Genomic DNA, 72,089 nt, shown 5'->3' on the forward strand with positions numbered 1-72,089 from the left:
TGCTTCTCCTTGGGTCTATCCTGTATGGGACTCTTTGTGCCTCTTGTACTTGACTATTTCCTTTTCCATGTTGGGAAAATTTTCAATTATAATCTCTTCAAAAATTTTCTCATACCCTTTCTTTTTCTCTTCTTCTTCTGAGAGCCCTATAATCCAAATGTTGGTGTGTTTGATATTGTCCCAGAGGTCTCTTGAGATATCCTCAGTTCTTTCCATTCTTTTCACTCTATTTTGCTCTTTAGAAGTTGTTTCCACCATTTTATCTTCCACCTCACTGATTCATTCTTCTGCTTCAGATATTCTGCTGTTATTCTTTCTAGCGTATTTTTATTTTCAGTAATTGTGTTGTCTCTGTATGTTTATTCCTTAATTCTTCTAGGTCTTTGTGACTTGATTCTTGCATTTTTTCCATTTCATTTTCAAGGTTTTTAATCATCTTTACTATCATTATTCTGAATTATTTTTTCTGGTAGTTTGCCTATTTCCTCTTTATTTATTTGGACTTCTGTGTTTCTAGTTTATTCCTTCATTTTTATAGTACTTCTCTGCCTTTTCATTATATTTTTTTTAACTTACTGTGTTTGAGGTCTCCTTTTCTCAGGCTTCAAGGTTGAATTCTTTCTTCCTTTTGGTTTCTGCCCTTCTGAGGTTGGTACAGTGGTTTGTGTAAGCTTTGTATAGGGTGAGGTTTGTGCTGAGTTTTTGTTTGTTTGTTTGTTTTTCCTCTGATGGGCAAGGCTGCATGAGGTGGTAATCCTGTCTGCTGATGACTGGATTTGTATTTTTATTTTGTTTGTTGTTTAGATGAGGTGTCCTGCACAGGGTGCTACTGGTGGTTGGGTGATGCTGGGTCTTGTATTCAAGTGGTTTCCTTTGTGTGAGTTTTCACTGTTTCATACTGCCTAAGGTTAGTCCTCTGGTAGTTTAGGATCTTGGAGTCAGTGCTCCCACTCCAAAGGCTTAGGGCTTGATCTCCACAGAGACCAGGGATGGAGTGGGAGCACTGCCTTTATGCCTGCAGAGGAGGTGCCAGCATTACCATGGACCCGGCGCCCCTGGGCCACTTGCTCTCCATATACTCTGTTATTCTTGAAAACTTTTGGGTTCTCGGATCTTACAGAGTTTCTGGTCTTTGCTAATTTAACTAGGGTTAATGGCAATCCACTTCAGTATTCTTGCCTGGAGAATCCCATGGACGGAGAAGCCTAGTAGGTTACAGTCCACGGGGTCACGAAGAGTCGGACACGACTGAGCGACTTCACCTAAGCTGTCCGTAGGTTGGTCATAACTTTTCTTCCAAGGAGTAAGCGTCTTTCAATTTCACGGCTGCAATCACCATCTGCAGTGGTTTTGAAGCCCCAAAAATAAAGTCTGACACTGTTTCCACTGTTTCTCCATCTGTTTCCCATGGAGTGATGGGACAGGATGCCATGATCTTAGTTTTCTGAATGTTGAGCTTTAAGCCAACTTTTTCACTCTCCTCTTTCACTTTCATCAAGAGGTTCTTTAGTTCCTCTTCATTTTCTGCCATAAGGGTGGTGTCATCTGCATATCTGAGGTTATTGATATTTCTCCTGGCAATCTTGATTCCAGCTTGTGCTTCTTCCAGCCCAGCGTTTCTCATGATGTACTCTGCATATAAGTTAAATAAGCAGGGTGACAATATACAGCCTTGATGTACTCCTTTTCCTATTTGGAACCAGTCTGTTGTTCCGTGTCCAGTTCTAACTGTTGCTTCCTGACCTGCATATAGGTTTCTCAAGAGGCAGGTCAGGTGGTCTGGTATGCCCATGTCTTTCAGAATTTTCCAGTTTATTGTGACCCACACAGCCAAAGGCTTTGGCATAGTCAATAAAGCAGAAATAGATGTTTTTCTGGAACTCTCTTGCTTTTTCGATGATCCAGCGGATGTTGGCAATTTGATCTCTGGTTCCTCTTCCTTTTCTAAAATCACTGCAGATGGTGACTGCAGCAATGAAAGTGAAAGACGCTTACTCCTTGGAAGAAAAGTTATGACCAACCTAGATAGTATATTCAAAAGCAGAGATATTACTTTGCCAACAAAGGTCCATCTAGTCAAGGCTATGGTTTTTCCAGTGGTCATGTATGGATGTGAGAGTTGGACTGTGAAGTGAGTGCTGAAGAATTGATGCATTTGAACTGGGTGTTGGAGAAGACTCTTGAGAGTCCCTTGGACTGCAAGGAGATCCAACCAGTCCATTCTGAAGGAGATCAGCCCTGAGATTTCTTTGGAAGGAATGATGCTGAAGCTGAAACTCCAGTACTTTGGCCACCTCATGTGAAGAGTTGACTCATTGGAAAAGACTCTGATGCTGGGAGGGATTGGGGGCAGGAGGAGAAGGGGACGACAGAGGATGAGATGGCTGGATGGCATCACTGATTCGATGGACGTGAGTCTGAGTGAACTCCGGGAGTTGGTTATGGACAGGGAGGCCTGGAGTGCTGCGATTCACGGGATCGCAAAAAGTTGGACACGACTGAGCAACTGAACTGAACTGAACTGAAGCTGTCCATAAAACCAACCATATGGATGGTAGATTTATTTCTTTTTAATTGTAGTTTCAGCTTATGCACACTCCCCAACCAATTACACACATGACCCTAACTAAGACTGATTAAGAACTGACCACAGTTTCTTCAGTATTGAATGATTTATTCTCCTTGCTGTAGTCCTAGCATCCACCAACCTGTCCTGCTTCCTCCTCTGTTTGTACTTCCTCTGGGTGTTGCGACTGTAGTGCAGCCCTCTTTCTGACAGAGATGTTACAAGTTGTTGGAGGGAGTGTTTACAAAGAGCCTGGTGCCAGCAATGCCCTTCACAGACATCTTCCTCGGTAGGGAAGCCACCAGCCTGGCCTCCTTGCAAGGTGGTCTGACAGCAAGTATCTTCATCACACACACTGGATTTGCCAAAGGAACCAATGTTTTTCTCATGGTTGGGATTTAAAAGCGCGATTTTGGGGAGGGCAGCCCCTTCTCCTTAGGAAACCAAAAGGAAAACGGTGTCCTGGCCAACTGGGAGAAGGTGCACACCCTCCTGTGTGAAGGCGGAAAATCGGTCCCTGCTGCCTGTTGGTTCACAGGAAGGAAGCATGTCAGGGACTAGGTCTCAGGGTGTGTTCTATAAGATAGTGAGCATCTGGAGCTAGAGATGGAGGCAGTGAGAAGGTAGGGCACAAGCTCGGAGGTGTGGAAGGAGATGGGTTGTAAAGACTGTTGGATCTTGTGTTAGTTGTGTCTGACTCTTTGCGACCCCATTGAGTGTAGCCCTCCAGGCTCCTCTGCCCATGGAATTCTCCAGGCAAGGATGTTGAAGTGAGTTGCCATGCCCTTCTCTTGGGGATCTTCCTGACCCAGGGATTGAACCTGGGTCTCCTGGATTGCAGGTGGATGAGCCACCAGGGAGGGAAATCCCTGGTGGCTCATGGGCCCTTTAAAAGTGCAAAGTAGGAGGTGGGTAAGAAGATGGGTTGTAATGCCTGTTGGATCTTGGATCCTTTAAAAACCGGAGAAAGTGTTAGCTGCTCAGTTGTGTCCGACTCTTTGCGACCCCATGGACTGTAGCCTGCCAGGCTCCTCTTTCCACAGAACTCTCCAGGCAAGGATACTGGCATGGGTTTCCATTTCCTACTCCAGGAGATCTTCTTGACCCAGGGGTTGAACCTGGTTTCTCTTGCATTGCGGGCAGATTCTTTACCATCTTAACCACCAGGGAAGGCCCTGGAGAAGATACAGATCAAGTGCACATTTGCACATGGAATGTTCTTCCTGCATCATCAGTGAGTCCCAGGATTGCATCTGAGGCTTGTGGCATCAGCGGACCCAGACTAAGAACCTGACATGTCTACTGGTCCTACTCCCTCTCCGACCACTCCCACCCTCCTCTCAACTAAGTCCTGGTTAGATTGTTCCAGAGTCTGTATCTGATTGTTGTACTCCTGGCTCAAACCCGCTTCCCAGTGGCAATTCTTAAGTCTGTGGCGTTTGCAACCCTCTCGTCCAGCTTCTGCCTGTGAACCTCCCTGGCTCGTATGCTTTTGTGCTTGTATTTTGTGGCAGTGCCCTCGCAGGCCTCCACGTGTCTGACATCTGTGTGCATGTGGGTGTGGATTCTCACTACTAAGGAAAGAGCTTCAGCTGAACACCGCATGGAACACACTGGCACACCCACCTTCAATACTCAGGGTAAGAGCCCAGGCCTCTGAGAACTTTCCCAAGCCTTCCAAATCTGAATTTCCTGTCCCACTTACATGCTCCTGAGCATTCCGCGGACATGGCAGCTTAGTGTGTTTCTCCCCACATGGTATCAGTGTCACCGCTAGGTGACAAAGGCAGGCAACAACAAGTCACCATGGTCCCCACTACACAACAGACTCAGGTCGTTTAGGTTGTTGGGGACAAATTACCATCATTCAGTATCAAGTTCAGTAACTACAGGAGAGAGGAGTTCCCAGGGATATGAGCTTTTGCAAAACATCTAATTAAATAAAAGAATGCAGAGAAGATTTGCTTGAGGAACCAAGTAGCTTAGCACTTTAAAAAGAAAAAGGAAAAGAAACCACCTGGCTTCACTGTCTTGTGATAGTTGCTCAGTGGTGTCCTACTGCAGGGGACTCTTTGAGACTCTGGGGCTGTAGCTTTTCAGGCAGGAATACTGGAGGCGGTTGCCATTTCCTTCTCCAGGGGATCTTCCTGACCCAAGGATAGAACCTGGGTCTCCTGCATTGCAGGCAGATTCTTTACCGTCTGAGCCATTACATTCTTAGCTTTGCATAAAGTGACAGTAATTCCTTGCTGCTGCTCCCTGCCCCATGGAGGCCAGTGCTGGTCATGGTGATGACTTTACTTCAGTTAAATTGTGTGTGTCCCTGGCTAACATCACCACTGGTGACAGCTTCTTCTGGCTGCTACCTTTTCAAGTTGGACTTCATGATTCTGACGGCATCGGTGCTCCAGTATCAAAGTGTGATTTGAAGACTAAAGTGTGATGCACACCTTCTCTAAATGTGTGCACAGGCCGACCTGCCCCTTGCTTTCGAGACCTGGGAACTTTGTTCTCCAACTCGTGGTTTAGGCAAAACCAGAAAGCAGAAGAAGCCTGTCTTTTCTCCTCTGTCTCCTCAAAAACGGAAACGTGTGCCATGAAAAAGTGACAATAAGTATGTCCAGGCAGAATACACAAAGTGCCGCTTGCCTTCCTGGAGCTGACGGCAGGATCAGGTGCAGGAAGAGGGACTCGGGCTTCAGGGAAGCCTGCTTGGTTTCCAAGCAGGATGAAGAGGAACTCCGGAAAGGCCAGACTTGCTGCTGGGAAAGTAAGGGTGTTTCACATTTCCAGACGCTGAAGCTGGCAAGATTCCCAAAGTCAGAAATGGCCTCCCAGTCAAGATTAAATCTGGGGTGACTCTCAGAAAACTTCGTTATGCTCTTGGGAAAAGATTTAAGGCAGCCCAGATAGAACCTCTCCTCTAGATGAAAAGGCCTCTAAGAATTCCACGAACTCTCTCCCCAGCAACCTAATACAAGTAAGGTAGAAAGATGCCATCTTCAGAAAGAATTATGGATGTAGATTTTAGAAGATGTAAACCTCAAAAAATTCCATGGACAGCTCACAAAGAGACGGTTTGGTGAAAGTGCCACCAGCTTGGACTGAAAGGGCCTGAGATAATTCAAGGTGACAAGAGGCCTCTCATCTTCCAGCTTTCAATGGGGAGGAGGCCCACTGAGAAAGCTACCCAGCTGCAAACACAGCTACATTTCTTTAGAGAGGAAGGGCCTTTCAGAAGATGGAGCCTTCATTCTAGAGAATCATGGATTCAGGGGTTATTTCAGGGAAACAGAAGAGGTTCAGGACATTTAAGAAGTTGATTTCTCTCTCTAGATGTATATAAATAGATAGATACAGATATGCATACATAAACGCAGATACAAGCACATATCAAAGAAGTATAGGAGGGTGAGCTGTAAACACTTTTATGCATAACAATGTACTACAGTAAGAAACAATTCTGTGGCAGATTTAAAATGAAATACAAGTTCAAAGCAAAAAAGCTATATAAAATTTCCCACTATTAACTAAGTAATTATTCACATCAACTTGATTTTCTTCTTAAATTCCATTGGGTATGTATGAATGGGGCTTCCCTGATAGCTCAGTTGGTAAAGAATCCACCTGCACGAATCGCCAGTCTATGTCCGATGCAGGATATAGCATGCTTGGGGCTGGTGCACGGGGATGATCCAGAGAGATGTTACGGGGAGGGAGGTGGGAGGGGGGTTCATGTTTGGGAACGCAAACATGGATTCATGTCAATGTATGGCAAAACCAATATAGTATTGTAAAGTAAAAAAAAAAAAAAGATAATACAGATGGCTAATAAACACATGAAAAGATGAAAGAAAAAAAAAAAAAAAGAATCCACCTGCAATGCTTTGATTCCTGGTTTGGGAAGGTCCACTGGAGAAGGGATAGGCTAACATGCCGTACACTTCATTTTTTAATGTAAGGATTTACAATAATGCACCATAATTTGGATTAGTGTGTTACTGTATTACAACTACTTAACTTCAGCCAATAAATCTTACAGGCCAATTGTAAAGTATGTGAGGTGAGGGGCTACTGAGCTTTCAGAATTATTTTGAGGAGTCAATGAACAGGAAAGTTTGAAGACCACTGTTTTCGATTTCAGCCCAGGTTAATTTTGTGCAGGTCAAAGGTATTGAAAATTCCTGCAAAAATGTAAAGTTTGATGAGATAATAAATAGTCAAGTCTCAGAAAGGCAAAAGGCAAAGGAGAAGAGGAAAGATACACCCATTTAATGAAGAGTTCCAAAGAATAGCAAGGAGAGATAAGAAAGCATTCCTCAGTGATTAATGCAAAGAAACAGAGGAAAACAATAGAATCAGAAAGACTAGAGATCTCTTCAAGAAAATTAGATATGCCAAGGGAACATTTCATGCAAAGATGGGCTCGAAAAAGGACAGAAATAGTATGGACCTAACAGAACCAGAAGATAGGAAGAAGAGGTGGCAAGAATACACAGAAGAACTGTACAAAGAAGATCTTCATGACCCAGATAATCACAATGGTGTGATCACTTCCCTAGAGCCAGACATCCTGGAATGAGAAGTCAAGTGGGCCTTAGGAAGCATCAGTACGAACAAAGCTAGTGGAGGTGATGGCATTCCAGTTGAGCTATTTCAAATCCTGGAAGATGATGCTGTAAAAGTGCTGCCCTCAATATGCCAGCAAATGTGGAAAACTCAGCAGTGGCCACAGGACTGGAAAAGGTCCATTTTCTTTCTAATCCCAAAGAAAGGCAATGCCAAAGAATGTTCAAACTGCTGCACAATTGTACTCATCTCACACACTAGCAAATTAATGCTCAAAATTCTCCAAATGAGGCTTCAACAGTGCTTGAACTTCTCCTGTGACAACAATGTGAACTTCCAGATATTCAAGCTGGATTTAGAAAAGGCAGAGGAACCAGAGATCAAATTGTCAACATCCGCTGGATCATCAAAAAAGCAAGAGAGTTACAGAAAAACTCCCACTTCTGCTTTATTGACTATACCAAAGCCTCTGACTGTGTGGATCACAACAAACTGTGGAAAAGTCTTAAAGAGATGGGCATACCAACCACCTGACCTGCATTCTGATAAATATGTATGCAGGTCAAAAAGAAACAGGTAGAACTAGACATGGGAAAAGAGACTGGTTCCAAATGGGGAAAGGAGTACATCAAGGCTGCATATTGTCACCCTGCTTATTTAACTTATATGCAGAGTACATCATGAGATATGCTGGTCTGGATGAAGCACAGGCTGGAATAAAGATTGCCAGAAATATCAATAACCTCAGATATGTAGATGACACCACCCTTATGGTAGAAAGAAAAGAACTAAAGAGCTTCTTGATGAAAGTGAAAGAGGAGTGTGAAAAAGTTGGCTTAAAACTCAACATTCAGAAAACTAAAATAAAGGCATCTGGTCCCATCACTTCGTGGCAAATAGATGGGGAAACAGTAGAAACAGTGTCAGACTTTATTTTTTTGGGCTCCAAAATCACTGCAGATGGTGACTGCAGCCATGAAATTAGAAGACACTTGCTCCTTGGAAGGAAAGGTATGACCAACCTAGACAGCATATTAAAAAGCAGAGACATTACTATGTCAACAAAAGTCTATCTAGTCAAAGCCATGGTTTGTCCAGTAGTCATGTATGGATGTGAGAATTGGACTATAAAGAAAGCTGAGTGCTGAAGAATTGATGCTTTTGGACTGTGGTGTTGGAGAAGACTCTTGAGAGTCCCTTGGACTGCAAGGAGATCCAACCAGTCCATCCTAAAGGAAGTTAGTCCTGAATATTCATTGGAGAGACTGATGCTGAAGCTGAAACTCCAATACTTTGGCCACCTGATGCAAAGAACTGACTCACTGGAAAAGACCCTGATGCTGGGAACTATTGAAGGCAGGAGGAAAAGGGGACATCAGAGGATGAGATGGTTGGATGGCATCACCAACGCAATGGACATGAGTTTGAGTAAGCACCGGGAGTTGGTGATGGACAGGGAGGCCTGGCGTGCTGCAGTCTATGGGGTCACAAAGAGTCAGACATGACTGAGTGACTGAACTGAACTCTCAGAAATGTGTGAAAATCGGATGAAAGTACTAACTAGGATAATTATTTCTTCTGAATATTAGCAGAAGCCTAGCAGTACTTGGGGTTAAGTTATTGACATCTGAGGTGGTCTTGGTCTTTGATTCAGGTTCTTAACCTCCTGGGGCTACTTAATTTTCAAAAGTAGACGTGAGTTCTCTCTATAGACTCAGAACAGTGTTCAGCTGATTGGGTTGGAGCACAGCCTCACACTTGCTGCTGTCCACTGCTTTATAAATAAGACTGCTAGAGGGAAGTGGTGTTTCAGGAGGGCTCTGCGGTTAAGACCAGACTGTGGATTAAGTGAGACCCTAGCAGCAGAGTACCTGGATCTGATGGCCGGCCTTCCCACAAATGTACCTTTAGCACCTGGCCTTTGCTGTGATGCCAGGGCCTCTACAGAGGCCTGCCCATAGGGAATGGTGAAGACCTGGCTCCCTTCATTCTGTAAACTCCCAGGGGGAGGGGTGTCCTGCCATTTGTGCTTTTATTTATTAAACTATTTATCTAACTCTTATAATTAACCATGCTTCTCACTCTTTGTCAACTGCTAGAAAATTGATAACTCAGCTTCTGCAGGCCTCCAGCAAACCGATAAGGCGTATTCTGAATCTTAGCCCTAGTCCTGGCTTATGTCATTTTTCTTGTTCAGACTTCTTGCGTATTTGACTTGAGCCTAAGTTCATCTTATACTTCTTATAGCTCTATTGTTGTTGTTTAGTGACCAAGTTGTGCCCAACTCTTTCTGTGACCCCATGCACTGTAGCCCTCCGGCTCCTCTGTTCATGGCATTTTCCAGGCAAGAATACTGAAGTGGGTTGCCGTTTCCTTCTGCAGGAGATATTCCCAAGTGAGGGATTGAACTCGGGTCTCTGGCATTGCATGCAGATTCTTTACTATTTGAGCCACCAGGGAAGCCTGTAGTCATCTTGAATTATATTTAACACAAGGAGCAGTATGAATAAATATTAATAGTTAAGTTGTTGGTTGTTTAGTTGCAAAGTCGTGTCTGAATCTTTTCTACCGCATGGATTGCAGCATGCCAAGCCTCTTTCCTTCACCATCTCCTGGAGTTTGCTCAAAGTCATGTCCATTGAGTTGGAGATGCCATGAAGCATCTCATCCTCTGTCATCCCCTTCTCCTCCTGCCCTCAAATTTTCCCAGCATCAGGGTCTTTCCAATGAGTTGGCTCTTTGCATCAGGTGGCCAAAGTATTGGAGCTTCAGCATCAGTCCTTCCAGTGCATATTCAGGGTTGATTTCCTTTAGGACTGATTGGTTTGATCTCCTCTCTGTCCAAGAGACTCTCAAGAGTCTTTTCCAGCACCACACTTAGAAAGTATCTCTTCTTCAGCACTCTGCCTTTTCTATGGTCCAACTCTCACATTCATACATGACTACTGGACAAACCATAGCTTTGACTATACAGACCTTTGTTAGCAAAGTGATGTCTCGTATTTTTAATATGATCTCTAGGTTTGTCATAGCTTTTCTTCCAAGTAGCAGGCATCTTTTAATTTCATGGCTGCAGTCACTATCCACCGTGATTTTGGAGCCCAAGAAAATAAAGTCTGTTACTGTTTCCGTTTTCCCCCATCTATTTGCCATGAAGTGATGGGACTGGATCCCATGATCTTAGTTTTTTGAACGTTGAGTTTTAAGCCATCTTTTTCACTCTTCTCTTTCAACTTCATCAAGAGTGTCTTTAGTTCCTCTTTGCTTTCTGCCATTAGGGGGGTATCATCTGCATGTCCGAGGTTGTTGATATTTCTCCCAGCGATCTTGAGGTGTGGTAGATGAATGCAATGGCAGTTGGAATGAGAAAAGGGATTCCATGTGGCCAGTATAGCTTCAATGGGTCTAGTTTGATGTTGCCTTGAAGCAGAGTGTTTTGTAATCTGATGTCCCCTTAGTGCCTCCTCTTCATGTGATCGATATTTAATTCATCAAAGTAATCTGAGCCCTTCTTTCCTTCTCAATGGCTCAGAGACACTTCATGCCTGCTCATTATACATGAATCCTGAATAATGGTTGGAGTTGTCCAAATATAGCTACTTTAAGAATTTTGCTAGTTTAATCTTGCTGTTTTCTAGGACAAAATTCGTACTCAGTCTCATGCTTTATCCACACTAAGTAACTTACTTGTTTGAGTCTGGTTCCTAAAACAAGTAAAAGGATCATTACCAAATAATTTCCATCTTCTGAAGCTCCTCTTAATTACTGAAAGCAAAGTAGCATTTGCTTTGCTGTTAGAGAAATCATTGGAGATAAATACACTTCGAGATTGTTGGGTTTACATTTTTTAGTTGAAGCTTTTTAGGCATAGGACTGTTTTCACCATATTGAGCCGAACACTTCTAGCCAAACAAGATAAAGAAAAAAGTGACCTTTTTTTTTTTTGCCAAAGCAAAACAAAGCATCCATTACATCGTTCACACATCACTTACTAAGAACAATAAAACAAAGCAAGTTGCAATACTGTAATTCATGTCTGCATAAAGAAGTGAAGGTATTATTCCTGGGAATGAATAGTTTAAACAGAACTGCTATGATATCATGTAGATGGGTTGCAAACCCCCTTTCTCATTTTTTTTTTTCACTTATTTTATCCACCACAAGAGCCCATGGCCTCAGCCCATGCATCTCCCTCATGACATGTGACTTTGCTTTCTGGAGGCTGCTCATTAATCTCTAGTCATGTCTGACCAACAGCCTCCTTGATCAAATCTCTTTCGAGGCAGGAAGAAAACTCACAAGTATGAGTGGACCACTGTGTCCAAGATAGTGGATGTAGGTGGACTCAGTCTAGAAGGAAAAACAGAAATTAAAACTCATCGTTATCAAAGATGGGGGTTACAGGAGGGGAACTCATGTACTTCAAACTTAAATTAGCCTCTGGAGACCAGAGTGGGTGGTGGAAGGCAAAGAATCTAGGGGGAGGTAACACTTCATTGCAGTGATGAAGGATGAGTTGTATATTTCCAGGTGGAGGTGTGGAGGAGGGTGTTTGAATGAGGGTAGGCATCCCATGCTCACATGTCTCCCTGTAAGAGATGGCATGGCATATGCAGAATGTTGAGATGCAAACAGAGAAGTCAGGCATTAGATACTGGACCTTGAGAAAGATGCCAAGCACTGTGAGTAAAGCACGCACATCCATGATTGTATCCTGCCCCATCATCACCTAGTGCGATACCCTAGAGGCAGTAATAGTCCTCTGTGTCAGTGTGAGAGAGAGGGTGGTGACCGCTTCAGCTGGGGCTGTGGGAAGAAGCTTGCAGAGTAGTGACACGTGAGCTGGCCCTGGAAAGATGCAGGGGACTTGCCATCAGAACCCAGAGGAGGGCAGTCTAGAAATGGGGACAGAATGAAAAGTATGTGGCATGTGGTGGGGAAACGGCCGGCAGTTGTGTGCAGTTTTAAATCAGACTTTGCTGCTTAAAACCATCTCACGACGACCCTGTATGCAAGACAGGAAAAAAGACACAGCTGTGTATAACGGACTTTTGGACTCAGAGAGAGAGGGAGAGGGCGGGATGATTTGGGAGAATGGCATTCTATCATGTATACTATCATGTAAGAATTGAATCGCCAGTCTATGTCTGACGCAGGATACAGCATGATTGGGGCTGGTGCATGGGGATCACCCACAGAGATGTTATGGGGAGGGAGGTGGGAGGGGGTTTCATGTTTGGGAACACATGTAAGAATTAAAGATTTTAAAATTTAATAAAAAAAAAAAATTCAAAAAAAAAATATTAAAAAAAAAAAAAAAAAATAAAAAAAAAAAAAAAAAAAAAAAAAACCATCTCACGATTCTGAGAGGATCCTACTGAAATGATAACCATTTCTGATCCCCAGATGGGCACGGAGACTGAAGATGAGGGGTCTTTGGGTGTAATGAGGGGTCTCTGGTGTGCTTTCGATAATACGGTGGGGGCACGTATCCACTGAGCTCCAGTTAGAGCCCAGCCTGCTAGGTTCTGAACTAAGCAAAGAAATGTGTTCCTATGACTGTTAGCATGGTGGGTGTAAAGTGAAAGACAGTATTAGGATGAGCTAAATGGAACAAGACTGAAAAGCAGTGAATAACATCAAATTTTTTAAACAGGGCAACTCTTCTGCAAGTAATCAGCACTTTAAAATGAAATCTGAAGCCATTGTTTTAAATGTAACCACTTAATCTACTTCAGATATTTCAGATGTGGTGCCTGCAGCTACCACGTCGGGAAGGAATTTGTATTCTTTGGTAAAGATGAACTTCGGATCTTTCTTCTTATCCCAATTTCTGCAATGATGTGTGTACCCAGCAGACCTTTGTCTTAGATTCAAGCTTTTTCATGGAGAGGCAAAATGGCCAGGCTCCAGAAATTAGTTCTTTTTGGTTAGGTAGTGACCATCCAAACCATCTACTATGCCATAAAATGTGAGATCAGTAAAGCTAATCCATGGGAGTATCTGGTAGAGCTGTATTCACAGATGGTCCTTGTACCCAGGCGGAGGGCAGCCCATGTGCCCTGGTTCACCAAAGATGCTTTCAACAGAGGCATCCTCTGAAATCACGAGGAATAAAATGCATGATGAAAGTTCTCTTTGCAGAAGATTGCAAAAACAGAAGTGATATCCAATGAACAAAATTCAGCGAGTCTAAACCAAGCCAAATGAAATAGCTAGGACCCTCTGAACCTACCTGAGCTCCTGCTCTCCCGCACTGTCCATGCACCAAGCCATCACTCTTCATCCATCACTACAGAGCGTGAGGTGCTGAGCAGACCTGGAGGGATACATGACATGCAAGTCATCTCTGAACCACAGCCGGAACCATGGACTAACACTGTCCTCCCCCGGTTTGTTAATTTTTTAGAGTGATCTGTCATAAAGATCTATCAGATAAATCTTAATGACCTTGAGGCTTATCTTTATCAAAAATACTAAAGTCACCCAAAATACCCACCCTGACAAATTCATGATTCAGGGCTTCTTTTTGTAACATTTCTGTATTAATGCTCTGCATAATGATTAACATTCTGTATACAGATTAGGTATTAAGATTTACTAGGTTATTGGGAAAAAATACTTGCATATTTTTGCAGACTTGTATGACCTTGCAGTTGATTTCAGTATAGTTAGAGCCTTCCAAGCTGGGGCACCTGTGTCAAACTCCTCAGTGATTTAGAATGTCAGCATTTCCTACATGCCTCACAGTGAACCAGGCACTGGTGTGTGTGTGGTGTGTATATAGCCTGAGTCTCAGTAATTCCATGTCAGCTCAGTAATTGAAATATACTTATCCTATCTTTTTCAGTGAGTGCTGCTACAGATGTGTGTGTTCTGTGATGCTTTAGAATCAGGAGCAATTAGCACATGTGGCCTTTTTTTACTTGAAAATGATAATACAGGGGGTGAAAAGCCCATAAAAAACCAAGTACATATAGATGCAATAAAATGTATAACAGGGAAATAAGAGAATGATGAACACAGGGTTTAGGATTACTTCAGCTGCGTGAAGGTACAGGAAATAGTGGTGGGAAATAAACAGTGGTGCTGGGATAAATAAGTAGGGGAGGGAAATAAACAGCAAGATGAAGGCGTTCTACCAGTGTCCTAACTTTTAGTAGTGGAATTAGAAATGATTGATATTAAAAATAACAAATAAATTACATAATATATGAATACATACATCCATACACAAAAGTGAACCATACATTGACTAAGATGAGAGTGTGTTATCAGTCAAGGTCTCCAATTGAGTTATGTACACTGAAGGCCCAGAAGAAAAAAATAACAGGAAAAGGACATCATTCTGAGAACTTTGGAGACTTTGCAATTTCCCCTCAAAAGCAAATAAAGCTGAGACTAAGACAATGAATAATTAAGATATGGACAACCAGAAAGGTAATCCAATTTTTGGGTTATTGGTGTCCCTAAAAAGAGAGTCAACATGACTTTTCAAATACAACATCAAAGGTAGGAACCATGAAAGAAAGAATCGCTAAACTGGACTTCATTAAAATTAAAACCTTCTGCAAAAGACACTGTAAAGAGAATGAGAAGACGACCACAGAATAAGAGAAAAAGTTTTCAAAAAACACCTTTGATAAAGGACTATTATTCAGAATATACAAAGAGCACTTAAAACTCAACAATAATAAAATGAATAACCAGCTTTGAAAAAGGGGGACGATGATCTGTACAGATATATCACCAAAGAAGAGGTATAGGGGCAAATAAGCACATAAAAAGATGTCCGCATCATATGTCATCAGAGAGATGCAAAGTGAAAGAGGTAGATCCTGCTACACACCTTTTAGAATGACCAGAATCCGGAACACTGGCAACACTGAATGCTGGTGAGGATATGGAGCAGTAGTTGAATGGATAAACTGTGGTCCATCCAGACAATGCAGTGTTATTCAGTACTAAAAAAAATGAGCTATCAAGCCATGAAAAGAACCTTAAATGCATATTACTAAGTGAAAGAAGCCAGTTTGAAAAGACTGTATGCTATATGGTTCCAACTCTATGACGTGCTGTAAAAGGCAAACCTATGGAGACAGGATAAAGTTCAGTGGTTGTCAGCAGTGGCACATCAAGGGGGAAGGATGACCAGACAGAGCACAGAGGATTTTAGGGCAGTGAGACTACTCTGGACGGTGCTGTGATGGTGGACACATGGCATTATCCATTTGTCCAAACCCGTACAGTGTACCCAAGGGTGAACCCCGGTATAAACTATGGACTTCAGGCGATTATGGTGTGTCAGTTTAGAGTCATCAATTGTAACAAGTGGGTCATTTGGTGGGGGAGGTTGACAATGGGAGAGGCTGTGTTGGAGGGAACAGGGGATGTATGGGCACTCTCTGTATGTCCTGTGTTTTTTTGTGAAACTAAAATTCGTATAAAACTACAGTTTGTCAATTAAAAAAGAGGGAAAGCCAAGACAAAGAGAATATTGGTAATAAAGGCATAATTGAAGATGGCACACCAACTAGTGTTGCATTATGAGAGTAGAAAACACACATTTATCTGCAGAATTAAATAGAAAGATTTAAGAATAATAGACATGGAATCTATTTACACTGTTCTGAGAGAGTTGGCAGGACAAGGCTCCAGCACAGCTGAACCCTCTTTCTGCCTCTGCCACTGGCTAGCTGGGCACCCCTGTGCAAGCTGGCATGTCAAGGATGAAACCAGATGTTCTCTGACCACTTTGGTTATTTTTTGGTCTTTATTTTTTTTAATGAAGTATATTTTATTTCCAATGTTGTGTTAGTTTCTAGCACACAGTAAAGTGATTCAGTTATACATATGTGTGTGTGTATATATATATATATATATTTTTTTTTTTCAGATTCTTTTCCACCGTGGGTTCCATTACTCTTTGAATTCTAGAACTTTTATTTAAACCTTCTTCCATTAGAGAAGGCATTGGTGAATAAATAAGTAAGCCCAAGGATGCAGCTGAATTGTGTTTTAGACAGCCAAGGAGAGAAACTCTGCTGTGAAATATGGACTAAATAGAAATGGTTTAAAAGCTGCAGTGTCATTACAGGCACTGAAAATCAATATTAAAATTACCCATTTATCCCTAATATATTAACTCACACATCTTGGTTTTCTTCTAGGAAGAAAGAAAAAGAGATATAGCCATGATCTTTCACTTAAATTAGTTATTCCCCACAATTAAAAGCTATCATAAATAACTCCTGGAAGTTTTTTTTTTTTTTAATTCTTTTAAAGAAAAATGAAAGAAATGTTTACAAACATCCTTGCATATACTTTCAGGTGAATTGCAGTCTTATAACAGTAATAAATGTGATCAATTCAATCATTTAAATGCAAGCCAACAAAAACTGTAAGATTTGTGCTTAGTGAGGCTGAGTCAGAGGGTTTTCAAATTTTGGGTGGTATTTTAGGGCCGTTTGCCATTCTACACTAGTTGATGAAGCTTTCTTCTTATCTCAAGCCTTTGCCCTCATTGTCTAGAACCTGGTCCTGCCTTGAGTCTGCTTATGGGGTCCTGCTGACTAGTCCAAGTTTGTCTCTGCTTTCATTTTTCTCATTTTTTGGCCAAACTTGACACCCATGGGCTTTAAAGCCCATGATTCTGTTTACTATGTTTTCCTAATTTCATATACGAGACTCTGGTAAAAATTTTTGAGGGCAGTGATCATATCTTCTACTGTCTTTCATAAGAAAGAAATATCTGTAATATCTGTTGTTTGCAGATATGACATTTGTAGTTGTGATCCCTGCATGGAACTATAACATCCATAAGACATAAAACATGTTTGTTGCTGTATTTAGTTGCCGAGTCATGTCTGGCTCTTTGCAACCCTATGGACTCTAATCTTCCAGGCTCCCCTGTTCACGGGATTCTCCACGCAAGGATACTGGAGTGTGTTGCCATTTCCTCCTCCAGAGGATTGTCTTGACCCAGGGACTGAACTCACGTATCCCACGTCTCCTGAACGGACAGGCAGATTCTTTACCACTGAGCCATCTGGGAAGCCCCATAAACATGAAACATAGTCATATGTGATTTTTCTAAGATTTAAATTTAAACTGAAAGCACAGCATTTCATTGATCTTCAGTATGAAATCTCAGACTCATGAAGGAGACAGGTCAAACATCTATCATCTCAATGTTTCTCTGTTTCTTTTTATTTTTTAATTTATTTATTTGGCTACATTGGATCTTAGCTGTAGCCCATGGGATTCTCTCTAGTTGTGGTGTGAGGCCTTAGTTGCCCCGTGGCAGGTGGGGTCTTAGTTCCCTGACCAGGGATTGAACCTATGTCCCCTGCATTGGAAGGTGGATTTTTAACCACTGGACTGCTAGAGAAGTCCCTTTATTTCTTTACTGCATCTGATAAGGCAAGAAAGAACTTTTCTTTATGAGAAATGGCACTGAACAATAAGGTGTTCAGTAAAAAAAGGACTGCTCCACAACAATCTGTAGTAGGATTCATATCCTTTTTGGATGTCCAAGGCCCTGTGTATAATACTGGTTGCTGACATTCTAGTCTCTTGACTTCAACTTATAAAATACCTCCTAGGTAACTTTTATATTCAGATAACTGATGTCTTCCCCCCACCCAGAATCATCCTTTATCTGGACAGTCTTAAAAATTACTGAGGTCCCTGAAAACTTTAAGTTTTTCATTTTATTTCTATCATTCTGTGTGTGTGTTTTGTGTGTATAGTGAAGAATTGCTCACACTTTAAAATCTCAGAATTTCTTTTATACATATGATCGTATTTTCCATAGAAATGATATTTCTGTTTAAAACAAAATTTTAAAATATTTATCTTAAATGTATTTAATCATAAATGATAGGCTCATTATATATTACCATAATTAATACATGTTCATAAATATATTTTCCAAAGCAACACATCTTTAGTGAGAAGACTGTCATTGTTTTACATTTTCACAAATCTCCCTAAGGTCTGGTATGACAGGAGCCAGATGAATTCCTCTGTTGCTCCTGTGTGCAATCTTTTACATGTTAAGCCTGAAGTATATGAAAAAAAAATGAATCTCACACAGATATATGGTTGGAAAATGGAAGGCTATTTTAATAGCCTTTTCGAATAATTATGGACACCAAAACTCAGCAATTGGTAGTTGCTTAAAGGTTAGTTGCAATCTGGAATCCAAAACCACAATAAGCTTTTTATCCTTTGTTGCGTTAAAGCCTATTCGTTGTTACTGCACTTTGAGTGGAGAAGGCAATGGCAGCCCACTCCAGAACTTTTGCCTGGAGAATCCCATGGACAGAGGAGCCTGGTAGGCTATAGTCCATAGGGTCACTAAGAGTCGGACATGACTGAGTGACTTCACTTTTACTTTTCACTTTCATGCATTGGAGAAGGCAATGGCAATCCACTCCAGTGTTCTTGCCTGGAGAATCCCAGGGACGGGGGAGCCTGGTGGGCTGCCGTCTATGGGGTCGCACAGAGTCGGACACAACTGAAGCGACTTAGCAGCAGCAGCACTTTGAGTGGGCCTTTTACCCATGCAGTATTTTATAACTTTGTGCACTGGCCACTGAGAAAATAAATATTGCTATGCTGAGTTATGGGTCTTACAAATATTGACACCGGACAATTTTTTTAAACTTTTATTTTGTATTAGGGTATACCAATTGACAAGCAATGTTGTGATAGTTTCAGGGAGACAGCAAAGGGATTCAGCCATACGTAAATATGTATGCATTCTTCCCCAAACTCCCTTCCCATCCAGGCTGCCACATAATATTAAGCAGAGTTCCTTGTGCTATACAGTAGGTCCTTGTTGGTTATTCATTTTAAATGTCACAGTGTTTACATATCCGTCCCAAACTCTAACTATCCCTTCCTTCCTTCTCCCCTCCAGCAACCATAAGCTCACACTCAAAGCTTGTGAATCTGTTTCTGTTCACAAGACAGTTTCAAAAGCACATTTGAACAAAAAAGCACATTTGTTAATGTCACCCCCCGCCCTATGGGTACATTCTTTTAAGTTTCATAAAGCTGTCACAGCTAGTCAGAGCTATGGTTTGTCCAGTAGTCATGTATGGATGTGAGAGTTGGACTATAAAGAAAGCTGAGTGCTGAAGAATTGATGCTTTTGGACTGCGGTGTTGCAGAAGACTCTTAAGAGTCCCTTGGACTGCAAAGAGATCCAACCAGTCCATCCTAAAGGAAAACAGTCCTGAATATTCATTGGGAGAACTGATGCTGAAGCTGAAACTCCAATACTTTGGCCCCCTGATGCAAAGAACTGACTCATTTGAAAAGACCCTGATGCTGGGAAAGATTGAAGGCAGAGGAGAAGGGGATGACAGAGGATAAGATGGTTGGATGGCATCACCAACTCAGTGGACATGAGTTTGGGTGAACTCCGGGAGTTGGTGATGGACAGGGAGGCCTGGCGTGCTGCAGTCCATGGGGTCACAAAGAGTCAGACATGACTCTGACTGAACTAACTAATGCACATGTTCCCATGCTATGCTCTCAACCCATCCTACCCTCTCCTTTCCCCTGCTGTGTTCCACAAGTCTGTTCTCCCTGTCTGAGTCTCCACTGCTGCTCTGCAGATAGGTTCATTAGTACTGTTTTTCTAGATTCCCTATATGTATTAATATATATTTTTCTTTCCCTTTCTGACTTAATTCACTCTGTATACTAGGCTCTGAACTCATCCATCTTATTAGAACTGACTCAAATGCATTCCTTTTTATGGCTGAATAATATTCCATTGTGTACCACAACTTTCTTATCCATTCATCTGTCAATGGACATCTAGGTTGCGTCCATGTCCTAGCTATTGTAAATAGTGCTGCGAGGAACATTGGGTCACATGTGTCTTTTTTATTTATGGTTTTCTGAGGATATATGCTTAGAAGTGGGATAGTTGGGTCATATGGTAGTTTCATTCCTAGTTTTTAAAGGAATTTCCATACTGTTCTGCATAGTGTCTGTATTAATTTGCATTCCCACCAACAGTTCAAGAGGGTTCCCTTTTCTCCACACCCTCTCAAGCATTTATTGTTTGTAGGTTTTTGATGATGGCTGTTCTGACCAGTGTGAGGTGATTTTGATTCGCATTCCTCTAATGATGAGCGATGTTGAGCATCTTTTCATGTGCTTATTAGTCATCTGTATGTCTTCTTTGGAGAAATGTCTTTTTATGTCTTCTGCTCACTTTTTTTTTTTAATTTAATTTTTAAATTTTCTTTCACATTTTTTTTCACTTTTTTTTTTAAATTTTAAAATCTTTAATTCTTACATGTGTTCCCATTCTGCTCACTTTTTGATTGGCTTGTTCATTTTCCTGGTATTGAGCTGAATGAGCTACTTGTTTATTTTGGAGATTAATCCTTTGTCAGTTGTTTCATTGGCTATTATTTTCTCCCATTCTGAGGGTTGTCTTTTCATTTTATTTATAGTTTCCTTCATTGTGCAAAAGCTTTTAAGTTTGATTAGGTCATGTTTGTTCATTTTTGTTTCCATTACTCTAGGAGGTGTGTCATAGAGGATCTTGCTGTGATTTATGTTGAAGAGTGTTCTGCATATGTTCTTTCCTCCAAGAGTTTTATAGTTTCTGGTCTTAAATTTAGGTCTTTAATCCATTTTGAGTTTATTTTTGTGTATTATCATAGGAAATGTTCTGACTTCATTCCTTTATATGTAGCTGTCCAGTTTTCCTAGCACCACTTATTGAAGCCACTATCTTTTCTCCATTGTATATTCTTGCCTCCTTTGTCAAAGATAAGGGGCTCATACATGTGTGGGTTTATCTCTGGGCTTTCTATCTCGTTCCATTGGCCTATATTTCTGTTTTTTAGTGCCAGTACCATACATGTCTTGATGACTGTAGCTTTGTAGTATAGTCTGAAGTCAAGCAGGTTGATTAACATCAACTCTTGATTAAAATGTTTTTCTTAGGAAAGTATAATTGATCATAATTTGCTAAAACTTGAAAACAAAGACTGACCTCTAGGATAAAACCACAAAAGTCCTAGAAAAATGCCCTCTCTAAAAGTTTTCATGTCCAGACAGCTTTACAACTAAATTTTGTTCAGAGTTTTTAGGTCAATTATTCTTATGAAGTGTAAACTTTCAGAGCAAAACAAAAGCTAGAAATCGCCTCCTTTATCTTATTTATAAAAAACCTTTATTGTTTCTTCTAATAATGAAAGATATAAACAGTCTTAAAATAGCCAAACCATGCAGACAGTTGCAAAAGAAGAAGCCACTATCCCCCATGTGTCAGTTTGCTTGGGCTGCCAGCAAGTTGTGGTCTTAAATCACAGGAATGTGTTGCCTCACAGTCCCGGAGGCCAGAAGTCTGAGATCAAGGCATCCAGTGGGTTGGCCCCCTTCTGAGGCTATGAGAATGAACCTATCCATGCTCTTTCACCTTAGTTTTCAGTGGTTGGCCTGCAATCTTTGTCCCTTCTTGTCTTCTAGAAGCTTCGGTCCTTCCTTGCCTTTGTCATTGAATGGTATTCTCTCTCAGTGTTTGCCTGTGTCCACGTTTCCCTTTTATGAAGACACCTGTCATGTTGGATGAGGGCCAACACTACTCCAGTACAACTTGATCTTAACCAATATGATGACCCTATTTCTCAACAAGGTTGTATTCTCAGGTCCTGAGACCCAGGACTGCAGCATTTGAATGTTTCTGGGGCAATTCAAACCCCAAACATCCAGAAATTCATGTTTTTTCTTAACATTGTATAACATAATATATATGAGCAGTTTGCTAAAGAATCTTCTGAGATTTTTTTCTTTTATTAATGTGTGAATATACAGTCTTTACATGAGTTGTTATACTGCTTCTAAGGCAGAGACTGCCAGTTACCTAGTACTTTTCTTCTTCCAGCTTATGAACAGAACCCTCTTTTTACTGAGGGGGAAAAATACACTTGGCTATGTTTTCCATCTTTAATTTATGTGTGAGTCCTGGTGGCTAAGATGGTAAAGCATCTGCCTACAATGTGGGAGACCCAGGGATCGAACATGGAGGAAGATCTAGATCGAACTTCCAGAAAGATCCCTGGCAACCCACTCCAGTATCCTTGCCTGGAGAATCCTATGGACAGAGGAGCCTGGTGGGCTGTAGTCCATGGGGTTGCAAAGAGTCAGACACGACTGAGTGACTAAGCATAGCACAATGGCATTTTAGGGGCTTCCCTGATAGCTCCGCTGATTAAAGAATCTTCCTGCAATGCAGGAGGCCCTGGTTCAGTCCCTAGGTCAGGAAGATCCCCTGGAGAAAGGATAGGCTACTCAGTCCAGTATTCTTGCCTGGAGAATTCTATGGACAGAGGAGCCTGGTGGGCTCCAGTCCATGGGGTTGCAAAGAGTCAGACACAACTGAGCAACTAAGTGCAACATAGCACAGTGGCATTTTAACTCTATTTACCCCAAACATTTTGGCTTATTCTCTGTTTAATTAATGTTTGCAACAACTTCTTGTACAGTTTCCTCATTTTTGATTTAATCTTTTCTTGGTGTTAGTGTGTTTTGGTGCCATTTAGGATAAGATGTCGGAGAAGGCAATGGTAACTCACTCTAGTACTCTTGCCTGGAAAATCCCATGGACGGAGGAGCCTGGTGGGCTGCAGTCCATAGGGTCACGAAGAGTCGGACACGACTGAGTGACTTCACTTTGACTTTTCACTTTCATGCATTGGAGAAGGAAATGGCAACCCACTCCAGTGTTCTTGCCTGGAGAATCCCAGAGACGGGGGAGCCTGGTGGGCTGCCGTCTATGGGGTCGCACAGAGTCAGACACGACTGAAGCGACTTAGCAGGAGCAGCAGCAGCAGGATAAGATATGATGTTGGTGTTTAAAATCAGAAGATAAAGATTTAACCAAGATAGGAGTTTATCTGTCTCCCAAAAGACGTCTGGAAGTAGTCAGGACAGGACCGAGACTGTGGTTTCGTGAAGCCTTTGGAGCTCCAGGATGCTGTCACTCTGGACTTCTGTGGTCAAAGTGGCTGCAGCTGAATGAAAGGGAAGTTGGAGAGTATAATTTTTAATCTGGGCAGCTGTGTGCCCAGTTAGAATTAGGGATCCCATCATTAAGAAAGTGAAAGTTCTCAGTCATGTACAACTCTGTGACTGTATAGTCCATGAAATTCTCCAGGCCAGAATACTGGAGTGGGTAGCCTTTCCCTTCTGCAGGGGATCTTCCCCACCCAGGGATCGAACCCAGGTCTCCCGCATTGCAGGCGGATTCTTTACCAGCTGAGCCACTTCCCTGGTAGCTCAGCGGGTAAAGCATCTGTCTACAATGCGGGAGACCTGGGTTCAATCCCTGGGTGGGGAAGATCCCCTGGAGAAGGCAATGGCAACCCACTCCAGTACTCTTGCCTGGAACAACCCCATGGACTGAGAAGCCTGGTAGGCTTCCATACAGTCCATGAGGTTGCAAAGAGTTGGACACGACTGAGGGACTTCACTTTCCCTTTCATTAAGAAGGGGGAAGTTTATATGGGGGCAGAAGCAAGCAGACTCTGGCACAGTCTTCAAATACATATTCCCTATGAAACCTAGGAGAGTTGTAGCTTCTCAGTCCTTGAAAACACAGGACTTCTTTTTACAAATAAATGACAATTTATAAAACTGATATAGAATGCTTGCAAACTATTTTAAAAATTATCTTAGTGTAACTTCGTTCTCTTGTGAAATCCATTCCTGTTGAGATACATGTGGACAAGATTCTCCTTAAGTAGCTGGTGATTTATGCTTTCCTTCTTGAATTAAGCAATGAATTGTCTCTCAGTTGCATTGGGAATATGGGATGACTTTTTAATTACAGATTCATGTGTCCTTTGTTTCTGGAAACCTTTCTTACAATTCTAAATATTTTGTTGTTTTTGTTACCTATGTTTTCATTTCCTTCTTCAGGAAAAATTTTGAACATATTAGGTCTGTGTTATTTGTCTACCATGTAATTTTGAGAGTGTTTATTTATTTCATCATTTGATTTTCGACTGCTTGAAGTGTGACTTTTCTTAAGTCTTATTGTCATTGAATTAATTTTGAACAGCATCAATTTTTAAGTCTGTGTCAGGTATGGCTTTTTAAATTTGCACCAAATTTTATTTTCTCTTCAATTTCCTTCCTCAACTTTGCCAGCTTACTTTTTGTTTTGTTCTGAGGTCTATCAACTGTCTTTTTTTGCTTTTGTTTTGAAATAATCTCCTGTTTACAGAAATGATGCTGGACTAGTGCAGAGAGTTTTATTTCTGAATAATTTGGGAGTAAGTTGTGATAGGGTGCCCATCAACCATAATACTTAAGTGTATGTTTCCTACAAACCATGCTGTTCTCCTGCATAATCCAATACAACCATCACACTCATGGAATTAAAGTTGGTATTGTACTACAGTATAACCTAGAGATTCATTCAAGTTTCATCAGTTGTTGTTGTCATATCCTCTCGAGTACAGTGGTTTCATCCAGGCTCAAATATTGAATTTACTCATCCTTTGTCTTTAGTATGCTTCTGCATGAAAGCCTTTTATTTTTTCTTGACTTTCACGGTCTTGGAAATTTTATTGATTAAAGGTCACTTACCAGCGGTGCGCAACCTTTTTACCCTCAGGGATCAGTTTCGTGGAAGACAATTTTTCCGTGGACCAGGGCAGGGGGGAGGGTTTCAGGATGATTCAAGGCACGCCTTTATTGTGTACTTTATTTGTATTATATCAGCTCCACCTCAGGTCATCAGGCATTAGATTCTGGAGGTTGGGGACCCCTGGTTTATAATATAGAATGTTCCTTCGCTTGTGATTATCTGATGATTGGATTCCGGTCGCATAATGTGAACAGGAAGATGACAGATGTGACAGTGTTCCTATGCATCTCATCACAAGGCAGGTGATTGCAGTTGGTCTCCTTCCCGGGGAAGTTAACTCTGATCATTTGATTAAGAAGATATCTGCCAGGTTTCTATCCTGGAAGTTATGTGGGGAGGTAATTGGAGAGCATGAAATATTGCATTTCTCTATAACTTTCACCCATGAGTTTTAGCATCACTTGACATTTCCTGGCTGAATTGTTACAAGGATGGGGACTTCCACTTTCCTCAGTTGGAATCTACAGGTGGAATAAGAGAAGTGTTCTCCTCTCTCCAATTATTATGTTTTTATTTGCAGATATCAGCACAGGCTCATGAACTCATATTTTATACACTAGTATCATTATGTTCTTGCTCAGCTTGTCATATTTGGTTAGTGGGAGCCTCTTCATGATGTTTTCAGTATCATTTTGGCGTGTTTTCATCACTGTTTTGAGCACCTCTTTTTTTTCTCTTTTCTGGAACAATGTTTTTAACCAATTTTTAAAACCGAAGTGTAGTTAACTTACAGTTATGTTAATTTCAGGTGTACAGCAAAGTGATACAATTATTCATAAATCTATTCTTTTTCAGATAATTTTCCATTATGGTTCATTGTAAGATGTTGAATACAGCTCCCTGTGCTATACAATAGGTCCTTGTTGTTTATCTATTTGATATATTGTAGTGGCCGCCACTCCAGTGCTCTTGCCTGGAGAATCCCATGGGCGGGGGAGCCTGGTGGGCTGCAGTCCATGGGGTCGCGAAGATTCAGGCACGACTGAGCGACTTCCCTTTCCCTTTTCACTTTCATGCACTGGAGAAGGCAGTGGCACCCCACTCCAGTACTCTTGCCTGGAAAATCCCATGGATGGAGGAGCCTGGTGGGCTGTAGTCCATGGGGTCGTGAAGATTCAGACACGATTGAGCGACTTCACTTTCCCTTTTCACTTTCATGCATTGGAGAAGGAAATGGCAACCCACTCCAGTGCTCTTGCCTGGAGAATCCCAGGGACGGGGGAGCCTGGTGGGCTGCTGTCTATGGGGTCGCACAGAGTTGGACACGACTGAAGTGACTTAGCAGCAGCAGCAGCAGCAGCAGCAGTGTGTATATATTAATCTCTACCCCTACCCCTTGCTGTCCCCTTTGGTAACCATAAGTTTATTTTCTGTGTCTGTAAGTCTCTTTCTGTGGTGAATAAGCTCATTTGTATCTTTTTTTTTTTTTTCAGATTCCACATATCAGCAGTATCATGATATTAGCCTTTCTCTGACTGACTGACTTCACTTAATGTGATAATCTCTAGTGCATCCATGTGGTTGCAGATGGCATTATCTCATTCTCTTTCATGGCTGAGTGATACTCCACAGTATATATGCCTTCTGGGTCAACAAGGTGTCTCAGGCTCATCTCGGGCCTTCTCTGGCCCCACTCTGACAACTGCCATTTCTCCATGGGGTCTGATTTCTTTCTTTGTCTTTTGTAGGAAATTATATTGGACAACAAACATGTAATACTTTTGTGATTTTAAATATATATATATATATATATATATGACTCCATTTAGAAGTAAAAAGGATTAGTATTGCAAACTGGGACAACAGTAAGTTGAGAATAAAACTCAAAACAAATAAATTCTCTTTACATTTACATGCTAGTTAGTGTGTGATGTTTTCTGACATTACTTTCTGTGTCAAATTTTAAAAAGCAATATCAATATAAGCTTTTAAAAGCAAAGCATTTTGTATGGGAATTGATCAGCAGTTCTGAGCGTTTGTTGAAGCAAAAATGAAAATTGTCCAAATAAGATAATGAAAGACTAGAGCTTTGTTTTATATGCTATACAGGCCTAGTAACTTCAATACAAGAAGATACATTCTACTTATAAACCGACTGTTAAAAAAACTGCCTTCAGATTCAATAGCAGGGTTCAATAGCACTAAGAAAGTCCTAGTGCAGAGAACAGTTTCTGCCTTTTTCAAATCTGCTGATTCAGAGTATTCCTCATTATAGCTGTCATATTCTGGCAGCTCCCACCACTTAGCCATGGGACAAAGGATATTTAAATCCAGTTTATTCAACTCCAATCTGCTCGTTTTGGCAAGACTAGAGTTGGGTGCTGGCATTGTCCATTTACACTTCTCATCTTCATGAGATGTGCGTTCCAAGGATGAGGGCCTTGTAACAGTCCATGAAATAATGGCATCTGCATCAACTGTGTGGACTTGATTTGTAAAAAAGTAGGTATTGGGTATTTCTTCTGGAGAAATGAGTGAGTGAGAGTGAGTGAGAGGGAATAACATCAGTCTGCACATTTATTTGCCAACAGAGGATAGAATTGGTTATGAGAGCCAAAGCCAGTTACCAGGGGTATTAAACAAAGAAAGGCCTCAATAAGGCTAAACCCGTAAGTGTGGAAGCCCTTCCCGGAAGCCAAAGTCTTGGGATCTGTACACTCCACTGGGGTCTCAGGTGGTGCCCGCAGATTAGGAGCTGGGCTGTCAGTTTGTCTTCCACGTCGGAGGCCACTTTCTCCAGGCCTGTCCCTGACAACCACGGATGCTGTGGATTTGCTTTCCCATAGTCTTGGAGCATGTCTTTCCTATAATCATACTGGATTCTAATTTATGAAACGTCCGTCGTCCAAGAGAGATTAAAAACGCATCCGAGGCAAAGATCGAATCTGATGAGTGCTCCCCTCCCTGTTGTGCAGCACAGAACATGGCACAGAGCAGGCTCACCGACGTGTGACTGGAAAGGGCCTTTTCTTCTCCGTGTTCCCAGAAATACAACTTTGCTTCTCTAAAGAGGCATTTATTTTACTCTAGATGCGGGTTTGTTCCCTGGTCCAGGAAGATCCCCTGGAGGAGGAAATGGCAACACACACCAGGATTTTTACCTGGAAAATCCCATGGACAGAGGAGTCTGATGGGCTACAGTCCACGGGGTCGCAAAGGAGTCAGACATGACTGAGAGACTGAATACCACCGACAACATTGATGGAGATAGCAAGGAAATGTATTTCTCTCCCTCTCTGAATTACGGTCTTCTTGAGGATTAGATTAGCCCCCACCCTCCCCCAGCTGGGTACAGGCTCAATGTTGCTTTCAAGGGATTAAATTAATAGCTTTAGCATTCTAAAGATTTTAGAAATATTACAATTTCAGTTTAGGTCGTTTTGCATGTTAATTCCTTCAGATGTAAACTGTGGTTGAGTCATGTTGGCTGGGCTAGAACTGCCTAGAAAAACCAGAATGCTTGACTTTCAGAGCATCTATAAACACTGTCTTATCCATGGTGGTCAAGGAGCCCCCTGAGCTGTGTGTTGGCTCTGAGCTTCACCTGGGCGGTGCCCCAGGGTTCCAGAGAGGAGAGAAGAGATGGGCCCACCAGCTTATGAGGAACATGCCCGGAGGTCCCTGCCCCCATGCTCCCCCCTCCCCAAGTAGAACTGGGTCATGGCAGCAAAGTCAGTGTCATGGGATCCTTGATCCTGTCACCCAGATCCTTGCAGCGGCTCCTTGTGATTTTCTTTCTCTTCCCAGTGGTTCTTCAAATTCCCTTGAATAGAGTTCACTCGGGAGAGCTGGGAAACCTTGGCTTCCCCAGACATTCTGAAACCCAGAACTACCTCTTTGTGTCAAGTCCTCATGTCACCAATAGGTTATTATGGATATACAAATAAAAGCTACAAATTTTTTTTTAAAAGTTAGTGTGTTCCCAAGTCGCTATTGGAAAATTGTGTTGGTGGGTGCTCTTCTGGGTAATTATAGTCATTATTACCATTGATCATGTGCTTTCCAAGGGCTAGTGCCTTCTCTGTCTCCCTCTATGTGTGTGTGTGTGTGAGATATCAAATGTACCTATGTAGAATGTATTAGTTGAGAGAGAGGCTTTTATTCTAGTGTCCAGCTATATAATTTTATATCCGTATACATCTGTAATTCTCACTTAATAATTAGAGTTGCCTCGTGTGGTTGATCCCACCGTCTCTGTTTCAGGACTGAGAAAATGGCAGCTCAGACTGATTGAATAACTGGCCTGCAAATAGTCAGCTAGTGAGTCCAGTCTGGACCTGAAGCTGAGTATTTCTGACTCCTGAGCCTTTTCCTGCTTTTCCACGTCATGTACGCCTCCTGGGACACCAGTGATACTCAGGTGCAGAAGTGAGCAAGTCAGGGGCTTTGCCAGCTGTGCAGCACGCCCAGGGTGCAGCTCCTGCAGGCAGGCACCTGGTCCTAACTTGGGGAAGAGACGTTAGGGGGCCTTGGGTGGTCACCGTTTCGGAAGGTAGTTGAGGAGTGCGACCGCTTGACATTCCTGGGCTAGCTTTGCTCAAACCACTCCCAGGGCTGTGCGTGAAGGGCGTGGACAGCGGTGCAGCCTCATAGCTGCCACCAGGGGGCTCAGGCAGGCCGCGGTTCGGAGCTGCTCTCATTAGAGTCAGTGCTGGGAGGATGGTCTGAGGTTTTCAGGAACAAGGAGCTGTAAGAGGGGGTGACAGACACCGGGCGTCCCAAGGGACTTGGGGCTGCTGCTGGACATGGCTACCACGGAGGAGCTTCTCTAAGGGGACCGTGCGCCAGGCGAAGTGGAGGGTGGCATGCTGCTGTTCTGCAGGAACACCCACTGTGGCGCTGGAGAAGACTCTTGAGAGTTCCGTGGACAGTAAGGAGATCAAACCAGACAATCCTAGAGGAAATCAACCCTGAAAACTCACTGGAAGGACTGATGCTGAAGCTCCAATACTTTAGCCACCTGATGCAAACAGTTGACTCATTGGAAAAGACCCTGATGGTGGGAGAGATTGAGGGCAGGAGGAGAAGAGGGTGACAGGATGAGATGGTTAGAAGGCATCACCGATTCAATGGACATGAATTTGGGAGGTGGTGAGGGACAAGGAAGCCGGCGTGCTCCAGTCCATGGGGTTGTGAAGAGTCGGATACAACTTGGTGACTGAACAGCAGCCGTTGTATCATCCCCTGGGTGAATAACAGCATCCCAGGGAAAGGTGAAGACCATCTGGCTTTGAAAAGTACGAGTCTCTGGAAAAGGAAACAGTTTCATTATGTTAAAGGTTCCCAAAACTTGAATGGGGTCTTCTGTGGACTCGGGAGACCCCTACTCTAACCACACTCTTGACTGGGTATATAAAGGGCAGAAGGAAGTTTCCATACGTGTGTGAGCCCTTGTCCCCTCCCTGACGTGGTTGATGAAGTGCTCTCTATGCTGTGAGATTCTCAGATGTGGTCCTGTTGCTGAGCATTTAAAACTCACTATACCCGGCACCTAGCCAACGGCATCTCAGTAGTTTTCACCCCAAGCTGAGACACGGCGTTGTCCCCTTTTTACGGATGAGAAAGCGGAAGCTCAGAAGGAACGATCGTCTCCTCTGAGGGGTGGAGCAGGAATGGAATGTAGTCTATGGATGGCGGTGCTGCAAGCCCACGGATCTCACTTCTAGTAGCACGCCTGTGATTTCACACACGGGGAATCCGGGACCCAGAGAGGGAGTGGCTGGTCCCTCCAGGTCTGCAGTGCTTGGCTGGTGAATCTAGAGTGCTGGCCACGTTTGACTGGGTGAGAGCAAGTCCAGGCTGGGGCGGTTCGTTGGGTTTGGTTTGAGGTCAGCTCTGCCCAGCCCTCTCTGAGGACCAAGTAGTTGGTTGTGCAACCACTTGCCCACCTGGTGCCTTCCTTTCCATCAGGGATATGTGCAAGATTCACTTTAGAGATGTTGACATTTCCATGAGAAATCATTTAATAAAGTGCCCAAAGAGATTCTTCTAATTAAAAAAAAATTAGTAAACTGGAGCAGCATCCAGGATTGAACGTTCACTAAAGGTCACCAGAAGATCAGTGTGTGACCCAGATTAGGGAAGCTCTCAGGATGTAGATGATGGTGAATTTCTGTATTTTTACCCCATGAACTAAACCACTGTAGTAGGGCAGGGGACAGGGCAGCCCTTGTGGATGAATCCTTCCAGAAGCCTGTTCTACTGCAGCTTTGTACATGTGGTGGTGCTGGCCGTGGGGCTAGGAATTGCTGGTGCAGCCCCTTGCCTGGAGACACCTGGTAGAGATGCCGGCCTCAACCCTGTGAGAAATTCTCTTTATCCAAAAATACGAGGTCGGGGGGTTGAGTGCTCTCCAGTTCCTCAGTTCCCCTTAGTGGAGGTGAACAATGAAGACTTTGGCCTTGGAGCAAGACGATCACTGGAATGTCACCGAGGAAGGTCCAGACCTGAGAGAGGGCTTTTAATCAGTCAGGATCCCGGCTTCTGCTGCTCAGAGATCACCTCCCCAGACTCCTCACTGGAAAGGATCATTTCAAGCTCCCTTGTTAAGCTCTGTGAGTTCAGCAGCTTTGATGGCCTTGAACTTGGCCTTCTTTGCACTTAACTATCCCCTTGCACTAGGGCAATGGGAGAAAAAGAATTTGACACAGTCTTTCGATAAATGTGCTCAGTCACTCAGTCATGTCTGACTCTTCGACCCCGTGGACTGTAGCCCGCCAGGTTCCTCTGTCCATGGGATTCTCCAGGGAAGAATACTGGAGTGGGCTGCCATGCCCTCCTCCAGGGGATCTTCCTGACCCAGGGATCAAACTCACTTCTCTTGCATCTCCTGCATTGGCAGGTGGATTCTCCACACTAGTGCCACCTGGGTAGCCCCCATTTAATAAAAGGAGATCTTAAAAATGATGATTACTGCACTCCATGAGAAAGAGCTGCTCAAATCTCTAGTGAATGCTAATAGCCCGTGGGAGAGGGCAGCCCATCTCACTCCTGTTTTCCCAGTTCTCTGCACCTTACATGCTATTTATTACCAAACAGTTTTTTGAAATACAAGTTGAGATGCACTGTAGGTGAATTTAGTTCCCCTGTCAGCTAATTAAGTCTTAAAATAGACCCACTAGCTTTCATTTTCAGGAAAAGAATTACTTGTTGAAGTAACACACCTATTTCTAATTCTGTAGCTTGTTATTTTAGCCAACTGCAAAAAAGAAAGAAAGAAAGAAAGGGAAGGAAAAGTGGAGCTGTATTCAGGAGAGTTGCAGGGTAGAAGGCAGCAGCATGTGGCTTACAGGGTGCTAGGTGGCAGAGGGCACTCGGGAGAGTGCATTTCAGGTGCCAAGAACCGTGCACAGAAGAACAAATCCCTCACAGAGTCCACACTGGTTTTCAAACTAATGAGGCGTTTCTGACGGTGGGGTTCAGGAATTTGCATTTAAATAAACACCTCGGATGAATTTTCCCATACAATTTTCAAACTACTGTCTGGTTCTTGCAATTTAAACCTGTCTTCTTGGAGTGGTGGCGTGTGAAATGGGGGGAAGACTTAGAGATGGTGTTCCAGCCACAGTACAGGGAGGTGGATGCTCGGAGCTCTGGAACGGCTGCTGTCAGGCCAACGGCACACATTCCTGCTTTATTTCCCCATCGTCCGCAGTCTATATGGTCTCAGAAGCACAATTCATAGAGGTAGAGGTGCTAGCTTGGTTTCACCGAGAACGTTCTATAGATGTACGTGTAGTTTATGATGATTCTACCAGCTCCAAATGCTCAACTATTAATAACGTAAGTTTCTCTTGCGTGTGTGCCAAGTTGCTCCAAGTCTTTGCGACTTTATTGATTGTAGTCTGCCAGGCTCTTCTGTCCATGGCAAAAATACTGGAATGAGTTGCCATTTCCTTCTCCAGGGGATCTTGCCAGGGATCGAACCCATGTCTCATATTTCTTGCGTTGGCAGGTGTTCTTTACCATTATGCCGCAGTAGCAGTTTCAGACTGGGGTCTGAGTTTTCCCAAACAGGACACAATTCAATCACTGAAGTGAAACATACACTCTTAGCATTCTGACGATCAGTGGTTGTGCTTTTTCCTGTAGAAGTGGGCTTTCCATTGTGATTTTCTAGAAGCTCATTTTGTCGTCCCTGATGGTACGAGAATTTGGGTTTACAACCGCTGGTCATGAACCGCCTATTATCACGTGCTTATCTCTGTGTAAGCACTGTCCGCTCATTATTTCATTCACTTCCCAACAAAAATGGGGCCAGTGCTAATAACCCCTTGTTCTCGGAGGAGGATAGACCTTGTCCTGGAGTCAGAGGAGGTGCCTTTTCTTAAAGAACAAGGTCTCCAGCCTGTCAGAGGTGACAGCTGCTTCATACTCAGCGGTGCCAGCTCTTTATTGTTATTTTTAATTTTCAAAGTGATTAATAGCCTCATTCTTCTGAGAATTGGAAGTCAAATCCCACTGGAGCAAAGAAATTTGAATACAGTAGAACTCATCATCTCCCCCACGAATCTCCTCAGCCGTGTTCCTTTCCTCAAAGAGCCGTAGTGCCACATACCCTTTGCCACACCAGAAACCAGGGGCCCTCCCCTCTCCTCCATTCCATGCCCCCGAATACTCACTTGTCTTCTTCCTCCTGGTGGTTCCCTCTTTGAGGATCTCCAAGTCCACCCCTCTTCTCTTTCCACCTGACATCATCTGGTTTCTCTTTCTTGCTATTTCCCTTGGAAATTTCTGCACAGATTATTCTCTTTGTCAAGGAATCAGCTGCCTGAGGGTCAGGAGTCACTGGAGAGATGAACGAATTGAAATTTGAATCTTAGGTGTGTATGGTGGGAGCTTCCTGCTCACCTGCTGATAACTAGCACCCTAGCCCAGACTGAGCCTGTATCCCAGCTTTGGATTCCTGGTTTAGGGAGTCATTAACACTGAGTAGGGAGACTGGGAAAGACTGCTTGTGGAGGGTGGCCTGAAGTGTGAGCTGGAGGAGACAGAAAGAGAAAAGAAAGCAGCCATGTGCCCACGTTTGTGATGGACTTTCTGTTACCTGTGGTGGATACCCTGATCCGAAGGAGGAAAAGAAGGGAGAAGAGAAGGAAGGGAGAGAAGACACGCTGGAGAATTACATGCCATCAAATCATGGACGATGCTCTTGGTCCAAATGGATGGTTCCTGAGCTTCAGCCTGCCTCCAGAGGACTCCAGTGGAATATTAAAATGACTGTGGAGGAACTGGTGGGCACCTTGATGTGCTTTATGGGAATCTTAACTTCCATGGAATGCCCTCCCAAAGAAACCCAGTGTCCAGCTGGTAGGGACACTGCCTGGTGACTCGTTGCAGGCCCTCGCTTATAACTCATCTTCTTGTTGTCCAGTTGAGACCATCCAGTCTTGCATTAGAGCCTCTCTTGATTTAATGCCAAAGTTTCATTGAACAAGCTGTTATTCTAACAAAGACTTACTGGTTCTGTGTGTCCTGAATCTTTCAAAGGAACAACAACGTAACGCTGAGGCTTTTCTGAAAAACTACAAAAACTTGACTGTTTTTGCAAAAGTGCTGTTTCTCACCGAGATGTTCCCCACAGAAGTCCCTCCTGCCTGACACTCTTATTTGCATTTTAGAGCAATCCCCCCCATCCCCCATGAATTGGATGAGAAAAGGAGGGATGAGAGGTGCCCTGAATCACGCTTCCAAACACACGTTAAGGAAACAGCTCTTCTGCCTCCGCCTTTGCCTGAAGCTCCTCACTGCAGGATTGAGATTTATGTTTTGGGAATGAAGCCTGAGGGCTTTCCGAAGCGCCTGCCAACCTGCCTAAACCAAATGCTTTTCAATGAAACGTGCATTGTTGCTTTTGTTTAAGTGCCATTCATGGGTGATAAGCAAATTACCACAGGATGAATTCCCGATTCTGATTCCCAATTTGTAGAAAGACGGTTACAATATAAAACAAGAAACACCGGTAACTGATCCGTAGGGAAATTCCATAGCCCAGTAAAACACACAAAAATGCTGTTATTTTTCAGCAGGGCTGCCCATAGGCTGAGATGCTGTGAACTGGGCAGGCTAAGGATAACACTTGACAGTGAGGGGAATTCGCCAAGAGATTTGAGTTGCCCTGGGCTGCCTGGTGGCAGCCTCCTGCTGTCAGGCTGGCCCTCTTCCCATTTGCATCTGTTCTGCTCACTGAGTGATGGTTAGGTCCTCCGCGGGACTTCTGGATTCCAGATGCCTGGGGTACGGTCGCCAGGTGTCATGGGTTGGGTGTGTAATGCCATTGAAGATCATTAGCATGGAAAATCAAAGATGTTTTTTGCTTGGGCAAGTTAAGATAGAAACGTTCAGTCGATTTCAGTTTCCTTTCGTCTTTGAAGGCCTTTGTTACCTGTAGGATGGTTCTGGGTGTGGACCGATGTGAGAAGTGAGGTGACGGAAGAGCAACTGTGAGCTTGTTCTGTGTTGTGCGTGCTTCCAGGATGGATTCAGGTAAGTTAAAACGGGAGCATATTTAGGCGGCTCCTCCAAAATGACCAAAGTGAACCCTTGGGGAAAAGACGAAGCTATTAGGTGTCTGATGCGTACCTGGTGATGGGCTTGTGGACTGGAACGGGACATCTTCCTAAGTACGTTTTGTCATATATCCTCTTTTGTTTTTTTTAGATTATTTTCTCAGATAGGCCACTACAGAGCACTCCGTATAGTTCCCTGGGCTGTACCTGGGTCCTTCTTGGTAATCTGTTGTATGTATGCTAAGTCGCTTCAGTCGTGTCCGACTCTATGTGACCCCATAGACGGCAGCCCACCAGGCTCTGCTGTCCCTGGGATTCTCCAGGCAAGAAAACTGGAGAGGGCTGCCATTTCCTTCTCCAATGGATGAAAGTGAAAAGTGAAAGTGAAATCGCTCAGTCGTGTCCAACTCTTAGCAACCCCATGGACTGCAGCGCACCAGGCTCCTCTGTCCATGGGATTTTCCAGGCAAGAGTACTGGAGTGGGGTGCCTTTGCCTTCTCCGTTGTATATATAGTATAGGTATATGTCAGTCCCAACCTTCCAATTTATCCCTTTCCGTGTTTTCTACATCTGTGCTTCTACTTCTGTTTTGTAAATAAGTTCAAATGTACTCTTTTGGGGGGACTTCCCTGCTGGCTCAGCAGTAAAGAATCCACCTGCCAATGCAGGAGCTGCGTGTTCGATCCCTGGGTTGGGAAGATCCCCTGGAGAAGGAAGTGACAACCCACTCCAGTATCCTTGCCTGGGAAATCCCATGGACGGAGGAGCCTGGAGGGCTACAGTCCATGGGGGCACAAAGAGTCAGACGTGACTTAGCGACCCAACAACAGCCCTTTTTTTTAGGCTCTACATATAAGCGATATCATATGACACTTGTCTCTCTGTGTCTGACTTCACTTCTCTCAGCATGGCAATCTCTAGGTCCACCAGTGTTGCTGAAAATAGTATTATTTTGTTCTTTTTTATTGCTGAGTAACATCCCATTGTGTATATGTGCCCCTGCTTTATGCACTTCTCTTCTGATGGACATTTAGTTTGCTTCCCTGTCCTGCCTACTGTAAATCGTGCTGCCATAACCCTTGGGGTGCGTGTATCTTTTGGAAGTATGGCTTTCTGTGGGCATATGCCCAGGAGTGGGGCTGCTAGGACATACGGTAGCTCTGTGTTTAGTTTTTTAGGGAACTGCCATACTGTCCTCCATAGTGGCTGTACCAGTTTACGTTCCCATCACTTAGTGTTTCTCTAGTGAGTGCTTCTTTTCCTTCCTTTATTGCCTGTGGCCCGGGCTCCCAAGGCTGAGAGATACAGCCCCTTTGTCACGGAAGGTGGACCCCACAGTGGGCCTTTTTAAGAGTTTTGTGGAACTCAGAAGAAATGTGTGAATGCTGGAAGAGGAAGAGAGGTGACCAGAGGGAGGCAGAGACAGCAGCTGAGAACTGGGGATGGGGAGAGGACCTCTGGGGACAAAGGTGGCATATGGCTCATCCCCTCTCCCTTTCGGCTCCTTCTTTACGTTCCTCCATTCTTCTCGGAAGCATTTTCTTTCATGTGGCTCAGTTCTTGGCCATGGAGCAAAAGGAATCACAAAACATTTCGCCCTTGGACTCTGTGTGGGTTAGCAATCTGGGCCATGCACGCTGGAGATAAACATTTGACTTTGTGACGGAGGCGAGCGCAGTGCAGATGCTAAACCAGCTCCCCCAGTGGGGCTTGAAGCTCGGCGGGCCCCGCTGCAGTGCTTGTCATGGGAATAACTGGGACCGACACCCCTCTCTCTCTTGATGAAAACACCCTCATGAGCTCCATTTACAAAACACCCCAAAGCGCCATTTATCAGCTGATATAGGAACACGTCCCCCTGTCTGGGGAGGTAGCCTCAACTAAATCCCCAGAGAAGATGAGCTATACATCTAAATGCCTGTTGGATCCTCCACAGTAGGAGAGCTTTTGAACTGACAGTCTTATTATTTTCTCATAAATGAAACTGCGAAGTAGTCAGATAGATCTGTTTTTGACCGAGGTCACAGAGGCACTTTAAATAAAATCCTTTGTGTCCTCAAAGTCCTCGCTAATTCTGGTGGATCACAGGGCATATATACAAGAGATGTGTGAGCTTCACTCAAAGGCCTGTTGAGTATCTGGATTTTCTCTACTTCAAACGCCTTCCACTTTTTTTTTTTTTTTTTTTTTTAGTAGAGGGGACTTCTGCTTCATTTCCTGACCAATGCTCCTCATTTAACAAAGATTTCCTGAGTGTCTGCTATGTGCCAAACAGTGATGGAGGCACTGGGAATGTGGCATGAACTACACAGTCTCTGAAATGCAGTTTATATTTTAATGCCTTTTTTAATCCTTTCCCTCCACTCCTCAGAGCTATGGATTATCTCTGGATTATCTGGAGATATTATTATCTCCAGTGGATCATCTCTTTTCAGACAAATTTCCCTGGATTTGATCCTAGGTTTTATCAACATTCCTCTTAGATATATATATTTTTGTTTTCAAAAGCTCTTTTCATTGTGAAGCAAACATGGATAGAGAAGTAAATGTGTGTGTATGTGTTTAGTCGCTCAGTTGTGACCAACTCTTTGTGACCCACTGGACTCTAGCCCACCAGACTCTTCTGTCTTTGGGATTTCCCAGGCAAGAATACTGGAGTGGGTTGCCATTTCATTCTCCAGGGGGATCTTCTCAAACCAGGGATCAAACCTGAGTCTCCTGTGTCTCTTGCATTGCAGGCAGATTTTTTATCCTCTGAGCCATCTGGGAAAGCCATATAATATTTATTATATACATTTATAAGTGAGCAGCTAAGTAATCACCACTCAAGCCAAGAGAGAGAATAATGTCAACACTCCAAATTTGCCTAAGTATTCTTTCCTAATCTAAACAATTGATTCCTTCCCCAAGAGATAATTACTATTCCAACTTTTATGTTAAAGACTTCTTTCTTTTCATTATATTTTTATTCTCAATTCAATTTCCTACCCCGCCCCACCCAAATTTAGTCAAGTTTCATCTCTTTTTAAGATCATTGTATAAATGGAATATACAGTTTGGATTCTATGATCCTGGCTTCTTTCTTTCAGCGTTATGCTCTGGGTATTCACTCATGTTGTTACATGAATTGGTAGTTTGTCATTGTTCAGACTTGTTCAATCACACATTGCTGGCCCACACCTCCAGAATTTCTGATTTAGTTAACTTTGGGGGTGGATCTTGAGAATTTATATATATATAAAACACTAACACTCCTGTGCTAGGAACAGGAATGAAGATGAAATAAATATTTCTTATTATAAATCACAGTATCGCAGTATGTGTTTATATGTTCAGGTTATTGTAACTCTGATTCAGTCAACACTAGGAGGGGAAAAAAAACTTGCTTTTACTGGACTCTGAAACTGCATCGTGAAAACCTTTCTGTTCATTGCCACTCAGCCTCATTACTGTGTACTTTTCTCAGGCGACTGTGGTTTGACCTGTTTTTTAAGAAAGCTGTGTTTCATATTTCAAGTACCTTTAACATATGGTAATGTGCATTTTATATTCCTAGTAGAGTTACTTATGTTTTTTCAAGTGATAACCTCTGACTCATTATTAAAAACCTAGAAATGTGAGTCCAGAAGGCATGTTTGAGTGGAAAATTTAACATTGTTTAATTTACATGGTTTAGGCAATTTTCTGACTTAGGTGATGAGAGAGATTATATGAACAGTCATTTGTTCTTCAGAGACTGAAGAACCTTTCTTTCCTGCCAAAACATTGATATTAGAATTTTGTTGAATGTCAGGAATAATTAGGACATTAGCTCATGAACTTAACTATATATATTAATATTCCAGACGTTTAGTATCTAGTCAATGGAATTGTCTTTTATAATTTAAAAAGTCAAAGCTGTTAAAAATTTTACAGGATTCAAAATTTCCTCAATTGGAATGAAAATCAAGTTATTTTAACTCTAGTCTTAGTTGTATTTATGACTAATTCTGTAGTAGTAGCAAAATATTTAAATTAGTTTCATAAAGAAGCTTAGAAATAAATTTAGGTTGAAACTAGGGTGACAGTAGCTCTTGAATTAATATTTTATAGCTAATCTCTTATAGAAGCGAGTGTTTGAACCTACGAGATGCTGAAAGCAAGTTTTTCTTTAGAGGTTAATCTACTAATGTTGCATTTTAGAGGGAAAATTCTGTTTATTGTTTGCTTGAGTCATCATTTTTGGTCAAGTGCAGAGCACTTAGCTCTGGCATTTTTAATAGAAAAAAAGAGGAAAATTTTAATATGAATACTGGATAGGTCACATGAGTACCAGAAGGGTGGAAGAGTCAGGCAGGGGAATACACACCCTAAATTAAGCCATAGAATTGCTCTGAAGGACGGAGCACTGCTGCTCCCAGGAAGCTTCAGACCAGCTTTGTTTTTTTCTAACCCCCGGCGTCACCAGTACGTGAGAGGTTGCCGGCAGTGGGTTGCTTGTGCTCAGCCTCTGCGCGCCCAGGGAGGCCCTGCTCTCCACACCTACGTCTGCTTGTCTTGCCCTTGATTCAGAGTCTGGACTAGATGTGAACGGCTTATCCCACATCAGCGCCCACATCCTAGCAGCAAGGCGGGCAGGAAAAGCCAGCCCAGGCACCTCAGAGACATTTGGGGTTCGTCTCCAGACCTCTGCCGTAAGTCAAATATCACAATAAAGTGAGTCACACACATGTGTTGGTTTTGAAGTGTATATACAAGTTATATTTGCACTATATTAAGTGTGTGATAGCCTTCTGTCTAAAAAAAACCCATGTACATATGTTTAATTAAAAAATACTTTATTGCTAAAAAAATGCCCAATTATAATAGTGACATCAAAGATTGCTGATCACAGATCACCATGACAATATAGAAATAAAGAAAAAACTCAAAATATAAGAATTAGCAAATGGTGACCCAGAGACATAAATTGAGCAGATACTGCTGGAAAAATAGTGTCAACAGACATGCCACAAACCTTCAGTCTGTGAAAACTGCGGTATCTGTGAAGCCCTATAAAGCAAAGTGCAATAAAATGAGGACCACTGGTATGTGTCATTTTGTGCATCTAAAGAGACAAATGTTTCTTCATCTCACCAGGATTCATTAGGCAGGTCATCCTCCAAGCCTAGCAGAAGGGCTCAAAATCTGGGTGGCCCAAATAGGATTAAAAATGGAACATTCCGAGAAGACTTCTATCGGCAGCTAAGTCAATCTGTAAGTAATATAGTAAGGTGGAGACCCTTCTCAAAAATGAAGGAATGAGGCGCTGAAGGAGTAACTACTCCGCCTGGCTGGTCACTTATGGTCATCGGAAAAGCAGGTCTCCTAGCTCTTGCTTTGGTGACTGACCTTAGGTAGTGGACCGCGCCTGTTATAACCTCGCATGTGCCTCCGATCCAAAGGTGTCTTATTATTGAATCTATCCTGACTTGCTTCAGGGCTGCAGGGATCACAGTGAGGGCCCTCCTCAGCTATTTCATCTTAAAAGTTCATGCTACCTTTCCTTTCTGCAAACAGCTATGACTGTTCTGTTTGCCTTTAATTACGTTCCTTCTCTAGTTTCTTCTTCCAGAAGCAAGACTTCTTGTTTTACAAATCTAATGTTTTCTTTGGCCATTTGGCACTGAAGGAAAAGAAAGGGGGAAAAGGAGATGTCTTCCATAGTCTTGTTTGTGGGTCAATTAAAAGTGAAAACAGATTTATTAAATTTGAAAAGGAAGTAGAAATATGTCATGATTTTACTGTGGAAACAAAACTGTTGTTAATATCTTAGAATGGTACTTTGTCTTTATCTAAATGCAAACAATTTTATAGTAATTGCCAAACTGGGTGCGGAGTTTCTTCTCCTTTGTTTTGACCTAAGTAGGAATTTTCCATTTATTCTCATAGCCTTCATGAATGCTATTGTTAAGGAAAAAATTGTTCATGATGCTTGCTAAAATCATAAGGCAGACTTTATCTGGGTTTATGGTAGTAAATACAGAAATTACTGCAGTGTGATTTTGCCATAGGGGGAGAGAGATTGGGCTTAACCCTGAGTACAGTCAGGAAAAGTGGGAATTTACAGTCAAGGAGCAGGGTAGGGGCGATGGTGGGTAGGCAGTTACTAAAAGGTCATGGTTATTCTTGCTAAACTGACTTACATGAGTCTTGCTGAAGGCAGGCCAGGGTGATGAGCTCTCACCTGGGGAATGGAGAGGAATGAGGAAACGATCAACTCTTGAAGGTGGAGGATCCTGCCTAAAGGACTCTTGCTAAAATTGGGCTCTTGAGGACATGTTCAAGGATGAGTCTGAGTCAGAAAAAGCGCCTAGAGGAGACTGGCGAGAGTCTGGTCAAGGAGACAGTCTTAGTCACCATGCACAGCTTTATCCTGGAAATCTTAACTAAGTGGACTTAACCATTTCTTTACTGCTGAGTATTCATTTTTTCCCTGACATTCCATGATTAAAAATAATGTTACTAGATACATATCTGTGCATAAAATACTTGCCCATTTAGAATTATTTTCGGAAGTAGAGTGACTAGATCAAAGGATATGGTGATTTCATGGGATTCTTAATTTCGCTTCCAAAACGATGCCGCCAGCCGTGTTCCCGCTGACTCACTGGCTCTGTCATTTCCCCGAGATGGCAGCGTCAAGAGTCATGTTCTGCTGTCTTGCGTATTTCTTGTTCTTTTAGTCCTGGTGCACTTTATGTGTCAGTGTTTGTTAGAATATTATATATGAGGGGCTGGTGGGCAGAATCTGCGTCCTATTTTTCTTTTTGCTTCCAGAGTTGGGTTCAGTGCCTAGAAGCTGAGGGACACTCAGTCAGTATCCAATGAATGAACGAGATGTGTTCATTGTCTCCTCGTGAATTTTCCCCGTGTATCTGTTGGAGGCTTGATGCTTTTAACAAATGTTAATCTAATTGTAGAGATTAAGATTTTAAACACTTCCAATGGTTGCAAGTGCCTTGAGAGGACTGAGGGTTGTTACAAGAAATCATTCTAATAAGCATAGCCCGCCTCACAGGCTGTTTCCATGGAAATCGATGCCTTAAATAAGAGGCCCTGAACCTTGATGTGGAGTGGGTAATAAAAATAATTTCCCTTTCTCACTAACCTGTCATCTGAAAGTTTAAAGTTCTATAGCCTCACTTTGATAGGTGCTGTCTGATGAATGGAAGAATCTTGCAAATTCTGATTTTTAATTATGGATGTTTAGTACCAGATGGCCCAAAGGGGTCTGTTTACTGGTACACAGACCCCTTTGGAACTCATCAACAACCCAGCTTTTGGAGAATTCGAGTTAGTGGCACAGTGAAGCAATATATGGCCCCTCAGCAGTCACTTTCTCCAGAAACTTGGAATAATTTGAATGCCCATGGAGGCATTGGTTTCTTTTCTCCTTAACCCTTACCCATTTACAGGCATTTATCCTCACAATTCAGAGAAGGCAATGGCACCCCACTCCAGTACTCTTGCCTGGAAAATCCCATGGATGGAGGAGCCTGGTAGGCTGCAGCCCATGGGGTCGTGAAGAGTCGGACATGACTGAGCAACTTCACTTTCACTTTTCACTTTCATGCATTGGAGAAGGAAATGGCAACCCACTCCAGTGTTTTTGCCTGGAGAATCCCAGGGACGGGGGAGCCTGGTGAGCTGCTGTCTATGAGGTCGCACAGAGTTGGACACGACTGAAGCGACTTAGCAGCAGCAGCAGCATCCTCGCAACTGGAAGCCTTTGGTTTTCCCTGATGGCACTAGACATCAACTTTTCATTAATTTGTCAGATGTTTAATGAAGACCCTTAAGATTCCACCAAAACCTATACTTAAAGTATCTTCTTACCCGCTTAAAACATGACTACGGCCCCTTTATCCTAGGGGCCTAGATAAAAGCTCAGTTAGCGAAGGGTCGGGGGCTTGGCCCAGAATTCCCAGGGCATCCAAGGAACCCAGGCAGCTGCTCAGCCCTGAGCCATCCTGGGCATTTATCCAGAAGCTGGTTGTAAATGGGAGCAGCCTGTTTTCCTCCGTTTTTGTACTCCTTTTCCAATATAGGGGGTATGCTTTTCTAGGATGCTGTGAGGGCATTAAAGGAGGAGGAAATGGCCACCCACTGCAGTATTTTGCCTGGAGAGTCCTGTGGACAGTGGAGCCTGGCGGGCTACAGTCCATGGGGTCGCACAGAGCCGGATGCATTGAATGACTGAGCAGCCGGATGCATTGAATGACTGAGCAGCAGGAGCAGAGGGCATTCAAATCACTTCTGCTGCAACCAGGGAGGCTGTGGGTACAGATGGTACCGCCTGACACACTGTCATTCTGACATTGAACACGCCTGATGGAGATGAGTGGGGTTGCCTCTAGGTTTCAACCCTGGGTCTCCCCTTTCAGGTTCTAGGTTTAACTGAAAAGTGTAAGGCTGCAACAGTTGGACCCCTCCTCGGCCACCTGACAAAATGGAAGCCAATCGGTGGTGAGGTTTGGTGGAAGCGTCTTCCGAGGGTGCTCCTTCTGGGTTGCATAGTGTGGTAAGAAGGGAATGCTGACTCTGGCGGAGACCAGACATCCCAATATTCACTCCTTCACTCTTTAACCATGGAGCCCTGGGTAATGTACTTACCTTTCTGTGAGACTAGTTCTGCATTTGGAAATGAGGTTAGTTCAATATTCCTCACTGGACTGTTGGGGAGATTAAAGGACACAGGTAATCACCGTGTATAATGCTGGAGCTTCCCTGGTGGCTCAGATGGCAAAGAATCCGCCTGCAATGACGGAGACCAGGGTTCGATCCCTGGGTTGGGAAGATCCCCTGGAGAAAGGAATGGCTACCCACTCCAGTATTCTTGCCTGGAGAATCCCATAGACAGAGGAGCCTGGTGGGCTATAGTCCATGGGGTCACAAAGAGTTGGACATGACTGAGTGACTAACACTTTCACTATAATGCTGAGACAAGATCAGTGTTCAAAAAATGAAGCCCTTGGTTGCTTGCCCCTCTAAGTGACTTACAATCTTCAGGCCATTCCCCTCTTAGACCGAAAGGGCTGTCACAATTGGGTTTCAAGCAGCAAAGTTGGAAGATTCATTTGGGGCAACAAAACTTAGGCTATTCAAATCCTACCTAACAGACAGCAGGCCACCCACCTGTTCAGAAAGCGGATGTTAGTAGCAATTTAAGGTCCCAATTCACCTTGTTCTCCTGGACATAGCTAAGAATTGGCATTAACTTCATTACGACAATCACTGATATATTTTAGAAGTTTCAGGGAAATCACTGAAAAAAGTCAGCCTCTGCATTTCTTACTGGGCTAGCATCATTTCCCCTGATTTTGTCTGCTAGGAACTGTTATTGTTTTGGTTATAACTTCTTGTGGTGAACACCTCCTCACCACAATATAAATTCCTTTTATGGTAGAGAAAATTGGGGTGTTAAGAAGAGTTAAATTCTGGACTTGCTCATCAGGGCTTGTAAACACTTGCGGGTCACACATGTTCTTTCCTAAAACCTTGGCTTCCCTCAGCGAGTTTGTGGTCTGCGTGAAGCCAACAGCTAAGATTCCATGTTAGACAAGGTCTCAGGTCAAACCCACTGGGAGAATTTAATTCTCAACTAAAGCTGAAAGAAATCACCGAAGGGACTCTGGAATTATTTCCGTTTGTTTTGATTAGAAACAGCTCTCTGGGGAGCAGGTAGTTTTTCTTTTCTTGGCTCCTCTTTTTTTTTCCTTGTCATTTGTCATTTTGTATGCCTTCTTTGCCGTGTTAAATATTTATTATTTAATACAGGAAAGCAATAGGAGAAATGGCCTTACTTTCCTAAGCCGTGTTCCCTCTCCAGGGTGATTACTTTGATGAGTCCTGGAGGGTATGTTCTTCCCAGGGGAAGCACTGCTGGTTGGAAAGGAATGATCCTCGAGACGGCTCTCGCTTTGTGGTTCTGAATTCCCAGCGCTCTGTTGGAAATAAAGTATTGCAGGCAGAGGCAAGATGACATTTAAATAAGAAATTCTTTCATTAGGAGATGAGCCTGTTAACAGACACAAGGAGGGAAGCAGGGAGGGCTTGTCCCCTCTAGTGGGACCACAAGCCGGACAGACTTCCAGCAAGGTGACGTGCATGGTTTCAGCCTCCAGTCTTGTCATCACCCAGGCTGTCGTGTGGAGGAGAATCCACTCCCATGGTTCACATTTTTAAGAGCCTGGGCAGTACTGGAAAGTACAGGAAAGCCATAGCTCTGTGGTATCAGCTCTTAACTTAGGAAGCATGGGTATTTTGGAGTTCACTGCTGGGCAGACCCAGCAGTGGAATGGGGATATTAGAAGCAAGTAAGAAAGACAAAGACAAATATCATATATTAATGCAGATATGGAGTCTAGAAAGATGGTACCAGTGATCCTGTGTGCAGGGCAGCAAAGGAGACGCAGACATAAAGAACAGACTTTTGGACTCAGTGGGAGAAGGAGAGGGTGGGATAGTTTGAGAGAATAGCATTTAAACACATACATTAGCATATGTAAAATAGATAGCCAATGGGAGTTTGCTCTCTGATTGGGGAACCCAAAGCTGGTGCTCTGGCTTGGGGAGGGAGGTGGGTTCAGGAGGCAGGGGACATGTATGCCTATGGCCAACTCATGTATGGGAAAAACCATCACAATACTGTAAGGTAGTTATCTTCCAATTAAAATTTAAAAATAAGTTAAAAATTTAGTTATCTTTTGCAAATAAAAATTATATAGATTGAAGATATACAACTTAATGTTTGGATAGATGTTTATATTGCATTAATAAAAAGAGCACCACCATCAAGCCAAATAACTTCTCCATCATCTCTACATAGTGACTATGGTGTGTGCATGTGTGTATGTGTCTGTTGAGAAGTTTTAAGATCCATCCTCTTAGCAAGTTTCATGTATACAACACACTATTGCTTAGCTATAGTCACCTTGCTGTGTATGAGACCTTCCAGACTCATTCTTATATAATTGAAACTCTGTACCCTTTGACACCATCTCTACATCCCCTTATCCCTCCGGGCAAGCACCTCTGTACTCTGTGCTTCTGTGAATTTCACTCCTTGAGATTCCACATATAAGTGAGATCTTGAAATATTTCTCTTTCTGTCTCTGGCTTATTTCACTTAGCATAATGGCAACAGTTCCTTCTCTTTTAATATCTTAAAACTGAATAATATTCCATTATGTGTGTATCAAATTTTCATTATATAATATGCATATTTTCTAGTGGGAGTGAGGTATCAGGTCATAAGTGGTGGGTCCAGGATTAGAACCCAGTAAGGTTGGATTCTCTAATTTTGTTTCCTCACCTAGAAAATGGAAGGTCTTCCCAGGTTTCTCAGTGGTATAGAATTCATCTGCCAATGCAGGAGACACGGGTTCAGTCCCTAGGTCAGGAGGATCCCCTGGAGGAGGTAATGACAACCTGCTCCAGTATTCTTGCCTGAAGAATCCCATGCACAGAGGAGCCTGGCGGGCTACAGTCCACGGTGCCACAGAGTTGGACACAACTGACTGATGGGAAGGTCAGCAGACACAGTGCCTGTGCCCCACAAGAATGGAGGACACCCCTCCTGTTGGGATGTCTGACAACCTTGAACCTCATCTTACAAGTTAATATATGTACAGTGTTTGGAGGAGAGCTTATCTAATAATATGTAAACACCTAGGAGATATTTGCTCTTATTATTTCATTGTTAGAGAGGTAGGGTTTTTCATCCTAATAGATGACTGTAGTTGATTAAACCAAATGTTAAATGTGCCCAATGCACCTCATTAATAGATCTCTGTTTTACCTGTTACTTCAAGTTTCCTACTAGGATTGGTCTTTCCTTAGTCAATTCTGAAGAAGCCAAATACCACACAGCTATGAGTGTTTACTAACATGTTGGGTCAGGGCATGACTACTCTAGGTGGAAAGGCGAAGGGTAAGGGAAGGATGACAGGTTTTATAGGTGTAGACTCTGGGACCAGGCGGCCTGGTCCTCGATGCCTGGACCTTCTTCAGGCTGCAGAAGCTGTGTGATTCAGTGTTGAATCACCAGCCAGTTCTCTGCTTCAGATTCCAGAAGGAGATAACAATGGTTTCTGCTTGTAGGGAAGAAAACATTTTTCTCTAGTCTTCTAGGTTCTTTAGGTTGTTGTTGTTCAGTTGCTAAGATGTGTCTAACTCTTTGTGACCCCCATGGACTGTGGCATACCAGGCTCCCTTGTTCTTCACCATCTCCTGGAGCTTGCTGAAACTCATTTTCATTGAATCAATGATGCCATCTCATCCTCTGTCCCTCCCTTCTCCTCCTGCCCTCAATCTTTTCCAGCATCAGGGTCTTTTCCAATGAGTTGTCTCTTCACATCAGGTGGCCAAAATATTGGAGCTTTCGTGCAGCACCAGTCCTTCGGGGTTGATTCCTTTAGGATTGACTGATTTGATCTCCTTGCTGTCTCAAGAGTATTTTCCCCATCACAGTTCAGAAGCATCAATTCTTGAGCACTCAGCCTTATTTTATGGTCCAACTCTCACATCCATACACGACTACTGGGAAAACCATAGCTTTGACGATATGGACCTTTGTTGGCAAAGTAATGTCTCTGCTTTTTAATATGCTGTCTAGGTTTGTCATAATCTCTGGCATCTCCTGGTTTGATTGACTGGTTTGATCTCCATGAGGTCCAAGGGACTCTCAAGAGTCTTCTCTAGGACCACAGTTCAAAAGCATCAATTCTTCAGCACTCAGCTTTCTTTTATAATCCAACTATAAAGTTGGACTTGATGGACACTGACTCGATAGCCATGAGTTTGAGCAAGCTCTGGGAGTAGGTGATGGACAGAGAAGCCTGGCATGCTGCAATCCACGGTGTTTCAAAGAGTCGGACACAACTGAGTGACTGAAATGAACTAACTGAACGGACATCTCTTGCATTGGCAGGCAGGTTCTTACCACTAGCGCCACCTGGGAAGGCCTTTAAGTGGTTAAAGTGAAGTGAAGTGAAGTTGCTCAGTTGTGTCCGACTCTTTGCAACCCCGTGGACTGTAGCCCACCAGGCTCCTCCGTCCATGGGATTCTCCAGGCAAGAATACTGGAGTGGATTGCCATTTCCTTCTCCAGGGGATCTTCCCGACCCAGGGATCGAACCCAGTTCTTCCGCATTGCAGGCAGACGCTTTAACCTCTGAGCCACAAAGGGGAGCTAAAAAAAAACCCCTGCCCTAAGTCTTCTGCTTTTAGAAATAATCAACCTAAAGGCATCTCCATGCCACAGAGACACATTTTGGGCTGGCAATGAGACACATCACTCAGCAGGTAAGAATAAATGGAATTAATGCATCTCCACCACCCAGAGCAATGCCTGACACACGGTGCAGAAGTCCAGTGAAGCTGGGCATCGTTTCAGAGCAGAGATGTGATTTCTTGTTTACCTGTCACTGTGCCTCACCTCGGGATATAATCTCCACATCTTTTTTAATCCTTTCCTTCCTGAACCCTCTTCTCCTCTCTGGCTGGTGGTCTCTGTGCCCTGGGCCTCCAACACCCTCACAGGTCACTGCAGCAGTGGGTCCTGCTTTCTGGGAACTTCTAGGTGTGGAAATAGACTTGAGATATTTAAGGACTTAACTTTACTCACTCAGTCTTAAAACTTGATGTTCAAGTCCTGACACGGAGTGAGGGCTTAGCATGGCTTTTCACATCGCCACAGGTGTGAAAGTTTGAACGTCACAATGAGAAAGACGAGAAAAAAATCACCGGGAGTCTAAAGCCTGCTGTTCCCAGACTCTTGCGTGCTTCTGAGAAGCCTCTGCTGCCCCATCCCTTTCCTGTGGTTTCCCCGAGGGTGAGCTGCCCACGGCCTTTGGGAGCCATGTCTTCCCTCTGCTGCCACGGAGGCAGGCGCCTCAACCTGCCGTGGGCTTGCATTCCACTGAATCCTGTGAAAAAAGGATTGTCTTGTGCACGGCTTTGTCTGCTAACATGATTGTATCCTTGTACCTAGAGGATAAACACGGTAGTAGATTACACTAAATCCTGGGGTCTGGAAAGGAGTTTCCAAGTGTTTCAGACAGTGGGCAGTTCTGGGGGCCTTTCCACTCAGCAGAGCGCTGTCACAAGATAAAGGCAAGGCAACGCACAGCACAGCTCCTGTTGTCTTGTGTTTCCCCCGATTTGAGGTTTCTCCACTCTCTGTGGCACAAATATGACATTGGTGTGCGTCTGTGAATACTGTGTTACCTACAATTAAAGACGATGCCCCCAAGTCCTGCAGGTTGGGTCGGGAGGGCCTTTGACAAGCTCACCCCCGTTACATGACAGGTGACGAGTCCCTGTGTCCCGCTGAGGCCTCTGAAGGAAGGGGAGGTGTGCTGTCGTCTTACTGCCTGGGGGTACCACAGCTCCAGGCGCAGAGAGCGCAACAAATGAAGAAGTTATTCAGGAAGTGATGCTGGAGCTTTGATGTCAGGTTTCAAAAGTCTCCAAGAATGGGCAAAATGAAACATCAGCAAAAACAGAATGTTTGCTAACAAAACGGCACAAGATAAAATTGATGATGCAGGTTTAAATGGCAAAATCTGTCATCAAAAAAGAATTTTTATCTTCTTCTCTTTTTCTGCTGTTTCCAATGCCTTTGACAATGTGAAAGCTCTTAAGAACTGCAGAATTTTCTTTTACTGTAATGTTGACCCTATCAGTTCAGTTCAGTTCAGTTCAGTTGCTCAGTCGTGTCCAACTCTCTGTGACCCCATGAACTGAAGTATCACCATCTCCCAGAGCTCACTCAAACTCACACCCATCGAGTCTGTGATGCCATCCAGCCATCTCATCCTCTGTCGTCCCCTTTTCCTCTTGCCCCCAATCCCTCCCAGCATCAGAGTCTTTTCCAGTGAGTCAACTCTTTGCATGAGGTGGCCAAAGTACTGGAGTTTCAGCTTTAGCATCATTCCTTCCAAAGAACACCCAGGGCTGATCTCCTTTAGAATGGACTGGTTAGATCTCCTTGCAGTCCAAGGGACTCTCAAGAATCTTCTCCAACACCACAGTTCAAAAGCATCAATACTATGCATATAAATGATTGAAACTTAGAAATACTAAAATTTCTTACACAAATGATAATATATTTTGATAAAACTACACAATATAACTACAGTCAGTAAATTTGTAATTACTGTCTCATTAAGCCATTCTTTAAATGGTAAGTCAAACATGTTTCCTTTATGTGCTCAGTAATTCACCTTTTTGATTATTGAAGTGGAAAATAATTATTTCATTTTCTCTGTCCTATATTTCTTAAGGGCTGGGAATAGAGGGTGATGAGTGAATTATAAATTTAAGATAGTTATACATCTTAATCACTTACAAAATTTGAATCAGACTTGATTCTGTATTGTGACAGTACCTGATTATAATAGCTCCCCTTTGTTGAATGCACCCTCTGTATTTTACTGACACCAAACAGTAAATAGTATTGTGAGTCAGACACAATTACGTTCATTTTACACATGCGATTGCTAAGTTTTGATCCCTAATTTGCTCAAGATCACTCTAGAGACAGAGAGGCAAAGAGGAAAGTAGGACGTAGCCCTGTTAGGTTTTTAGATTCTAAAGCACATTTTCCTAACTTTTGATTTAAAGTACAAAATGTAGAGATTGGCTCTTTTTTCTCTTTTTATTTTGCCCTTGAAAAATGATTTACACGTTACCTTTTTCTGTAGGTGTCATGACAAGTTTTCCTGCTAGACTAGCCCCTTTGCTAATTTTTCCAGTTGGCATCTTTCTCAGTTCTTAAGAAATGGTCCAGAATCCTCCGCCTCCGCGAGCCTTTCTGATAGCAGTCGGCGTCAGCCGGAGGTCTGCGGAGCCCACAGCCGCCTTCTCCCAGCCCCCCGGCTGCATGCTTTGCTGCTTCCTCGATGCGGGCCATGTGCTGAGGGCCGGCCGGGGAGATTCAGGGCCAAGCCTGGACCCTAGTATCTCCGCTTGAGGACGTGGAGGAAGGCTGAGCCAGCAGCTGGCCGGAGGCTGGGTCCTCAGTGACCACATGGGACGGAGACCCCCACCCACTGTGCTGGGTTTTAAATGGACAAGGGAAAGCCTTTTTTATGTTGAGCGTGTGTATGTGTGTGCTCAGCCATGTCTGACTCTTTATGACCCCTTGGACTGTAGCCTGCCAGGCTCCTCTGTCCATGGGGTTTTTAATGCAAGAATACTGGAGTGGGTTGCCATTTCCTGCTCCAGGGGATCTTCCTGACCCAGGGATCGAACCTGCATTGAGTCTTCAGGACTGAGTCTCCTGCATTGACAGGTGAATTGTTTATCACTAGCACCACCTGGGAAACCCATTTTGCTGAGATATTGAGGTTATTTGTTAAAGCACTTAACAAATCTTGATTATAGGATTAATATTATTCCTATTCTTCACTCTATATCCTCTACTCATAATCAGTTGGCAAAGAATGCATCTTTAACATTTTCCTTTATATATTAGTATATATTGACTTTAAACATTACATGTGAGCCTTATTAAATATTTAGGAGTTAATGTAAAGTACATGAAGGAAAATGAGTGCAAACAACTCTCATGGAGTGGGTTGGCATGTCTCCTTTAAGGTCCTTCTCTTTTGCTTCTTTAAGGACTTTTTTCTTTATCATAGTTGGTATCTTAGGACAATCTTGCATCTTAACGTTTTTCTGTTTTTCATAATGGCATAATCCAAGGGTGTAAAAAATTCTTCATAATAGCTGCACACCATTCCATCTTCTGGGTGGGCCCTGGCTTATTTAACCTTCCTCTTATTGTTAATGATTTAAATTATTTCTGTTTATTCACAATAAAGAAATAATGCAGTAACAGGATCTTCACCTCTCAATGCTCTTTCTGTAAGGAAATCACTTTGGACTCACCAAAGTGTCTGTTCTTAGAGGCAGGCCTGTTTTTCAATCAGTCCATGCATAGAGTGCTGGAGTGAGCTCCCTGTCACAACAGAGGGTCAAGCAGGGCCTCATGACCATCTAGCTTGACATGTATTGAGTCAAAGTTGAGACAGATGACTCCAAAGGTCCCTGTTTCTATGGTTATGGCTCAGACGGTACAGAATCTGCTCGTAGTGTGGGCAACCCAGGTTTGATCCCTGGGTTGGGAAGACCCCCTGGTGAGGGAATGGCAACCCACTCCATCCAATATTCTTGCCTTGAGAATCCCATGGACAGAGGAGCCTGTCCTCCGTCCGATCGACAGGCTACCGTCCATGGGGTCACAAATAGGCAGACACGAGTGAGCGACTAACACACACACACACACACTCTGTTTACAAAATCTTGAGTCTTATCCAGGTAGAGATATTTATGTTTCCAAAAGCCCAGGTGTGGGCAAGTACAACATCTTTGGGGCCACTTCGAAAAATGACCTATCTTTCAAACAAGTAATATGTTAAACTGGGGCAATGTTCAAAAGATAGAAAGAATCTAATACAAATCATCTGTATAACTCTTGATCCTAGTTATTCAGTTTATTTTCCAGGAGGCAACCAACAATTTCTGTTTTGTGTATCTTTCCAAATAACTTATTTTGTACATATAGAGTGAAACTTTTATATTTTTTTCCCACATGATAGCATATTATAAACATTGTTCTGAAACTTGCTTTTCTATGTGCAAGTATATCTTTTTTATACCTTCCATCTAAGTGCACCCAGAGCTTTCTTGCTCTGTTCTACAGTGTTGTCATCCACTGCATGGCTATACCACAATTTAATGAATAAACTTCTCTGATGATTCCAAACAACCTTTGTCTCAAAGTTACAAACAAGCTGCAATAGTCATGGGTAGCTGGGCAAGATTTTCTGCACAATAACTTTCTAGAAGCCAAATTTCTCCCTTTGTGGGTGTGTATCAGTTAGCTATTGATGCATAAGCAACCATCTCAAAACTTGGTGGCTTAAAATCATAAGTGTTTAGCATTTGCTATTAACCACAAGCCTGTGGGTTGGCTGGGTGGCTCTGTACCTGTGGGCAAGGCTTCACTGAGATCAGGTGGGCTTGGTCGCTACGTGCAGTCAGTAGATGGGCTGGGTTAGGTCTAGTGAGTCTAGGCTGTATCTATGGTGGTTTCATCTCTGGTTGTAGGATGGCTGTTAGTTGGAGAGACAGTAATCTGTGTACTTACCATCCTTAGCATGCTGGCTTGTGTGTGTTAGTTGCTCACGTGTCTCCGAGCCTTTGCAACCGTATGGACTATAGCCCACTAGGCCCCAAGCTCCTCTGTCTCTGGGATTCTCCAGGCAAGAATACTGAAGTGGGTTGCTGTTTCATTCTCCAGGGTATCTTCCTGACCGAGTGATCAAACTTGGGTCTCCTGCATTGCAGGCCGATTCTTTACTGTCTGAGCCACTAGGAAGACTCATGCTGGCTTGGATTTACTCATCTGGGAGTGGTTAGGTCTCTGGGCTGTTTCTCCCCTCTCACAGCTGGGCAGTTATAAGACTTGGAGGCCTGTGGGGTGTGGCCCAACAGGAAGCCAGAGGAGAGGTGACAGAGCTGAGCCATGTCCTAGAAAAGTAGCTCTGTCCAGGGTGTGAAGGGAGTTTGGCAAAGGAAGGTATCCTAGCGTGACTGTGGCCCAGATCCAGATGGTAGGCGTGGACAAGAGAGGGTACTGTAGGGGTGGAGTGGGTGACAGAGGATGGGCAGAGGGGGGCTCGGGGGGTCTGTGCCAGATGACTGCAAGCACAGTGCGAGCTCTCATTAACCAGACTGTGGGATGCAGTAAAGTGAGTGGATTAGCGGGGAGGATGGTGAGCTCACGCTTGTCCACGCTGAGTTAAATTCACTATTGAGACATCTGTACAGAGGTGTCTGTGGGTCATTTAATGTCAGAGTCTGGAGCCTGGAGGCCTTCCCAGGTGGCTCAGTGGTTAAAAATCCACCTGCCAATGCAGGAGATGCAGGAAACACTGTTTGATTCCTGGTTTGGGAAGATCCCCTGGAGGAGGGTATGGCAACCCACTCCAGTATTCTTGTCTGGAGAATCCCATGGACAGAGGAGCCTGGTGGGCTGCCGTCCATGGTTTCGCAGAGTCAGACATGACTGATCGACGGAGCATACATGCATACTGGGGCTTAGAGACAGGGTCAGGATTGGAGATAAGCATTTGTGTCCTTCATATACAAGTGATAAAGTCATCTAGAGAGAGAGAGTCCAGTGAATGAGAAGCCAAGGACAGAGACTAAGGAAAGGAATATTTTAAGGGATTGGTGCACAAAAGGAAATGGTAGGGGGAAAACAGGGCTGAGAAATGGCAGTCATGATTGCTAAGGTTCTTGGCAGCTCTAAAACTCAGCGATTCTCTGAACTGTAATAAAAGCATGTATGGTCTAGCTGCATGAGCTCTTTTGCAAAGTGAGCCATCTCTTGTTTCTTGATTTTCAGAGCGGTCCAACGACAGTTTCTTTCATCCTAGCAGTCAGCTCCCGGCGCGTCTGTTGTGTGTCAGCAGTTTGTCCCGCTTGTGCTCAATCTGACGACGAAGCACCTCGCAGAGGCAAATTGCAGCAGCGTGGCCCCGTGGCTGCTGGGCTGATTGTCCTCTGTCACCACGTTGTGGGTGAATTTGTCTTTCTATTTGCTCTGAAGTTTGGGTCGTAGGGAACTCTGACAAAACAGTCTGCAAACTGAATTTGACATAGTGTGGATTCTGCATCTGCTTCGTTGGAAACTTTCCCTGACCTGATTTAGAATGCTGAGTCAGGACACTCTTCTTCCTAACCTCCCAAAGGATGTGGCACCCTGGTTTGTGTTTTTTTTTTAATCAATAATAGTAGAAACCCAATTGATAGAGAAGGTCCAAGATGGTCTCTGCCAATGAGGAATTTGGATGCACAAATATGTTTTGATTTGGTAAATCATTCTTAGGTGGTAAGATATGAATTAGCCATTGGAACTACTTGGTTATGTTCCAGATGCCAAGAGGAAACAACTTGAGTAAATCAATACTGGACTTTAATCCATTTGGAATCCAGTAACTATTAAGGAGTTGAGGGTTGGGGGCAGAGTGGGAAACTTCTAAAGTGTTTTTCATATAAGAACTGAAGCATGTTTTAAAATTCCCCATATGCAGTTATGTGTGCATGCAAGCTCAGTTGCTCAGTCAGGCCCAACTCTTTGCAACCCCATCGTCTGTAGCCCACCAGTCTCCTCTGCCCATGGGATTTCCCAGGCAAGAATACTGGAGTGGGTTGCTACTTCCTTCTCCAGGGGAGTCTTCCCGACCCATGGATCAAACCTGCATCTCCAGTGTCTCCTGCTTGGGCAGGCAAATTCTTTACCACTGAGCCACCAGGGAAGCGCTATATAAAGTTATACTGCTGCTGCTGCTGCTAAGTCGCTTCAGTTGTGTCTGACTCTGTGTGACCCCACAGACAGCAGCCCACCAGGCTCCTCTGTCCCTGGGATTCTCTAGGCAAGAATACTGGAGTGGGCTGCCATTTCCTTCTCCATATAAAGTTATAGAAACATTTAAATACAAGAGCAAGCACATGGAGGAAAAGATGTACTTTTGGATAGTTTTGGGAAGCATAGAAGTAAAAGTTGGTTAACTATTCATCACACTAACAGTCACCATTTCGAGTTGAAAAGCAGATGGCTTGTACATGGGGATATTTGCAATATACTCAAGAAGTTCCACTTGTTAGAAGGTGAGTCAGCTGAAGAAGCATAAATCTTTGGTGTGAAGAGACCTTAAGAGTCCTGTCTACTGCAGGCGGACAGTTGCCCAGCTGAGAAAGGTTATGTATCTTGAACTACATGTCAGAGGCATGACTAAGCTCTAGACCCTCGGCTTCCCAAATCCTAAGTCAGAGTTGAATCCTTTCCATCAGGGCTTCTCAAAGTGTGGTCCCTGGCAGGCCCCAGGAACATCACCTGGGAATGTGTCAGAAATGAAAGTTCTCAGGCTCCACCCCTGTTGCTACTGAATCAGAGACTTTGCGAGAGGGCTCCAGCAATCTGTGTTTTCACCAGTCCTCTGGGGGATCCTGAGGTCAATAAAATTTGAGATCCACTGTTGGTGAAGATAATATTAACTTCCCCCTCTTGGAACAAACATGGTTTTCTTTAGGTTGTAGGTGGGTATATTGCAATGTTTTAAAGAGAATGTGTGCTCTCAGGCCAAACCTGTGTTAATTAAACCTGACACGTGTTGCTGCAGAACAATCAGTTTCCACACAGCTGGTTTTTTCCTTCAGGCATTGTTCAATAGGTGATGTTTCCAAACGAGAAAATGTAATCTTTACAGCTGAAGTAGCCTTGGCCAAAAATTGTAGCATGAACGTTTCAGAATGCAAAAATGCACTGGTCAAGTAGCATTTCAAGTTCTTCTTTTTTATCCTTCCCTAAGAGATGAATGGTAGATGATATTACCTCTAATTGCTGTCCACTCACCTATAACCACAGACAAGCATTAGATTCTTACTGGGTAAGACAGGAAGGATTTGGGCTGTCTTAAATTCTCTGCTTGAGTTGAAGGTCATCTTTTAGATACCTACAGAAGAGGGCAGTTTGGTGCCATGTTTTTTTAAAACTCTTATCGATGCCTGACTGATGGAGATGTTCCATTTCTCAGGATCACAACTTTTAAGTATCTTTCTGTAGATATGTTAAATGGAAAAAAATTTCATCAGTGAACTTCATATGCATTCTTAATGTGATTTCTTATACCAGTAAAATAATAGACTATTGTGAGGATGCTTTAAAAAAAACCTCTTAGGTGGATGTTAGGTGCTCCTAAAATTCACGTAGAACCAGTATTAAAACATTATTTTCTTCTCTTAGGAATAGAAAATGTACTATATACTCCATGATTCTTAAGAAATTCCAAAGTAGTCTGCACACATTCTTATAACTTATCTCCATGTTTGAAGTTCATCCAGTTATCAGAGCCCAAGAGTTGACTTATTGGATATATGTGTTTTTAACCTATATAGGGAGGTGTGTTCCTTTGTTAAAGTCTAATAGGATTATTCTCCTAGTGGACTGTTCTTGGGCAGAATTTAAAGAAATATGCCCCGGGAGGCTTGGGTAAATGTAATCAATAGCTTTCATCTTTGTCCTGGGAAACGCAAGAGAGAGTCAGTGCTGGAAACGCACCCACATATTCATTGCAGAGGCTGCCCTGAGACTTGGACACACTTGGCCATTCATCTCCAACGTGAGCACAGGCAATTGCATTTTCCACTTTTGGACACAGAGATGAAAGTATTTCTGGTTATATAGCTAAGTATTGTTTGAGTGTAACATTTCATAGGGAATAAAAGGGTGTATAAAAACTTCAAACAATTTTTGCCTCTTGGTGATCTGAAAGGCTCACCTCATTTATTAAAAGCACTCAATATGGTCTGGCCAGAGATGAGAGTTACAAACTATAAGAGCTAGAGGGAGCATCAAAACAAGTGATTCGGTTTTTTTTCCCCTTGACATTTGAAGGGGAAGAAGAGAAAGAGCTTGCCCAGGACTGCCTTCTCTTTAGCTAGTTAACACCGGATCCCATCTCAGAATGCTTGCCTTTGGAGTCTCATTATAGAGTCCCATTTTTCTTGCTTGTCTTTGACATTCCATTTATGCCTTAGAATTCTCGGGCTCCGGCATACCTGGAAATGGTGGAACTCCTGCAGAGGTGGGCACGCATCGTGTTTGAGCTTTGGCGTGCACAGCCTTCCCTGCAGTTGGTCACTCACGTCTTGCACCCCACGCTCCTACATTGTTTCATATTGTCTTAGTTGATTGGGGTTGCTGTAAGAAATATCTTAGACTGAGTGGCTTACACAGTCACATCTATTTCTCGTGCATCTAGATGCTGGAAGTCCAAGGTCAGGTGCCAGAATGGTCAGATTCTCAGTGAGGGTTCTTTACTTGCTTTAGGCATGGCTGCCTTCCTGCTTCCTGAGAGATTATCTCCCTCGCAACTCTTCCCATAAGGGCAGTGATCTCGTTCAGACTCATGACACACTCAATTCTCAAAGTCTCACCTACAAATACCAACGTGTCGGGGTTTAGGGCTGAGTTTTGGAGGGAGGCACAAACATTCAGTCCATAGCGTATAGTTAGAAATGTAGCTCCTATTTGGAGCAGAACCAATCAGACCTATTCAATTCCAACACTGGGCTTATGTCAGATGCCTGCATGGGCTGTCCCTTTGTCGCCACTTGCAAGTTCTGAATGAGATTGCGCTGGATAGTGATTCAGATTATTTAGAGTAAGTGTGAACAGTACATTCAGGAGGATACCAATAGCCTCTGGAAGAGGGAGAGGTGCGTTGACAGTGGGCTATGCACCAGGGTTGATCACCCGCCTCCTGGACTCAGCCTGCACACGCTCAGAGGCTGAGGCCCCCTTCCAGTGCCAACAACACAAGAGCCATTAACCTCCTGCATGGCAAACCTCAGGCTCTTTTGGAACTAGATGTTGGAACATACTTCCGATAGTTTCAATTTGACAAACATTAAGCATTCACTGTATGTCCAGCACTGTGTGAACCCCTCCCTGTATAGGATAGGAATGAGTGCAGCCATGTCTCTCAGTTCAGTTCAGTTCAGTCGTTCAGTCGACTCTTTGCAGCCTCATGAATCACAGCACGCCAGGCCTCCCTGTCTATCACTAACTCCCGGAGTTCACTCAAACTCATGTCCATCAAGTCAGTGATACCATCCAGCCATCTCATCCTCTGTCGTCCTCTTCTCCTCCTGCCCCCAATCCCTCCCAGCATCAGAGTCTTTTCCAATGAGCCAACTCTTCACATGAGGTGGCCAAAGTATTGGAGTTTCAGCTTTAGCATCATTCCTTCCAAAGAACAACCAGGACTTATCTCCTTTAGAATGAACTGGTTGGATCTCCTTGCAGTCCAAGGGACTCTCAAGAGTCTTCTCCAACACCACAGTTCAAAAGCATCAATTCTTCGGTGCTCAGCTTTCTTCACAGTCCAGCTCTCACATCCATACATGACCACTGGAAAAACCATAGCCTTGACTAGACGGACCTTTTTTGGCAAAGTAATGCCTCTGCTTTTCAATATGCTATCTAGGTTCTAGCCTCAAGCAATTTACTGTAATGGGACTAAAAAGGGAACACATGTTATTGAAATACAAAGAAAGAATAAGGTAATTTTCTTCAGAGACTTTTAAAAAGTATCAAAATTTCATAGTGCAAAATCTGTTGATGTCAGAATATATGGATGCAGTTCAATTTCTGAATTTGCTGTTTACTATTGGTAAGAATTTGGGTGAGATCCTGAATGTTTCAGATATTTTTTTGCTCCTAGTGAAATCTGCCATAGGATTGTTGTAGAGAAAAAATAGCATTGCATATGTAAGAGTCTGATACATTAGCAGACACTGGCAAGTAGATATGAGATCTGATGGAGATAGTGGTTAGGTCAGAGAGAGGCTTCATTATTTTTTCCTTGAAGTATGAACAGAGTTTCTACAGGATGACAGAGAAGGAGCATAAGATAAACCATTGAAACTTAAAGGAGAGTAGGAGGATTTCATGTTCTCCACATCTCCAGCATTTATTATTTGTAGAATTTTTGATGTTGGCCCATTCTGACTGGTGTGTGATGATATCTCATTGTAGTTTGATTATCATTTCTCTAAATAATTAGAGATGTTGAGCTTATTTTCATGTACCTTTTGGCTCTGTATGTCTTCTTTGGAGAAATGTCTTTTTAGATTTTCTGCCCCTTTTTTTGTATGGATTATTTGTTTTTTTTGATACTAAGTTGTGTTTGTCAGCCACTAAGTCATGTCTGATTCTTCATGACCCATGGACTGTAGCCCATCAGGCTCCTCTGCCCATGGTATTTCCCAGGCAGGAATACTGGAGTGGGTTTCTATTTCCTTCTCCAGGGAATTTTTTCTGACCCAGGGATTGGACCCAGGTTTCCTGCACTGTGGGTGGATTCTTTATCACTGAGCCACCTGGGAAACAGGTGAGCTATATGAGCTATTTTTATATTTAGGAGGTTTATCTCTTGTCAGCTGCATAATTTGCAGATATTTTCTCCCATTCTACAGGAGTAATATGGCTGGAGCACTATGTATGGTGGGTGAGGGTATTTTTAAGTCTGAAAAGCAGATAAAAATTTACATCTGGAAATTGTTACACAGTGGGAGAGTATGGAGTGAAGGCAAAAGATGGAATAAACAAGTGAACATGTCCTGTGTGTGGGGTGTGATTGGCACAACCCCATGGACTCCACCCCCTGCTCCTGTAGATTTCAGTGTTCTGATTGACGAGACTGGCCTGTTGGGAGCCCACCTGAAGTGCCTGCAAGTGGAGGGCGGACCTCAGGTGGTGACCGTGTAGCCTTCCTTCCTCTGCTGAAAGTGCTCCCCGGAGGTGGGCAGTGATGGTCGTAGACCACGTGATTCCCAGGGTGGCAATCCGTGTGCTCAGTGGAGGGTGGGGGGCAGTGAGTGGTGCCTTTCATACTGCCATCCTTCCTGTGTGTGATCCCCCAGGTGTTGGGGTGGGAATGCCTGGCGGGAGCATGTGATTTATGCAGTTTTAGGCATGAGGCACACCTGATTGACTGTTGCAGCGCACAGTTCCAGGGAGGGACAGCCCGGATCATGGCAGAGCGAGAGCTGAGACGCTGGTCACCTGGTTTCTGGTCCAGGCCGCCTCGCACCATGATGTGAGCTCTTGTGAGTAGAAACAGCACACACCCAGGCATCTCAGTGTCTCTTGTCCATGTGATAGCTCTGTCTTAATGTTATGATACCAGGATTAAGTGTTTCTTCCCTGAAATTTTTGCTAGCTGTGGACTTTGAGTATGTCTTAATGGTAACATGTAACTGCATGTTCTTCTCAACTAGACTGAGAATTCATTTCTTTTATTTCCATTAAAAAATTAGTTTATTTTTTTATCTTAATACAATTTTAATCATCAGATTGCTCACATAGATATTTTTTGCTTTCTCCTTGTCTTTTTATTTTTTATTATTTATTTTTTTATTTTTATTTTTTTAAATTTTAAAATCTTTAATTCTTACCTGTGTTCCCAAACATGAACCCCCCTCCCACCTTCCTCCCCATAACATCTCTGTGGGTCATCCCCATGCACCAGCCCCAAGCGTGCTGTATCCTGCGTCAGACGTAGACTGGTGATTCAATTCTTACATGATAGTATACATGATAGAATGCCATTCTCCCAAATCATCCCACCCTCTCCCTCTCCCTCTGAGTCCAAAAGTCCGTTATACACAGCTGTGTCTTTTTTCCTGTCTTGCATACAGAGTCGTCATTGCCATCTTTCTAAATTCCATATATATGTGTTAGTATACTGTATTGGTGTTTTTCTTTCTGGCTTACTTCACTCTGTATAATCGGCTCCAGTTTCATCCATCTCATCAGACTAGTTTATTTTTAATTAGAGGATAATTGCTTTACAAGGTTGTGTTGGTTTCTGCCGTATAGCGTCGTGAATCAGCCGTAAGTATACATATATCCCTTCCCTCTTGAACCTGCCTCCCACCTCACTCCCCGCCCCCAGCCCCTCTAGTCGTCACAAAGCAGCAGGCTGAGCCCCCTGTGCTACAGAGGAGCCTCCCTCTATCTTCTGTTTACACATGGTGGTGTGTGTATTTCAGGGCTTCCCTGGTGGCTCAACAGTGAAGAATCTGCCTGTAATGTTGGAGCCTCAGGATATGTGGGTTCGATCCCTGGGTCAGGAAGGTCCCCTGGAGAAGGACATGGCAGCCCACTCCAGTATTCTTGCCTGGAGAATCCCATGGACAGAGGAGCCTGGTGGTTTATAGTCCATGGGGGTTGCAAAGAGTCAGACACGACTGAAGTGACTGAGCGCCGCACAGCATGGTGTATATATTTCAGTGCCGCCTTCTCCATTCCCCACCCCTGCTCCTTCCCCTGCTGTGCCCACAGGTCCATTCTCTATGTCTGGGTGTCTCGGTTCCCACCCTGCAAATAGGTTCATTGGTACCATTTTTTAGATTCCATACAGATGCATTCAGTTCAGTTCAGTTCATTCCAGTTCAGTCACTCAGTCGTGTCCGACTCTTTGTGACCCCATGGACTGCAGCACGCCAGGCCTCCCTGTCCATCACCAACTCCTGGAGTACCATATATTTGTTTTACTCTTTTTGACTTTATGTAACACGCTCTAGGTTCGTCCACCTCAGTTCAACTGAGAATTCATTTATTATTTATCTTGAATTCTTAACTCTCATTTCCCTAGGACCTAGCTTGGAATAGATGCTTATTGAAATATGTTTGTTAAATGAAAAATGAATGTATGAATAAATGAATGAATAGAAGACACATCATCATGAAAAACACTCCTTGGGATCACAGAATAATTCCAGTAATATGTATAGAAACAGTTTTCCTATGTAACTTGAAATATCTTAGTCTAAGCTTTAGATCTTGGGGTTGAATTTTAAAATAGAATACCTTGTGATATTTATGGGGCTGAGGAAAGTATGACATTTTTATTGTTCAAAGGTAATGTTCTATGCAGATTGAAGGGACTTTTTGACTTTGTAATATGTAATGCTAGGAAAATATATCTGAACAGAGATGGGTTTGAATAGGAATTTAGCATTAGTGAAATTTTTTGGAAAAACTTTATGGCAGAGTGGCTTTATTTACTATCAAATCAGGCCACCCTTACCTTAGGGCCCATGAAACGTAAACCAGAAGCAAAGGTCCTGCAAATTTAGTTTTGAGTATGAATTAGTTAAGTTAGTTGTGATATTATGAGGTCATGCAAATATGAAAACAGAGAGGAAGCTTGCCCAAAGAAACGATCATGCTTTTGCTTTTAATAAAACATTAAAGTTTCAGAAGATTTGTACCAACCCCCAAACAGGAATAAACTTTGATGAAATTGTCGCTGAGTCTGTATATGGAACCTAACCAAGTGTAAAAGGAATCCATTCATCTGATTGTCACCTTGGTTGACTTATTCCCATTGGTAGCACCACATGAAATTTAAGTTATGATTTCAGGTTGTTGCTTTAAATGACTTGCAGTTTAATGTAGCACTAAGTTACTGTACATTCAAAAGAGTAAAAATATAGACCTTTAGAATATAACAAGCAAACATTTCTTAATAGTATAGTGACTCACTTTAGAAATCTGTTACAAGGTGGTAATCAATTAACATATGAATGCTCCCACAAGTTGAGGTGTTCACATTTATTTAGTTTTAAAAATTAAGTATAACTGACTTTCAGCATTGTATTAGTTTCAGAGTGTACAACATGGTGATTTGATATTTTTATACATTACAAAATGATCAGCACCATGAGTATAGTTACCATCTGTAACCAAACAAAGTCATTGCAGTGAGTGTTGTTGACTATAATCCCTATGTATAGATTACAGCCCCATGACTTCTATGCTTTATAACTGGAAGTTTGTACCTTCTAGTCTGCCTCACCTATTTCACTCATCAGCCCCCCTGCCAACACCTCCCCTCTGGCAATTACTAGTTTGTTCTCTGTGAGTCTGTTTCTGGTTTTTTTTTTTAATGTTTTTTTTTTAAAATTCCATGTATTAGTGAAATCATATGGTATTTATCTTCCTCTGTATGACTTATTTCACTTCGCATAATCCCCACCAATGTTTTCACAAATGCAAGATTTCATTCTTTCTATATGGCTGAGTCACATTTTGGTTTTCTTTTGAAAAATACTCAGAAGTGGAACTGCTGGATTGTATGGTAGTTCTATTTATAATCTTTTGAAGAAACTCCATACTTTTCTCCATAGTGGCTGTATCAATTTACATACCACCAGCAGTGAGCAAGGGTTCCCTTTTCTTTACATCCTTGCCAATGCTTGTGATTTGTGGTCCATTTGATGGTAGCAGCTATTCTGACAGGTGTGAGGGGCATCTCATGTGGTTCTGATCTGCATTTCTCTGATGATTAGTGATGTTGAGCAACTTTTCATGTGTCTGTGGGTCACCTGTATATCTTCTTTGGAAAAAATGTCTATTTACGTCCTCTGCCAATTTTTTGAATCCAGTTATTTGTTGGTTTTTATGTTGACTTGTATGAATTATTTGTGTATTTTGGATATTAACCCCTCATCAGATATAGCATTTGCAAATGATATATTTCTCCCATTCGGTAGGCTGTCTTTTCATTTTGTCAATAGTTTCCTTGATGGGTTGAAGATTTTTAGTTAGATATAGCCCATTTATTTGTTTTTACCTTTGTTTCCCTTCACTGAGGAGAAATAGCCAAAAAAAATGTTCATACCAATGTTGAAGACCACATTACCTATGTTTTCTTCTAGGAGTTTTATAGTCTCAGGACATATATTTAAGTATTTAATCCATTTTTGTGTTCCTTTTTCTATATGGTGTGTAAAAGTAACTCAGGCCAGTGTTTCCTTATTGATTTTCTGTCTGGATGATCTGTCTATTGATATAAGTATAGTGCTAAGTATTAGGCCCTTATGACTATACAGTGGAAGTGAGAAATAGATTTAAGGGACTAGATCTGATAGACAAAGTGCCTGATGAACTATGGATGGAGGTTTGTGACATTGTACAGGAGACAGTAATCAAGACCATCCCCAAGAAAAAGAAATGCAAAAAAGCAAAATGGTTGTCTGGGAAGCAAAATGGTTGTCTGAGGAGGCCTTACAAATAGCTGTGAAAAGAAGGGAAGTGAAAAGCAAAGGAGAAAAGGAAAGATATACCCATTTGAATGCAGAGTTCAAAAGAATAGCAAGGAGAGACAAGAAAGCCTTCCTCAGTGATCAGTGCAAAGAAATAGGGGGAAAAAATAGAATGGGAAAGACTAGAGATCTCTTCAAGAAAATTAGAGATACCAAGGGAACATTTCATGTAAAGATGGGCTCAATAAGGGACAGAAATGATATTGACATAACAGAAGCAGAAGATATTAAGAAGAGGTGGCAAGAATACACAGAAGAACTGTACAAAAAAGATCTCATGACCCAGATAATCAGGATGGTGTGATCACTCACCTAGAGCCAGACATCCTGGAATGTGAAGTCAAGTGGGCCTTAGGAAGCATCACTACAAACAAAGCTAGTGGAGGTAATGGAGTTCCAGTTGAGCTATTTCAAATCGTGGAAGATGATGCTGTGAAAGTGCTGCACTCAATATGCCAGCAAATTTGGAAAACTCATCAGTGGCCACTGGACTGGAAAACGTCAGTTTTCATTCCAGTCCCAAAGAAAGGCAATGCCAAAGAATGCTCAAACTATCACACATTTGCCCTCATCTCGCATGCTAGTAAAGTAAAGCTTAAAATTCTCCAAGCCTGGCTTCAACAATACATGAACCGTGAACTTCCAGATGTTCAAGCTGGTTTTAGAAAAGGCAGAGGAACCAGAGATCAAATTGCCAACATCTGTTAGATCATTGAAAAAGCAAGAGAGCTCCAGAAAAACATCTATTTCTGCTTTATTGACTATGCCAAAGCCTTTGACTGTATGGATCACAATAAACTGTGGAAAATTCTGAAAGAGATAGGAATACCAGACCACCTGACCTGCCTCTTGAGAAACCTATATGCAGGTCAGGAAGCAACAGTTAGAACTGGACATGGAACAGCAGACTGGTTCCAAATAGGAAAAGGAGTATGTCAAGGCTGTATATTGTCACCCTACTTATTTAATTTATATGCAGAGTACATCATGAGAAACGCTGGGCTGGAGGAAGCACAAGCTGGAATCAAGATTGCCAGGAGAAATATCAATAACCTCAGATATGCAGATGACACCACCCTCATGGCAGAAAGTGAAGAGGAACTAAAAAGCCTCTTGATGAAAGTGAAAGAGGAGAGTGAAAAAGTTGGCTTAAAGCTCAACATTCAGAAAACGAAGATCATGGCATCTGGTCCCATCACTTCATGGGAAATAGATGGGGAAATAGTGGAAACAGTGTCAAACTTTATTTTTCTGGGCTCCCAAATCACTGCAGATGGTGATTGCAGCCATGAAATTAAAAGATGCTTACTCCTTGGAAGGAAAGTTATGACCAACCAACCTAGACAGCATATTAAAAAGCAGAGACATTACTTTGCTAACAAACATCCATCTAGTCAAGGCTATGGTTTACCAGTGGTCACGTATGGATGTGAGAGTTGGACTATAAAGAAAACTGAGCACTGTGGTGTTGGAGAAGACTCTTGAGAGTCCCTTGGACTGCAAGGAGATCCAACCAGTCCATCCTAAAGGAGATCAATCCTGGGTGTTCATTGGAAGGACTGATATTGAAGCGGAAACTCCAATACTCTGGCCACCTGATGGGAAGATCTGACTCATTTGAAAAGACCCTGATGCTGGGAAAGATTGAAGGGTGGAGGAGAAGGGGATGACAGAGGATGAGATGGTTGGGTGGCATGACTGACTCAGTGGACATGAATTTGAGTAAACTCCGGGAGTTGGTGATGGACGGGTGGCCTGGTGTGCGGCGCTTCATGGGGTCGCAAAGAGTTGGATGTGACTGAGCGACTGCACTGAACTGAACTGATGATGTTAAAGTCTCCAATTATTACTGCATTACTATGAATTTCTCTCTTTATGTTTGTTAATGTTTTCTTTATGTTACTTGCTTTAGGTTAATATTTGCTCCTATGTTGGGTGTGTATATATATTTACAATTTTTATACCTTCTTGTTAGATTGATCCCTTTTCATCATGTAAAGTTCTTCTTTGTCTCTTGTTACAGTTTTTGTTTTACAGTCTATTTAATCTGATGTAAGTATTGCTACTTCTGCTTTATTTTTATTTCTGTTTGCGTGGAAGATGTTTTTCCATCTTCTAACTTTCCGTCTACATGTGTCTTAAAACTAGTGTGTTTCTTATAGGCAACATGTCTGTCTTATTATTTTTATGCATTCAACCTCTCTATGTCTTTTGATTGGAACACTTAACCCATTTATATTTAAAATATTTTTAATATTTATGTACCCATTGCCGTTTTGTTTTTGTTTTCTGGTTGTTTTTGTAGTTCTTTTTTGTTCTTTTTTTCTCCTTTTACTTTCTTCTTTTGTTATTTGATGACCACTGTAATATAATAATAATAATGTTGTTATAATATTATGCTTGGATATATTTCCTATAGATTTTTGATGTGTGTTTACCATGATATATGTATGATTATTTTAACTGATGGTTTCTTAAGTTCAAATACATTCTAACATTCCAGTATTTTCACTTAACTCCCCTACCAGTGTTTAAAGGTTTTGACCTCATATTTTGCATCTTTTTCTTCTGTGTATTTCTTAACCACTTATTTAGATATAGATGATTTCACTACTCTTTACAATCCCGATAGCTGTCAATCCAGAGAAGGCAATGGCAACCAGCTCCAGTACTCTTGCCTGGAAAATCCCATGGGTGGAGGAGCCTGGTAGGCTGCAGTCCATGTGGTCGTGAAGAGTTGGGCACGACTGAGTGACTTCACTTTCACTTTTCACTTTCATGCATTGGAGAAGGAAATAGAAACCCACTCCAGTGTTCTTGCCTGGAGAGTCGCAGGGACGACAGAGCCTGGTGGGCTGCCCTCTCTGGGGTCACACAGAGTCAGACATGACTGAAACAATTTAGCAGCAGCAGCAGCAGCAGCAGCTATCAATCCAAGACACAATTGGGTTGGAATTACTTTCCTGAAAGTCTTATGATCAAACCTTGCTCTTTTTGGACTCTTCTTATTTTACTATCAACATACCATCTGCAGTGACTCCAGAATCATTATCATCAACATTTTCCTTTTGAGAAAGAAACTTTCCAGTTTAAGAAAGAGGCCCGGTGACTCTGATGACTCTTGGGGACACAGCAAAGCAGGCAGCTAACCTTCTTTAGGGTGCCCTAGTAGATCTTGTTGAAAGTGTCTATGCTCAGATTCAATTAGATAACCTTACGTTGACTTCATTTTACTCCCTATCCATTTCTTCTTGCAGGAAATACTAGTTCTTTTCCTGGTTCACTACAAATGGTACTATGTTAGGAAATATGTTGATTGATGAGTGATCAGATATGAGGATGAAATATGGGTTTTATTATCAATAGTAATTTACATAGTAAAAGTCAGAATCTAACTAGGAAGACAGAAACCACTATGTTTGAAATGAAGTTGAAAGTAGGGAGTTTTTAATGCAGATACTGAAAAGCTAAAAAAAAAAAACCCAAATGGGGCCATGAGGTGACCTCAGGATGAGCAGCAGCAGGACTGCAGCTAGAGGGACAAGTGGGTGGTGGTGGGGTGTTGGCCTGATGGGGTCTCAGAGTGGAGGCTGGACCATGGCTGGAGGGACAAGTGTGGGGTGTTGTCCTGATGGGGTCTCAGAGTGGAGGCTGGACCATGGCTGGAGGGACAGGTGGTGGGTGTTGGCCCGGTGGGGTCTCAGAGTGAAGGCTAGACCACGGCTGGCCTGACAGTGGGGGCCTAGCTGTGGCAGAACTGCTGCTGCTGACCAGAGCAGGGTGTTTCCAGGGGAACCAGCCAGAAGCCTGCCGAGGATGGGCTTTGGGTGATGTAGCCGCAAGGGTCAGGCCTGGGAAGGGCAGGCACACACGTGGGGTGGATGTGTCCAGGATGCTGACTCATGGATGAGTTACTCTGGTGTGAAGCACTGTGTTGTTGAACTCTCAGCAACACGGTGACAGTTTTGTGTGGTTGGCAAGAAGAACTGATTCTAACTTCGTTTTTTAAGAAACCAAATTTTTATTTTGTGTTGCGGGATAACCGATTAACAATGTTGTGAGTGTTTTAGTTGAGCTGCGAATGCATTCAGCCATACATATACATGTATCCATCCCTCACACTGCCCACCCACTGCCACCATGATGCTATTAAAGTGCTGCCCTCAATATGCCAGCAAATTTGGAAAACTCAGCAGTGGCCACAGGACTGGAAAAGGTCAGTTTTCATTCCAATCCCAAAGAAGGGCAATGTCAAAGAATGTTCAAACTACTGCACAATTTGCATTCATTTCACATGATAGCAAAGTAATGCTCAAAATCCTTCAAGCTAGGCTTCAAAAGTACGTGAACCAAGAACTCCCAGATGTTCAAATTGGATTTAGAAAAGGCAAAAGAGCCAGAGATAAAATTGCCAACATCTATTGGATTATAGAAAAGCTAGAGAACTCCAGAAAAACCTCTACTTCTGCTTCACTGACTACGCTGAAACCTTTGACTGTGTGGATCATAACAAACTGTGAAATATTCTGAAATAGATGGGAATATCATACCACCTTACCTGCCTCCTGCAAAACCTGTATGCAGGTCAAGAAGCAGTTGTTAGATCGAGACATGGAACAATGGACTGGTTCCAAATTGGGAAAGGAGTATGTCAAGGCCATATGTTGTCACCTTGCTTATTTAACTGCTATGAAGGGTGTATCATGCAAAATGCTGGGCTGGATGAAGCACAAGCTGGAATCAAGACTGCTGGGAGAAATATCAATAACCTCAGATATGCAGATGACACCACCCTTATGGCTGAAAGTGAAGAGGAGCTAAAGAGCCTCTTGATGAAGGTGAGAGAAGAGTGAAAAAGCTGGCTTAAAATTCAACATTCAAAAAATGAAGATCATGGCATCTGGTCCTATCACTTCATGGCATATAGATGGGGAAACAATGGAAGCAGTGAACAGAGTTTATTTTCTTGGGATCCAAAATCACAGCAGAAGGTGACTGCAGCCATGAAATTAAAAGACATCTGCTTCTTGAAAGAAAAGCAATGACAAACCTAGACAGTATATTAAAAAGCAGAGACATTGCTTTGCCTACAGAGGTCTGTGTAGTTAAAGCTATGGTTTTTCCAGTAGTCATGTATGGATGTGAGAGCTGGAAAATAAAAAAGGCTGAGCACTGAAGAATTGATGCTTTTGAATTGTGATGTTGGAGAAGACTCTTGAAAGCCCTTTGAACAGCAAGTAGAGCAAACCAGTTCATCCTAAAGGAAATCGACGATGAATACTCATTGGAAGGACTGATGCTGAAGCTGAAACTCCAATACTTTGACCACCTAATATGAAGAGCCAAATCATTAAAAAAGACCATTTTGCTGGGAAAGATTGAGGGCAAGAGGAGAAAAGGGCGACAGAGGATGAGATGGTTGATGGCATCACCGACTCACTGGACATGAGATTGAGCAAAATCTGGGAAATGGTGAAGGATGGGAAAGCCTGGTGTGCTGCAGTCCATGGGGTTGCAGAGAGTCAGAAATAAATGAGTGGCTGAACGGCAACAGCTTTCTCCCTCAAAATCTCCTCCCATCCAGGCTGCCACATAATGTTGAGCAGAGTTCCCTGTGCTATACGGTAGGTCCTTGTTGATTATCCATTTTAAATATACAAGTATGTACTTCTTGAAAGAAATGTTATAGAAAAGGAAATGGAGACTGGAGACTTGAGGAGTCTGGCTTCTATTTAAAAACCTATGTGTGATTTTTTAGGCCTGACCACAAACAATTACAAAGGTTTAGCTGGGACCCGCAGCAGACTGAGTGGACAGCCAGTGCACTGTGGTCCTTGAGTGGGGGTTAAGGACCCAGGCTTCCCCGGCCGGGCATGCTCTCATGCATATCTGCACTCTTAGCCCAGGTTCTCTCACCCTAGTTCTCTTTATCTGGCCTCCTTAGAATTGAACAATACATACATATTGAAAGTGACAGGGCTCAGATATAAATCCCTCATGGTTATGGGCCATAAAGTTTGGTTAAATAACACACACACACACACACACACACACACACACACTGCCCATATAAAAGGCTGAACCATGTCTGTCTGACTCTCAAGCCCATTTACTTTCATGGCCTGAGAGATTGGACATTCTCCTGGGGCCCAGAGCCCCAGATTGTGTTCAGACCTCATCCAGCCATTTCTGGCTTATAGTAAGGCTCAGAGGAAACACAGCCTCTTTGGAATTCTAGGAATACTGGGGGCATATATAGCTGGTCATTGTCAGGAGCTCAGTGTCTGAGTAGGAGCATGAGAGAACTCTCGTGAGACATCTGTCCTGCTGTTGATTGTCAGGGCTTATTCAGGTATTAGGACTTACAGAGGGTGAGCTCTCTTTTTCCTCTTAGGTCATCATGGCCATACCTCACAAAGTTGCAGGTCTAAGAAGGCTAGTTTCCAAGAGGGAGGTCCATGCTTTGCTTAAGGTTATATGAAGAGTTCATTTCCCCTTGTGTTAGAGATATAAATCTCTCTCAATCTATACTTAAAGGTTCATTAGATGGGGGAGGAAGAGGAGAGTGAGATGAATGGAGAGAGTTGCATGGATGCAGTACCATATGTAAAGCAAATAGTCACTGGCATTTGCTGTTTGACTCAGGGAACTCACACTGGGGCTCTGTAACAACCTAGAGGGGTGGGAAAGGGTGGGAAGTGGGAGGGACGTTCAAGAATGAGGGGACATATGTACACCTATGGCTAACTCATGTTGATGTATGGCAGAAGTCAAACCAATATTCTAAAACAGTTACCTTTCAATTAAAAATAAATAAATGAAAAAGATTCATTGGAGTGCATTCTGTTTGCCTTAGTGTTTTTATATAATAGTTGTTCATGAAAGAAGATATGTAGATGGTCATCAAGTGAATGAACTGTATTTGTCAGTGTTATAAAACCACCACCTACCTAATTAGGATAAGCAAATGCCCAGAGGATTTAAAATACTCTGTGAATGTACTTCTTTGGGTTTTTATTGCTCTCTGAGTAATATTGATAA

This window comes from Capricornis sumatraensis, chromosome 4 (assembly GCF_032405125.1).
Source record: "Capricornis sumatraensis isolate serow.1 chromosome 4, serow.2, whole genome shotgun sequence".
Taxonomy (NCBI): Eukaryota; Metazoa; Chordata; class Mammalia; order Artiodactyla; family Bovidae; genus Capricornis; species Capricornis sumatraensis.